The sequence below is a fragment of the Abrus precatorius genome, unplaced genomic scaffold (assembly GCF_003935025.1).
Source record: "Abrus precatorius isolate BTA unplaced genomic scaffold, Abrus_2018 Scaffold2, whole genome shotgun sequence".
NCBI lineage: Eukaryota > Viridiplantae > Streptophyta > Magnoliopsida > Fabales > Fabaceae > Abrus > Abrus precatorius.
The window spans coordinates 29,408,788-29,480,198 of record NW_020874362.1 but is presented as its reverse complement, the minus strand read 5'-3'; the positions used below and the strand labels follow the sequence as shown (position 1 = coordinate 29,480,198).

Below are 71,411 nucleotides of genomic sequence, written 5' to 3'. Positions count from 1 at the left end.
AAGAAATTTTTCCTGTAAAAAGAAAAAAAGCATTATTTTTCTATAAATATATTAATATTTATATCTAATATAAAATAAAATAACTTCTTATGTTACAAATTTTAAAAATAGCAAAATTTTGTAAAATGATATCTTCTTCTACTGCTATGTATCTTTCTTTCTTTTTTTTTTATCATCTTCTATTGTTTTCTTAACGAAGAAGATAAAGTAGACAAAAAGTAAGGGAGAGAGGGACAGGTAAGAAATTTTTTAGAAAATATGCCATATGGACCAATAAACGATGTGTTTGTCTTGAACATGTCAACATCCATGTTAGTCCAACTAGTGCTAACACCAAAGTTGGATATGAGTCATTCGACACATTAAGAAACTTCCACGTATTTAAATTATATCTATAAATCAGTTTTTAAAAAATCTTTCTATTAATAGCACAACATATGCCTTTCTTTAGTTAATGTTAGTAAGAGATTTGATGACACTTTTAATTAAAAAAAATTATTTTGTATCGACACTCTATCTTTTGATACTTCATTCATGTGGTATTCTTTGCTTTAGTTAGCGAATTTATTTTAAAAATACTCTATCTGAAGAAATTGTTTTTCCATTGAACCTATATAGGCAAAAAAAAACCGTTTTGTGGTTGAGAAAAGGATAAAACTACACATAATTATCCAATAGATAAAAAGGATAACTGTGGTGCAGCCAGCAGGGGATTTAGTCTCACCCTCCAATTGTATTGTAGCTACCACACTTTCCTTTTCTGCCAACATTTTAACTATATTTATGTCTTTTATGTGAGACACACTAATAACATGCTCCAATCTATGCTTCTACTTGTTCCAATCTTCAGATGACACACAAATATTTTATACTCGTGTCACATTTTTACTAAGCTTTATCGGAAAACCTATCTGTTTGGTTCTATAGTGTCCTGTTTACATATAAATTTTATTTGTTTGATATTTTCACAAAGTAATGGTGATTTTGCTTCACTTTAATTTTATGAAAACTTTGTGTTGACTTTTAATCGAAATATAACATTCATAACAAAAAAAATATTGTTTATTTTCAAAATATATTACATTCAATTTTAAGAGATTAATCTAGATCTTGCATATGATAGATCGCAATTTCAAGTCTTCATTTGTTTCTTTAAGTTCAACAATATTTTGTCATAAAATAAGATACCATTTTTTCCCTTGAAATTTTAGTTTAGGAAATATAAATACATGTTATTTAAAATAATGTTATACGAATTGAAAAATTTATCAAACAATATAAAATGTAATAGTATAACTATTTTTATTTAAATATTCAAAAATTCATACTCAGATTAATATTTTTCTTGTTTTAACTAACACAATATTAAGGGATAATGATGAATTTAAAGAAATTAATGTCTTAATTTTTATAATGAAAAATAAAATAAAATTTACTATTTTAACAATATTAAAAAGTTGTTGTTCAGTTGAAAAAAAACCAAAGAATGAGATTACTATTTATATCATTATTCATTTATACAACAAATAGAATTGTTTAATTTTTATTTTGTTTTTATTTTATTTCTTTAAGCCCAATGACTTTTCTTATCCTAAAATAAAGCACTATATATATATATATATATATATATATATATATATATATCAATTAAAACTATTATGACTATTTTTCATTCAAAATTTTATATTCTCATCAATTTTTTCTTATTTTAATTACTAAAATATTAAGGGATAGTAATGAATTTAAAGAAATTGATGTCTTAAAGTTTATAGTAACGAATAAAGTGACAAATTATTATTTAGATGCTAAAAAAATAAAGAATGAGATTATCATTTGTGTCATTATTCAATTCGGTCATTTATACAACGACTAGTACTTTCTTTTGTACATTAGTATTATTAAATTAAAGTTTTAATAAATAATTTAAAAATACTATATGATTTTATATTTAGATTTAATTGGATTCTAAGTTTTAAAGATTTAACTATTCAGATTATTAATAATAAATATTTTTATTAAATAAAATTGAAATATAAATTATAAAATATTTAAATTTAAATTAATATTGAATTAAAAAGTTAAGTAAAAGTGGATATTTTATCTCAAAAACAATAAATTTTTATTTTAATTCTTAATTTTTATACTTTTAAAAATTATTAATTTTTCTCCCTGGTCTCAGTTAAATGATGATCTGAATGTTAGCATGTACTAATTTTTGTGTTATTATTTTTTTATGAGATAGCATCGTTGAAAAAAATAAATCTAAACAAACAATTTATGAAAATATAGATAAAAAAATTTATAAAAATTAAAATTTGTATATTTTGAAATAAAATATATTTAGGCTCAAAAAACATCGTGCAAGGTTGATTGAAAAATAATAATAAATGAAATTAATAGCCCATTTATTAGTCATTGCGTTTCTCAAATTCTGAAGGAGGCAAAATAGAGAAAAGTTACATAATTTAATAAATGTGACCGTTACAGAGGAAGAAATTTGAAATTCGAAGCTCCCAGTTGAAAAGACAATGAAAAGAGTGGTTAGTTAGACACAGAATAGAAAAGCCACGTTTAGAAATGGCAGAAGATGAAGAGTACTTGCAATTTCTCAGATCCAAAGCCACAGAGCTTTTCATCAGAGAAGAATGGAAGGACTCGATCGATGCCTATTCCCACTTCATCACCGTCTGCACCCAAAAACCCTCTCACCTCCAAAAGCTTCGAAAATCCCTCTGCATAGCTCTATGCAACCGTGCTGAAGCAAGGTCCAAGTTGAAGGACTTTCACTGTGCTTTGCAAGATTGTGATCATGCTTTGGAACTGGACCCAACTCACTCCAAGACCCTTTTGTGCAAAGGGAAGATCTTGCTTTGGCTCAACAAGTACTCCATGGCCATGGAATGCTTCAGAACCGCTATGCTTGACCCTCAACTTGGTGGGAACTCTGAATGCCTAAGTGGGTATTTGGAGAAATGCAAAAAGTTGGAATTTTTATCAAGGACTGGGTCTTTGGACCTCTCAGATTGGGTTGCAAATGGGTTTCGTGGCAAGATTCCAGAACTTGCTGAGTTCATTGGTGCAGTGCAGATCAAGAAATCTGAGATCAGTGGTCGTGGATTGTTTGCAACTAGGAACATTGATGCAGGGTCTTTGATCCTGGTCACCAAGGCAATAGCAGTGGAGAGGAGTATATTGGGAGGGAAAGATCTGAGTGAGGAGGCACAGTTAGCTATGTGGAAGAATTTCATTGATAAAGTTTCTGACTTTGTTGGAAAATGTCACCAAACGAGGGGTTTGATTGGTTTGTTGTCAAGTGGGGAGGAAAATGAGGATGAACTTGAGGTGCCTAATGTGGATCTCTTTAGGCCTGAGAGTTTGGAGAGTGTGAAGTCTTCTGAGGAGGTTGATATGGTTAAGTTACTTGCTATTTTGGATGTCAATTCTCTCACTGAGGATGCTGTTTCAGCCAATGTGTTGAGGAAGAACAACGATTGTTATGGTGTTGGGTTGTGGCTGCTCCCTTCGTTTATAAACCACTCGTGTTGTCCCAATACAAGAAGATTGCATGTTGGGGACTACTTGATAGTTCATGCTTCTAAAGATTTGAAGGCTGGTGAAGAGGTAACTTTTGCTTACCTTGATCCTTTGTCTCCATTGAGCAAGAGAAAGGATATGTCAGTGAATTGGGGGATTCATTGTAAGTGCAAGAGATGCAAGTTTGAGGGGGAAGTGTTCTCCAAACAAGAGATAAAAGAGATTGAGATTGGTCTTGAAAGAGGGATGGATGTGGGGGGTGTGGTATTTAAGTTAGAAGAACAAATGAAGAGGTGGAAAGTGAGGGGCAAAGAGAAAGCCTATTTGAGGGCATCATTTTGGAGTGCATATTCAGAGGCTTATGGGTCAGAGAGGGTTATGAAGAGGTGGGGAAGGAGGATTCCTACACTGGATGCTGTGGTTGATAGCATCTCAGATGTTGTGGGTGGTGACCACAGGTTACTTAAGTTGCTGATGGAGGAGTTGAAGAAAAATAGTGGTGGCCATGTGGAGATGGAAAAAATCTTCAAGTTGGGAAGAGAGGTGTTTGGGAAGGTAGTGAAAAAGCAAGCAATGAAAACACTTCTTGAGCTTTGCGTTAGTGATTGAATGCGTAAATTCATTATCAGCTTTGTTATTTATATATATATCTTTCTACATTTTTCTATCTCTCCCTAAGTTTGATGTTTTCTTTACTTACCACTGCTACTGTAAACAGCCACGTTCAACTTAAGTTGTCATGGCCACGACCAACGCTATGAATATTATTTTATTGAAAGAATAAATACACCCTTGTTAAAAATTTGCATATTGGTTCTTCTATGCAAATTCTTCTTATGTTATGCTTGATGCCAATGATCCAAATTCAATCTGTTTAAAATTTTATAGTATTGTGTATTCTGTTATTACACAGCGCTTGTGTGTGTGTATAATCAGCGAAGCTTAAAATAATAACTAGTGTGCATATATCGCAACCATTATCCAAAGAAGTTAAGACCATTGAGCGATATACAAAATATGTGACCTTACAGTAGCAGCGAAAGCATGGCTATGATTCTATGAAATTGATGAATAGGCATCTGCATCAAGTGAAACAGCACCCGCACAATGAAATGCAGAGAAAAGAACAGCAGCATATGGGGTTATGCAATACCGAATACAACCTCTTCTATAGTCCTAGATTTAGAGTAAATAGTCACTTTCTTTCTTAATTTTGTAATATCTTTTTGCTTTAGTTTTTAACTAACATTTTATTTTAGTCCTATTAACCTCATTTTACTCTATTTAACTAACATCAATATTTTATTTTAATCTCTAACATAATTAAAATTAGTTCAGTCCCTACATAATTAAATATGCATACCTTCTACATATCAAAAATAAAAATTTCAATGTTAGATATTAACTTTATAATAAATTAATAATAGATATAAAATATTTTATCAACAAGTATAAAATATTAGATAAGATATAAAATAATTATTATGTTTATAATTTTTTAAAAATAATCCATCATTATTTTATGTAAGTGATAATAATTATTACAACTTTATATTTATTTCACAAAAATATTTATTATAGTTATTTTTTATAATATGTCAAGAGAATTTATTCTTTACGTTAAATTTATTTTAATTATTCTTAAATGATTTTAAAATTACAAATAATTATAAAACATTAAATTTTATTTTTTATAAAATTTAAAATAATAATATTCAAAGATAAAATAAAAATAAATACATTTTATAAAAATCATAAATAATGACAAATTAAGTAATACTTAACTATTGTAATATGAGAAAGAAATTGAAAATCATAAAAATACAATAATAAAATTTTAACATTTTAAATATATATCTTAATAATAATAATATATTTATATTATTATTAATGTTAATAGCTGTTATTATGCTATATCAAAAATACCTATTTTTTTCATTGTATTATTAAAAAAAATTATGATTTTAGTAACAATAAATATTTCTTTTTTAAAATTTTACAAAAAAATATTATTTAAATTGTATTAATAATTCATAAATTTTCTTGTTTTACTTTTAAATTTAATAATATCACTATATTTTATTTAGTACTATTAAAATTTTATTAACAATATTTTTTATAAATTATTAATTTTATAATATTATTTTAATGTGTTATAATTTTATTTATTATTATAGTATCTTGTTACTATTATTTTATTAGTTTTATTATTATAATTTATAATATTATAATATAATACTACGTAAATCATTTTGAGGAATTTTTAGTGATATTAAAAAAATTAAAAAATTATTTAAATTTAAAAATAAGAATTCAGCCTATGCAAATAAGTATTTTAACACTATTTACCTTTTCCGTTATATGATATCTAAATTTTAACCAATTAACCTGATAAATATAAATATAAAAATAAATTACTAAAAGATTATAGGTAATTTATAAGTTTAGAGTAGTTTAAATTTGTGGATTGAAATGAGAAACTAGTTTCTTATTTTTAACTAGTAAAAAAAATTAAAAAAATAATTTTTGTTATTCAAACTTGTAAATTTTAAATAAAAATTATAAAATTGAAACATTATATTGACTTGCAAAACTTGTGTAATGATGACACATAAATAACTATTTTTTTTAACGCTTTAACACTTTAAAATTTTATCTATAAATGATTTCAAATAAAAATTTCATGACAACAATAAATTTATCAATTATTTTGAAATTTAAAATACATTTAACTAAAACTTTTATCAATTATTTAAATAATGTATTTACAAAACTTTATTTTCTAATATAATAATAATAATAAGTAACTATCAAGTATTTCAATAATTATAACTAGATATGTTAATAATTATTATTTTTATATTGCTAATAATATTAACAATAAATAAAATTTATTTAAGGACTACGTAACGAACACTTAACTATCAATAATTAAAAAAAATGCATATTTGAAAAAAAAAATTGATAAAGTGATTTTTTTTTAGCCTCAGGTTTGACATTTACAGGGAGGAGATAGTATTGAACTTATGGATCTAGATTCTCTACAGTATTGATAGGAAGTATTGACGGGAATTACAGGGGTAGTACGTCTTCGCTTAAGCGAATTTAATAAAAAAAAGTAGATTTTCACTTTAAGTTAAAAAATTTGCTTAAAGTAAAATTGTGAAAAATTTTAAAACTTTATCTTCTTCCTCTTTAAACTGCAAAAAATTCAAGAAACATTTATTTCTCACCAATGACTACCTAGTTACCAAAGACTCTTACATATTTTATCTCACTAAATATTCCAAATGGAATCTGGATCCTTTGCAGTATTGGCGAGAACTGCAAGGCGCAGTGTGTTTTTGCTTAAGCGAATTTAACAAAAAATGAGTTTGGCTTAAGCAAAAAAGATTCGTTTAAGCGAATTTAGTAAAAAAGTGAATTTTCGCTTAAACCAACAAATTCATTTATGCCAAAATTGTAAAAAATTTCAAAACTTTATCTTCTTTCTCTCTAAATTGCAAAAGATTTGAGAAACTTTTGTTTTTCACCAATGACTACCTAGTTACCAAAGATTCTTATATATTTTATCCTACCAAATACTCCAAATGTATTACCTAATGTGCTACTTGTGCTAAATATTAGTGAGATAGAACCATTTAAAATCAAGTTAAATTGTTGAGAATAGTAATAAGAATTATAGGAATGATAACTTTTAGAAATTGGTTGAAAAATAGTTGTTGTATTACATATTTTAAAACACTTAAGTTTTTGTATTATGATCATAAAGTGTGACCATATGATCTAATATAAATGTTTTTAAATGTATTATTTAGTGTGCTACTTGTGTTAAACATTAGTGAGGTAGAACTATTTAGAATCAAGTTAAATTATTGAGAATGATGATAAGGATTATAAGAATGATAATTTTGAGAAATTAGTTAAAAAATAGTTGTGATATTACATATTTTGAAACACTTAAGTTTTTGTTGTATGATCGTAAAGTGTGACTACATTATCGAGAAACAAATGTTTCTCAAATTTTTTGCAGTTTAGAGAGGAAGAAGATAAATTTTGAAATTTTTCACAATTTTGAGTTAAGTAAATTTTTTAGCTTAAGTGAAAATTCACTTTTTTTACTAAATTTGCTTAAACAAATTTTTTTGATTTAAGCTAAATTTACTTTTTGTTAAATTTGTTTAAGCGAATTTTATTTCGCTTAAATAAAAACGCATTACGTCATGCAATTCTCATCAATACTACAGAAGATCCAAAAGGTAAACCATGATAACATGTTTCAAAGTCTCGTTTGTTTAAGTAATGAACCATAAAAATGAAAATAAAAAATATTTTAGCAACTAAAAACACGAACCAATTTTACAAGTCAATGTTACTATGCATCAAAGAAAAAAGTTTCACTCTCCAAATAACAAAAGTTAAATTTTATAATTTTTATATTTAAATTTCACAAATTTAAGTAACGAAACTTGTATTTTTTATTTTTTTAAATTTCAAAAGTTAAACATAAAAAAATTACATTTTCATCTTGTAAATTTAAACTACCCCAACCTATAAATTGACTAATTTTTTTTTAAAAAGTATATTTTTAACTTGATATGTATTACGTGAATCAGTCTCAAAAGGTTGACAGCACCGAGCATGAAAGTCGCAACACGTCACTGTATCAGAAAATAAATTATGGGTAAAATAAAAAATTACGGTTCCATTCATTTTCTCTGGTTGCAAATTATTCAAAATAAAATAAAATTAAAAGCAAATATATAAATGTTATACTTAAATTAAAAAATAATATCGAAGAGAATTAAAATTTGAACGAAAGGAAGGGAAGAAGAATATTCTACGAAAAGTGGATGCTGACTCCAATTACCTGTTGAGTTAGAAGCCACAAAGCATAACGTTTTGATGTTATTTTATTATTGTCATTTGATATTGGATAATGTAGTGCTTATCCTTGGTCCAAAGTCATAGGCCATAAGCTCACCCCTTTTAGAAAGGACACACGTCACTAATAAGTGTGGCTGCTCATAGCTATCTTTTCCTGATCCTTCTCTAATTATATAAATCATGAATTCAATATCACAAAGTGTTGAACCAGTCAATAATCCCATCACATGTCACATCATTCTTTATCCACATATGTGTCAAAATGGATTCCCATCCACGCCCAAACTCTAAAATCTCCCTTATGTATATTATTTTATATCGATCTTTCTAATATTTTGGATTGGTCACTCAATTAATAATTGAATCGAAGTTTATTCAATAATAATAATTATATATTTTTTTAATCTTATATCCTATTTATTCATAACAGGGTTGCCTCAATTTCCTATCTATTTCTTAAGATATTTGTAGCCTTCCATGTTTCCGATTAGACGTTTATGGATGCAAGTCAAGACAAGTAAATTTTTTTACCAAATCAATATAACAAATTACAGATTAAGCTCAATTTTGTGAAACAAACCTATTTATGAATAGGGATTCATAAATGCCTAAAACTTAAAAGCAAGTGAAAATTTAAACCAATAAACATAAATAAGATGAGATTTTACGACTTTAACATCCCCCAATTTTTTTTGTGCCTACTTTGAGTTCTATTTTTTTCTTCTTTTTTTGCATACATAATTTCTCTCTCTTTTTTTTTCATCCTTAAAGTGCAATCTGTTGCGTTGTTTGGCTCTGCAAAATCACGTCATAAAATCACATTTGGGAAAAAAATACAGCAGTTGCATCTAAGAAGGTTCGCAATTCCTTTTCATGGTGTGCTTAATGCTTTCATAAAGCTTCACCCTCCTATTTTTCCGCTGCCAGTGTCAACTTGTGTAGGATCATTTGAATGATCAAAATTATTTTATATCTTTTGTTCCATGGTGGTCATGTGAGGAAACTTAAAATATAGAAGAAACATTTATTAACAAACTATAAAATAATTATACAAACAAACTTAAATACCATATTTAATCTAAAACTTGAAAGTTATTAGATCATAGATTCTTATTACTTATAAATTATTCAATTTTTTAATTTTATTAATATAAACTTCTTCCCTCATACTTTAAACATGCAAATCCTCAATCATATTTTTGCAATGGATCAAGGAGTTGCGTCATTGCTGAACACATCTATCACTGCATATGTACAAAGCCTATATTATATTATACTTATCAATCAGTATTCAAGATGTGGGGCCAGGGGTAATTAGATGAATAAAACTTTTAGTAACAATTTTCACTTCAAGTCGTATAAACCACAACAAATTCGGATGCCAATAGACAATTCTCGAAATAAATAGATCACTTCAAATAATCACATGCTTCCATTAAAAAAGGGGGCTAAAAGAACCACTTTTGCACTCTTTTTTCTTGTTTAAAGATTATTGCATGGACCACCAATGAGTGATGTATTAGTTTGGTGAAAACATTCTAATTAACAATTCAGAGGATCTAATAATCCAGAATTTGGCTGCTGACTATACAATTATGTGGAAATATATACCCTTCAATATGCCAATAATATTCCTAATTAGAATTTAATGCAGCCCCATATAGATACAGACGTCCAAGTGTTTTGGTTCAAAGAACCATGGACAAAAGTCAGTAACAGATATACATGTGAAATAGTTCTGACCCACAATTGGATCATGCATGCCAGGTGACGCATGTACTAGGAATAGGAAAAATTATCCTATCATCCAATCAAAGCCATGCATCTCTAAGATATAAGGAGCACCATTATCATTGCAAACATTTCAAACACCTTGGTTTCTCTGGAAGACTCCCTAAGTTTCTTCATTTCCTTCTCCTTCTCTTGTCCCAAACCAAAGTGATATTTTTTATTCAATGGAGGGCACCACAAGCTCTGAACTCCCACCAGGCTTTAGGTTTCACCCAACCGATGAAGAACTAATAGTGTATTACCTTTGTAACCAAGCCACATCAAAGCCTTGCCCTGCATCTATCATCCCAGAAGTGGATATCTACAAGTTTGATCCATGGGAATTGCCAGGTATATGTTATATAGTAACATCATTTGCCAAAGCTTTGTTATTATGCGTAACTTCATGATATCTATGTGCATACTTCACTGTATCATTGACCAACAATCCCAATTTATATTACATCTCTACTATGTTCCCTCATGCAAGAGCCCTTTGGAATTGAAACATGAATAATGTAAAAGCCTACCGCATGCTAAAATTCAACATTTTATTAGAAGAATTAAGTCGGCAAGGATTAAACCATGTTAGAACCAATAACTGAAAATTCTGAAAGTGTTGAATGAAGACACATGAATGGTTTTATATTACATCTCTTACACATTGGTTATCAACTTACCATGGAATGCAGATAAAAGCGAGTTTGGAGAAAATGAATGGTATTTCTTTAGCCCAAGAGACAGGAAGTACCCAAATGGAGTGAGGCCTAACCGAGCAACAGTGTCTGGGTATTGGAAGGCCACTGGCACAGACAAGGCAATCTATAGTGGATCTAAGCATGTTGGGGTGAAGAAGTCTTTGGTGTTTTACAAGGGTAGGCCACCAAAGGGTGTCAAGACTGATTGGATTATGCACGAGTATAGACTAGCTGAATCAAAAAAACAAGCTAGCAGGAAAATTGGGTCATGAGAGTAAGGCCTTGATCCTTGACCTCATTGTTACTTTCTGAATTTTAACATTTTAGTTTGCTATTCAATGTTGCTTTACAATTGACATTTCCCTTGTTCTTGGATGTGTCATCAGCTGGATGAATGGGTCTTGTGCAGGATCTATAAGAAGAAGCACATGGGAAAATCATTGGTGCAGGAGGAATATTCAAGTGTCCAAATTAGTAATCTTACAGCAGCAAATAATGATGATGAACAGAAAATTATGAACCTTCCTAGGACTAGTTCCCTTACCTATCTTCTGGATATGAATTACTTGTGTCCAATTTTATCTGATGGCTCCTATTGCTCAGCCTTTGATTTTCAAATTAACACTAGCCATATAGGAATAGACCCTTTTGTAAAATCTGAACAGGTTGAAATGACCAACCATCACTTAGCAGATTCAGGGAAGTTCCAAGTGAAGCAGAGTAGCACACCGTGGACCAGCCCATATTTGTGAAGCAAGTGTATGATCTGCTAGGATGCGACCAATAGGAGGAAAATTTAGGATTGTGTAGACATAATGATGGCAAGCGTGTTCATAAAATAATCCTGAAGATTCTTTGTGGAAATATGTCAAATATCTGTTATATTCACAAACGGAATTTCAATGTTTAATGCTTCAAAATTGAAGTTCACACATCTGGAATTACCTTCCTTACCTCGATACGGTTCAAACAGGGGATGAGATCATGCTTTGGAAGCATTTGAAGCTAGATTTGGTCACCCAGTTTTTGTACATATTACTGATAATTTATCTTGACCAACAGATATAGGACTAGTTTGTTTTTCAATTAAAAAATGAATTCTCGTATTCTTTTAAATATAAAACATATAGTTTAGTAAATACATATTTTAATTATATTTAATTATTTAAGTTTATAGATGTCAATAATTGAAGCCAAACAGGGTGTCATAGTTAACATGATTCTTTGTTTGTACATTGTCTTATCCAAAAGATGACGGAAACAAACGGTCATTGAACCGCGTAGAAAGGAACAAAATGCGTCTATAAGATTGACTTATGCTTTGGCTTATATTAATATTAAAAGAACTTGTTGATCGATAATTTAGGATATTCATTTAAAAATAATAAATAAAAAATTATTTAAAAAATTGATAACAGCGTATTTAACACTTTGTAATGATATTTTGATGTAAAATTTTTTTAAATTTGTATTCTTTAAATCTTTATAATACTAATTACAATTTGTCAAATATTAATATCAAGGGGGCTGAGAATGATACGTATCAGACTTCTAAATAAGTAGTTATCCTCTCGTATTTGCATAGTCAGGAAATTGAAAGTCAATGTCGATAAGTAGATTTTTATATAAAATCACTTGAATGGGTCATATTTCACATTAATGTGTTATAATGTAACTTGGTTAAATCCTAGCATTCTTGGTGTAGGATTAGAACACGAAGTAGATCAGATTAAGCATCTCTTAAACTAATAAATTCTGAAGAGCCTAAAACAGCGATTGACTCCTAACAATCTCATCTCCCATAATTAATATTTAATATAACAAACTGGTTGCTAAACATTCATTCTCTTCATGGATTTTTTTTATTCACCCTTTCATGTAAACTAAAATAAATTCCAAGTCTTTATTTATTTCTTAATTTGCTTTTATATTTTGGATTATCTATAATTTTTATACCTATTTTAGTTATGTGGATTTTGGAAGGCATTATTAGGAGTAGCAAAATAGAGGAGTCTCTTATTAAAAGTTCACCAAAAAGTGAATTGATTAATGATTATCCATATATCATTTTTAAAAATGGACTAAAAATTCTAAACCTACTTGTTTAGAAATGAGTAGGTGAGCTAAAGATTAAAAAATTCAAAAATATAAAATGTGTTGGCGAATTAATTTAATTAAAATTAATATAAAAAATAAAAAATTATAAAAAATATAAATTAATATTATATGATAATAGTAATTAATTATTAACTAATAAATGTATTTTAAATTTTTTAAAATTTTGTCGAGCAAGTCACCTGTCAGTGACCTATATTTTGGTAAGCTAAAATGAAGTAGTTAAACAGATTGAAAAGTGTAAAATGGTAGGTAACTTTTTTTAAGATTAGGTTATCTGGTTATATAAGATCTCTTTGCTCAAACATACAAATCAACTCAGAACAAAAATTCCAAATTCTAAGTGTAATAAACAAACAATTGCAATCAATAACTTTTGATTAAAATTTTTTAAGCTAAAATGACAAGCTGAACTAAATATTTTACATCTAATGACTTGCTTAATTTATCTCATTTTAACCTATCAAAATACGAGTCAACTGTGAGTTAAGGTGAGGTAGCTCTTTGAATTTTATTTTTTTTTAGTTTTAAAAGTTAACGTATAATTATGTAAAAATTATTACTTTTTATTAAATAAAAATATTTTTTAATATTTTTTTATTAATTTCTGTAATTTTTTCTTTAAACTAATTTTAGACAAGCTAGTTCATTAACCTGTTAGCCTATCAACTCTTTTTTATTTATTTTTTTAATTTTTTGATCTTCGGCAAGCAACTTCTTAGCCTACCATCCCACCCTTAAAAGTAAAAGGTATAAAATTTATCTCATTTTAAAAAACAGGCGAGGTAAGTTAGCCAATTTTATGGCATACTAGCTAACTTTGACATCCCTAATTTACATCACTTAGTATTTTTTATAAAATGTGAGTTCAATTGTAAAATTATTATCTTAATAATTATGTATATTAAAATTTATATTTATATAATTTAAACATTTATAACACAATTAAAAAATAGTGTTTTAAGAATCAATAAAATGGGTCATTAAAATTGAAAATTTAGTTGCAAAATTGATTAGCAACTGAATAGTAACAGTGACTAATTTATTGGTCGCAATTACTTTAGCAAACGAAAAAGTAATTAGTTGCAAAATTTTGAAACTTTTGGGTCGCAAATTTATTTTCTAGGTCACAAATTTTAGTTGCAAAAATATATGTATGACAAAAAATAGAAACTAAATATTTGGTCACAAATATAAATATTCGAAATCAGTTGCTAATTAGAGACTATCATTTTCAATCAAATTTGGTATATCTTTAGGAATTCTAGATAATTAGCGATTCAGTTAAATTTTTCTTGTTAAAAAAATAATCAAAATATTAAAAAACATGCAAATAATTAAGTTCTATGATAAGTAAAACCTTTTTGAGAGTATCAATCATTGTCGTACATGACCTTTAATAACAAAGAAACTTATTAATCAAATATAACAAAAGTTGTTAAAGTTAGTATCATTATACTTTCACTCCAAACTAATTTATTATATGAACTAAAAAAAAAAATAGTAACTCCAATTTACATATGGATAAAAAATTAAAAGAAAATAATAATAATAATAACATCGTCATAGTAATAACATTGTAACAGCAAATATTACATGGTGATTGCAACTCTTTAGAAGTACATTCTAGAATCTAGATGAGCTACTTTGTTACATTTGTAAGTAGTATACAACCAATTAAATCCTCATGTCACATTTTGATGGTAGCTAATACAACATAAAAAGACTCCTACAAATATCATGCATGAACAAACTATGGTATATTCAAATTTTTAAAAAAAAATCAAAACTTCGAAAACTTTAAGTTGTTCAATCAACTTTGGTAAGGCTGAAAATGAAAAGTTAGAATATTTTTATTTATTATATAAGAACTATTTATATTCAACTCTTTTTATAAAAAAAGGAAAAAAGATATTATTAACATAATGCACCTTGCTTTCAAATGTGTAGATTTTAGAAATTAAAAACAAAAAACAAAAAACTTAGTAGCTCCTTTCACATTTCTGTAATCCCAATTTATTTAGATATGATAAATAATCAAAATAGAAAATTTAACAAAAACTTAATGAATTTAGAAATAGAAAGTTGCATAACCCTTAAATGTATTGATATTTGCATATTGAAAAAAACATGGTAACATAACATGAAAATTTACTATTAGATCACTAATAGTAATTAAAAATTTACTTACAATAATAATTAAATATAGTAACATGAAAATTAAAATCATTTGTATATTTAAATACATATTAATAAGGATCATTTAAATAATAGTATTTTTGAATATTCTTCTAACCATTTGCTAAGTAATTTACCAATTCATAGTGTCTTTACGAATATAACATTATTAATTAGATCCCTTAGTTAGGTAAGGCATGGGATGTCAGTTGGCGAAGATGATTCTTTTAACATAAGATTTCAAGCTTTAATCTTTTGTTAAAGCTTGTCACTGGAGTTTATATTAAAGTGCAACAAGAAGATAAATGTGTATGGAAGTCAGATTTTTCAGGTTGTTATTCAGTGCAATCTGCGTATTCATGACTATTTAAACTTTTCAGTGATCCTAATAGTGTAAATCAATGTACGGCAGACGCCTTGCAAAGGTTATGGAAAGGGAAGGTCCCTCTTAAATGTCTAGTATTTTCTTAGCAATTGTTGTTGAATGCACTTCCTTGTAAAAGTTTGCTGATTGATTGTGGTATTCAAATTGATGATATAACTTGTTATTTCTATCATGATTTGGGGAAACTTTTAACTCATTTGTTTTTAACGTGCTCAGTTTCATTTCAAATCTGGTATTTTACGGCGTGTTGGCTTGAATTCTCACTGATTTTGCCTTCATATTTATCGACTCACTTGCTTTCTTGAGTTGGTGTTGGTTGCAGTAAAAGAGAAAGGATGTGTTTATTAATTATTTGGGTAAGTACAGTGTGGTCTTTGTGGTTACATAGAAATAAAATAGTATTTTCCAATGGTGTTTTGGATGAGAAGAAAGTCATAGATTCTATTATTCTGAAATCTTGAAAATGACTATCACTTGTTAGTAAGGGAAAAACTATTTTGTTAGCAGATTGGTATCTGAACTCACGAAATTGCTTTCGTCTTAACTTTACATAAATATGTTTCTAATTTTATTTTTCTGAATAAGTATTAGTTTTTTTTCTCTATGTATATGGGTCTTAAGTTCCCCTTGAAACTCTTTCTAATAATATATATTTTGCTTAATGAAAAAAAATTAGATCCCTTAGTTTCTATAAATTATTATGATTATACACACCAATTTTTAATATAATTCAATGATCAATTTTAGTAACATCATGTAAATTATTCTATATAAATGTCAATAATCATATATAATAAAATAACATCAATCTAAAGTAAAAAAAAAATGGTATAAGTATAAATAATGTTACTTTGTCATGTTCATTAAAAACACCAAATCTTATAATTTCATTTGACAATTTTAATGTAACGAAAGGATTTCTTATAAAAGGAGAATTCAAGTAACATTCAAAGTGGAGTCTATAGTAAATTTCTTTTATAGTAATAAAAATGTAGAAAGTAATGATCATATATACTTTTCTTTTTACTTAAAATATTGAATAATAAAATAAATGTATTATATTTAAAGTGGAGTAAAAATATATATACTAAATGTAAACATATGATGAAAGAAAAAAAAAGTAATATTACTCTTTTCGTCCTCTAACTTTAGGATAAAATTCACTTTCGTCATCTAACTTTCTTTTTTGTTCATTTTAGTCCTTTAACTTTTAAAAAAGTTTCAAATAGTTCTTTTTTGGTTAAAGACTTTAATGCCATTAGAAAATTTTGTCATTTTGTGCTACGTGTACTGTGTATTACTATTCATTGTCTTCTTCCTTAGATCTCTTATCTGGTTTCCGGTCAATAACTTTTCTTCTTCCTTCTCCTTTCATATTCATCTTATACTCAAATCTCTATCTTCTTACCACTAACACCAAGCACTCACCCCCAAATCTCAAACCATAAATAACCTAACTTTTAAATATCTATTTTTCATCTCTGATAGATCTAAACACATGTTTCCATTTTTCATTTTATTAATTTTTTATACTACCCTAACCTTTCAAGCCTTCATGAACAAGTATACTATGTTCTGGAAGTTTAAAACATAATCTAAAAATAAACACAGATTGTCAGAGATGGAAAATGAGTATTTAGAAAGTTAGGTTATTTATAGTTTGAGATTTGGAGGCGTGCTTGGTGTTAGTAGTAAGAAGATAGAGATTTGAATATAAAAGGATGAAGATGAAAGGGATAGGGAAGGAGAAAAGCTGTCAGAAACCAAATCTGAGATTTGAGGTAGAAGATAATAAACAATAACACATAGTACACGTGATACAAAATGACAAAACTTTCTAATAGAATTAGGGTCTTTAATGTAAAAAGACCTGTTTAAAACTTTTTTAAAAGTTAAAAGACTAAAATGAATCAAAAAAAAGTTAAAGGATGATGAAAGTGAATTTTATCCTAAAGAGATAAAAAGAGTAATTTTGTCAAAAAAATTTATAAGTAAAATAAAGAAAGAAAGTAAGCAGTAGAAACATGAATGCATAAGCAAGAGAAGATGAGATGAAACTTGACATTCTATTAGAAGAGTCTATCATTAACTTTTTCTCTTATTAGAATTGTGGTAATCAAATGGTACCGATAGAAACAATGTAGATGCATTTTTGTATGCAAACGTAAAATTTGATTAAAAAAAAAAGATTAAATTCTACGGTGCTCTTTAAAATTGGCATTTTATGTTCTCTTACACAATGAGAATATTGATTTATTTAAAATATATAAATATTTTTTAATTTTTAAGATATTAAAAAAATTACACTCCTTGTTTAAAAAAATATACAATACTTTCTTAATTTTAGAAGCACTTTAGCAAGAAAAAAAGAATAATTAAATTAATAACATGAAAGAGTGTTAATTATTTAATATTGTGAAATATGAATGATTTTTTGAGAAATAAAATTAACTTCCCTCCCTTTAAACAATCTATTATGTGGTTTTAAATGTTAAAATACGAAAGATCTTAAGAAAATAATAGTTATTCTTTTCTTATATAAAATAATGAAATTTACTGAATAAACTCTTTATGAAGTGATGACACGTCTCACAAAATAAATAAATATATGTTAAGTGTTGAATTTATTAAAATATATCTTTAATAAATTTTTATCAAAATTACATTTTATTATAATTGTTTAATTGAAAGTTCTTATAAAATAGTTTAACTCTACAAAATTTCACATATTTTAAATGCTAAGTGAAACTCTATCATCTTATTATATTTTAATGAATAATATATTATTTAAAATATAAATAAATAGAATAGTATCTATAAATATATAAATTATGTATATTTTTATATACATATTTTTGTAATAATATTACGAGAATCAACAGTTTGATTGAAAAATTATCTTTTAATAAAAATATTAAAGATGTGATTTTATGTAAGAAATATAATATTGGTAATACTATTAATTATAAATTTATAATTATGGCGTAATAGTAGTTGTTCTTTACGACATTTATTCGGTTTCAAGTGGAACCAATGTTGGTTCGTACTAATCTAACCTAATCAAGTAATATCAATACTTCATGTAATATATTATTATTATTATTATTATTATTCCTTTGGTTCACTATTTTTATATAAAGAATATATGTAACATTATTTTAACATATTTTATATAATTAAATTTTTAAAAAAGTTAACATAATTTAAAAAATGATTAATTTATAAGATAACTACTTTACTTTTCTAAAATTTGATCAATCACAAAAAAAAATATATTACTAGAATTCAACTGAACTCTCTTTTACTAAAGTTCGTATTTTTATATTATTATGTTGGAATAATATCAAAACATATGGTTTACTTATAATTCGCACGTAGCTCACTTTTTAAGCTTCAATATTTCCTTGCATCTCAATTTACTTAATCTTGACGAGAGTTTGGTTAAGTGGTCAAATCATTTGGCTTATAAGCACCGGATTAAGAATGCGTAACAGGATAGGATAATTCTTTTTAGCATCTTAATTAATTAAAGATTCTTGTAAATCGGTGTGTATTTAGGATATTGATTAAGAAATTTAAAATACACAATTTTTATTATGTTGAAATGCATTGAAAATCACAGAAGGAAGTGCATTAATAATATATATATTTTTTAATTAAAGTCAGAGGTTGAAGTTAACATTTTTCATATTTTTTAACAAAATTTTTTTCCTTTGAATTCCTTACCAAGTGGGCTAACATTTGTCTCATTTAAAATTTGGATTTTGTGACGTTTTAATGCTATGATGACCATCTGTTTAGTCTTTTTATGTTTTGTTACTATTGGTAACATGGAATGATGTGTAATTAATCAGTTTTATTCACGAGTGAGAATCTGATATGCGACCCTTGTGGTTACTAACTACACAGCAACCAAGAGCAGCATTTCACTTGAAGTAAAATGAAATGCAAAAATTATTTCCTTGACATCTTCAGCAAGGTCATAAGTGATGAACCTTGAATGTGAACAATGAACGAAGAACAACAAAAAGCTTTGAGTACAGAACATTTGTCATCGAAAGCTTTTAATTATTGTAAGAAATTATTGCAGCCGGGGAAAGCCACAGACAAACACAATCAGATTCAGGGTTATGCACACCACTTTTCCATGCCCATTATTTTTTTATACCAAAACCAAAGTCAAGTGAACAATTACTAAGGTACTGTACATGGATATATAATACCATGTACCATATCAACGCTTGCTTATTGATACTGCTGACATAAGAATGAGGATGATGAACAGAACTGCTGCAATGAAAGAACCAATGAGTGAACCAGAAATGCGTTCACAGAAGTTGTTGTATTGTCGGCAGAAAGGAAACCAATTGGCATTTGGGTTGCCATAGTGTGCTACATAAACGATGGCTGCAGCTGATGAGGCCCCAGTTGTGAGAAGACCAAACATAATCTTCACAAGTTCAACACAACCTTCATTAGAAACATTTGGCAGTAACATCTAACAAGATAAGAAGGTGTACAATGTTACCGAAGCCCAATTTTTGTAGGCAATTTTCTTCCATTCCCCCTCTCAGAACTAGCTCTTAGCCCAATTTAATAGTAACACAGTAGCTTCAAAGAATTAGAGAATGTTTGGAAGATCTTTTGGCTTATGAAAAAGTTTATGCCATTTGTAAAAAAAATTTTGCTTGTTCAAATAAACTTCTTGGTATATAGTTTATTAAAATAAATTATTTTTAACTTAATTTAATGATTTTCTATGCTATAAATCCTAATATAATAAGAGTTTATGAATAAATGTTTAACAAAATTGTGTATTCAAATACATCCTTAATTTATTATGAAAATTTGGAGGTTAAAATGTTCAATAAACCTTTCCCCTGTGGCCAAACTGGTGGCTAAATTTGGAATGACATTCAATAGCATGAAAATTAGAAAAAGAAACAGTGTGTTTACCGTATCAAGAAAGACCTGGAGAACCCTGCTTCTTACTGCATTACTCCTTACTATATGGAAGAATGACAGGGCAAGTGAAAGAAGTAGGTAGCCACACACAATAGAATTGGAGGTCACAAAAAACCTGGAATTACATATTTCAAATTTTCTTTTCTACAAACTATGCCATAGTTAAAAATTATTATTTTAAGGCATATATACAATAACTCTTTCAAACAATGGCCACTTACACAAATGTAGGAAGGTCATCAAAAACAGCTCTGAATTTTACAAACCGTGTGGCAAATGGAAGTGTTTCCTTTGTTGTTCCCATACCCAGTGCACTTCCCAGGGTGCAAATAGCTGCAACAATTCTCAAAATGAAGTCCACTATTGAGAGTCCTCTCTTCAACCTTTTTCTTGGGGCTAGTCTTTTTGAAATTTCTCCACCCTCAATTGCACTGGCCTTCATTTTTGTTACAAATGGATTCTCTTCTCTTGTGGGTTAACAAGTATCACAAATGCTACTTATTTATATACTTGAATCAGTAAAATAGAACCCTGATTTTACATTAAATATATCCAAGAGGGATACAATTTTAGTGGATTAGGTTTGCCAAGATCTAAGTGGCTTGACCTAAGCATGAGACATGCTACTCTGTGAAGGTTATGCTTGGTCTTAATCTTTTATCTTCAATAATTCCTTTGCCTTATTACTTGCATTGTATAAACAAAGCATGACGTTTCTTCCACCTCTAGTAAATTATAGAATCATAGTTTGACTAAACAATTCTTTAAAATGTTTAATTAGTGTCACATGCCGATGGAGAATGAAAAACACATGCAATATTACTTGAGGTTTTTAGTATTATTTATTTGAGTGTAACAATGAAAATTTTCCATGAATAACAAAGAAATATGTGGAATTTTGATGGAACAAATTAAAATTTTTTATGTCCATCCTTTGCGTTTCCTAAATATGCATTGAATGCTAGGGAATCTTACACAGTAAAGTAGCACTCGGTTATGAAAAAAGGAGATGCTGTGACACCATGTAGTGATGTGATTTGCAAATTATACTTAGTGGTTTGGGTATACGATTTATTGTTTTTAATATCATTGTGTAGCATCTAGAAAACCCTGGACTAGAAGGTTTTGTGTAGTAGAGGACAATTACATGATATCACATTTCAACGTCGGCATTTGATTAAAAAAATGGAACATTAAACCATAAGATAATATACACGCTATATGAATTAAAGTGACCGAGGGCAGCACTGGTTCTGCTGGTAGTGTTTGATGAAGTAGGCAACTTGGTGCTGTACGTTCACTGTGTTTACATCCCACTTTGCCACGGTATAAACGGCCTTCAAAGAAATACAAGAATATTTGGCCCCAGGTAACGTCCCTTACATTTTTGGCTTTTTGAAAAAATAATAAAATTTAAAAGGTGTTTACTAAAATAATTTGAAATGAAATTATTTATCTGAGATAATTTTTGCTACTTTGACAATAAATATTACCTCTTTTGGTGACGAGATTTTGATTTAAAAAAAATATTTTCACTAATTGTAAGTACTTTAGTAATGGATGGGACTAGTCTTGCCTCTTGTCTAAACAAAACTAGTCACGTTCACTGCAACAACAAGACTTTAAGTCCCTCTTGTTATATAATAATTTTTTTCTTTTTTGTTTATTAAATAATTATATGTATTATTAGTTTTTTTATTTGCCACAAAATTATATATAAATGACGTTCACGAATTTATTTTGTTTACAGCAAACTCAATTAATAGATAATGCTTTTAGTGTATTGACGCTTATTTTTAGTAGTTGACTTTATCTTGGTAAGTATTTAGTGTATTGTTATTATTTTTTTAGTTTTAATATTAATTTTTTAAAATAATAATAATTTTTTAAGCAAAGGCATGATTCATTTTCTATGAACACAAATCCTTTTAAACTAGGCTTGTAGGTGCAAAATCAATCTTGTGAGCACGTCTGATAAATCTATATTTTGATTAGATTTTAGTTAGTTTTTTAGGATCTTTTTAACAAGAAAGTATAATTTAGAAGATAAAAATCTCATAAAAATATATAATTGTTCAAGTAATTTAAATTTTAGTTTAGTAACTCAATTTGTTTGGATTGAATAGAATTTTTATGTAAATGTTGTTGATTGAATTAGTTTTGCAAGAAATTTCAAGGAAAACATAAGAATTGGAAGCTTTAAGAGGTTAAATAGATATAGTGTAATCACTTTTAGTACAAAAAATGAGCACTTCAAAGGTCTGGAGAATAATTAAGGAATGGGTGTAGCTACTTTCTGTACAAAAAGTAAGCATTCCAGAGACATAGGGAATGAAATATGTTGAACGTAAGCACTTTTAGTGTCAAAAGAAGTCACTTTAGAGGTTTGGAAAGGGAATTTTTTTGCACATAGATACTTTTGTGACCAAAAGTAGCCACTACAAAAGCTTAGAGGAAGGTTGGTATTGCACGTAACCACTATTAGAATGAAATGTAGCCACTACAAAAAGCTTAGTTGATGAGTTATGCTGCGCGTAGACATTTTTTATGCTGAAAGTTGTCACTTCAGAAGTCGTGAAGCTATGCGTAACTACTCTTTTTTTTTTTTTTGCTAAAAGTAGTTACTCTAGAAGCAGTATTATGCAAAAGACCTTGTGTTTAAACACTTTTTAGGTAAAAAGTGGCTATGCGCAAGCTTAAATGAGGAATTCTGTTGCGCATAGCTACTTTTGGAGTAAAAAGTGGTTACGCCAGAAGAGCAAAAAAGTTATAAATAGGTAGAAACTCATTTTTTTTTCTCATTTTTTTATTTTCCACACTCTTAGAGAGTTAGAGAGATGATTGAGAGTGAATTTCAAATCTTAAATCTAGAGAAATCAAGCTTGGGGCTTGGATTCATGGAGATTTTCTATACCTTCTCTTCTACTCTTTCTTTCTCTCTTTCTTTTATAATCATGTTCTAATTTACTTCGATTAGGGATTGATGGATCCAATTTAGATATTGTAAATTGATTGTGGATCTAAATTCTAAGATCTTGATTGTATTAAACATTTAATTTTTTCCTTAATGCAATTCTTGGATTAACCATTCAATTGAATTGAACTTAAAAAGTTTTCATCAATGGAAGTTAAGATAATTTTTTAGATCTGAATTGAATGTCAAGGTTATTGATATCTTAGGAATAAGCATTTATGATCTTGCGATATCTTAATTTCTAATACCTAATGTAACACATTGAATTTAATTTTTAAAATAAATAAATTTCATAATAATGGGAATGATAAAAATTTTCATTCAATTAGTTTCCAACACATAGTTTCAATAAAGTCTTTTAAAATAAGGATGGATTACCATTTGAATCAAGTAATTGCTATAGAACTTAATTAATACATTTTAGTTCCAAAAATAAATATTCTAAGCTCTATATCAGTATCATCTATCTCTTCACTGAGCTCGATGTTGATCGTCTTGATCACCTGACACTACCACACACAAGCACAGAGACTCACCTTACACATTTTATATATTTACTAACATAATTCTAATCAAGCATCCTACAAATACAACTAATACTTTTCAACATACTATTCCAATTCACAAATAGGTGCACTCACTGCACCATCAAACAATCTACACACGCGTGCGCTTACTGCACGTAGTCACGCTCACTGTGACACTATGATCATAGATTCCTGATGCCTTCAATCAATCTCAGGGACTTACTCAATTTCATACCATGGATGGTCGTCAGATAGCTCCCGCTCCACGGATACAATGTGTGCGATATTGAGCCCCCAAGCAAAGGTGTTAGTCAGAGGCCAAGTTAGGAGGAAAGTGTGTGGCATGTAATGAACTCACGCTCACTATTGGTGTCATCACCACTCTCTCTTTCTCAAAGTATTTCTACCGCCCTCATCTTCCACACCCCTAGTGTATCGCGAAACCATTCATAGTTTTTCAACATTTCCAAACACAATCATAATCACAATTAACATGTCATTTTTCCACTTTCAACCATTTCATATCATTCGTCATCAACAAATAGCATGTTTACACATCTCAACCATATTATACTTAAACACAGAATTTCCAACATCATTTCATCACACACAACATTCATTATCCATCATACACCTTTTCTCAAATAGCAATCATATTATATTACACACCACATTTCCATCAAGATTCAATCATAACCAAACATTCTCATAAAAATACACTTCTTCCTACGTTTCATTCTAACCACATTATAATATATATCCAAATAAACAATTTCCAAGGATAATGAGATAGGGTAGAGTCTTCCCTTACCTAGGAATGAAGACCCAACAAGAAATCAACAATGAAAATACTCCCATCACGGATTTCATCCTAAACACATAAAAAATCTCCATGAGAAATTGAGAAAGTAAGGAAGAGGGATGAAAATCGAAACTCTAATCCATGAAACTCACCTCCAAGCGTTCCAAACATTATTTCAATCTTCAACCTAGCTCCAAAACGGCTTTGGAGACAATTTAATCGGTGAAATAAAGTTTTGAGTTGAAAAAATCAAAGGAATTTCGAAGAGAAGAATGAAAAATAAATTTCTCAAATCCTAAACCCCACAAATACCTTTCTGGTTGCAATATTCTCGCTACAGTAAGACATATTTCGCTACAGCGAAAATATTAGAGAAAACTACACTCTAGTTTCTGTAGAATTCACTACAGCAAGACTGCAACCCAGAAATGCACTTATCTATGTTGCCTTCTCGCTACAATAAAGAGTCTCTCGTTACAGCAAGAACACTTTTGCAGCACACACTTAGTCTTTTCAATCAATCCAAACACATCCAATATCTCAATACACCACCAACATCTACAATTATACATACATACATATATATATATATATATATATATATATATATTCATCTACACGTATTCACACATATTTATGTCATCACACACACACACATATACATTCATATCATCATACTCATCAAATATATATTTAAATAGCAATCGACATGCTTATATAACAATATTACAAAATTTGGGGCATTACACCTAATGCAATATTTGATTAATTTACACCTAAGGAAGTAGGGTAATTAATTGAATATTAGGATCATTGAGTCAAGGAATTAAACTTTGATTAACCTCACTTTAATTTCTGTAAAATCTCACTACAGCGAGACTGCAATCCAGAAATGCATTCATCTATGTTGTCTTCTCGCTACAATAAAGAGCCTCTCGCTACAGCAAGAATGCCTTTGCAGCATACACTTAGCCTTTTCAATCAATCCAAACACATCCAATATCTCAATACACTACCAACATCTACAATTATACATATATATATATATATATATTCATCTACACGTATTCACACATATTTATGTCATCACACACACACATATACATTCATATCATCATACTCATCAAATACATATTTAAATAGCAATTGACATGCTTATATAACAATATTACAAAATTCGGGGCATTCACCTAATGCAATATTTGATTAATTTACACCTAAGGAATTAGGATAGTTAATTGAATATTAGGATCATTGAGTCAATGAATTAAACTTTGATTAACCTAGTAAAATTAATCATCAAACAATTAAGGAATTTAAAATTAAGATCACATTCAGTTTTGTAATAAACAAATTGGTGAAATCAACCCTAACTTCATTTGATTAATCATCTCATTCTTTATTCTGTTATGTTGTTACCTTTTGAATTTTTTTTGCACATTTATGATTTAGTTCTCAAATGTTCAAAACATCTCAAATTTTAATTAGCTCAAATAGTTTTTGATCTATAAATTGGTAATTGAATGAATCAATCCTTGTGAATGATACTTAAAACTTAAAATTATAATTTTATTACTTGATACAACTACCTAATACACTTGCTAAATATGACTCTAAGAACATGACAAATTTTTGCCCTAAATCCATTATATATACATCAGTGAGCTATTTTTTACCTTTAGAACTATTGTTTTGCTATATAGAATTTCTCCATTACTAGAGGTACTCATAACACACCTTTGAGAATTAGTTGTTTAAAAGCTCCTTTCTATGTCTTTCTTATTATACTAATAATCTTTCTTCAAGTGCCCTTTGATACTACAATGGTAACACTTGACATTCTTTCATCTTTGGAATTTTGATCTACCATGATTTTGACTCCCACTAGGGTCACAATCCATTGATTTTCTTCTCGTTACTGCTAAAGCTTTTGCTCGTTTTGAACTTTTTGCTCTATTCTCTTTATTGTTATGTCTAGATTTTTCAAGAATTGCGCTGGCTACATCAAAAAAGGATAAAGAGTTAATGATATTATTATTTATAATATTGATGATGACTTGATCGTTTGAAACCGGTAGACTTTGAAAGAGAAGCTTTACACGCTCATTGTTTACTATTTTGAAATTCGATGTTGTGGATCGAGAAAATAGCATATTTAGATTATTGATGTGATTAGTCACATATGACGTTTCACTCATCTGAAGAGTATAAAATCTCCTCTTTAAGAAAATTCTATTGTAAAGAGACTTGACCTCATACAATTTAATGAGAGTATCACAAATTTTATTTGCACTTTTCTTCTCCGCAATACTTGATAAGATAGAATTAACCATTGCCAAATGCAAATTTGCAATAGCATTATCATCGATTTCTTTCTAATTATCATTTGTTATATTTCTGTGTCTTCATTCAATTACTACTAGGCAATTACCCATCCTCAAAATTGCTTTTATCTTCAATTTTTATAAAGAGAAAATATTCTTATTTAAGTTTTTAATCTCAAATTTTGTTGCTATTTTTTTAACTAGATCAATGTGCACAGTAATAACTAATATCTGCAACATGAAAATTTGCTTTTATCTTCAATTTTTATAATGAGAAATTATTCTTGTTTAATTTCTTAATATCAAATTTTGTTGCTATTTTTTTAACTAGATCAATGTACATAGTGATAAATAATATCTGCAGCATAAGCCAATAACCTTCAACACTAATACCACTATTAAGTAATATATATAAAGTAAATATTTACAACTAAAATAGAGTTAAAAAATATTAGAATTGGAACCTTTTATTATGTGGAAGAATAATACAACTTATCTTTAATTACAAGAAAAAATAATAACACTATCTCTTAATAATAGAATAAAATAAAACTAAAAAAATCTTACTGGGAAAACTTTCCTTTTTCCTCTTTGAATTTTTTCTATAAAAATAACACTAAAAAAATGAGATAATATATAACGAAAAAACATGTATGTATTTATAGTTAGAACTCCAACTTCAACTTGTGTTCCTCCTAAAATTATGGAGTATTCTTCACCTTATTCTATTCACACAAATTGCAAATTTCAATGAAAAACAATTCATCTTTTTTTTTATTTATTTTTATTTTTACTTTTTCTTTTACCACAAAAGGGACTTTACCTTTTCAATGTTAAAAAACTAACTAAATTAATTTTATTTCATATCAAATTTATTCCACACCTAAAATATAATAAATATAATTTAAGTTATTAAATTGGAAGCATTAGTAGTTATTTTAATTATTATTTTAAAATTCAAATATGAAATATATAACTATATTCAACAAAATAATTAATAAATAATATTAAAAATAAATTAAATAAATACTAAAAATATAAATTAAAAATATTTTCAAAGCTTAAATTGCTTCAATTATTTTTAGTAAATTATAATTAAAATAAATTATTTATATATAATACAATTTTTAAATAACTTAAATTAAAATTACAACCAATATTATTTTTTAGTGAAAAAATAAATTACTAAAATAACATAATAAATTTAATAACAACTAAACTAATTAAATTAGTACTAAAGAATTTTAAAACAAAATACTAACCTAATACTACTTCTTCAAATTGAAAAAGAGGTCTAAGCCGTAAATTGAAAAATTTTGTTTAAATATACATATTATATACACTTTTATATTGAATAAAAGAGTGTAACTATAATTTTTTATCCAAAGGATAAAATGGTGTATTGCGACACTAGAGACAATTTTGCCTCTGTTATGAATTTTACCAATATCACTTTTATTGTGAGCAAATAAGATTTTCTTTTTAATATATACTAGGTAAGGAATTTGTTTTTAAAATTGTATTTTTTTTTTAAATTTAAAATCCAATCCAATAGTTCAATTTTTTTTTTATATTTTTTAACTTAAATTAGATTGGAACTTATAAACACTCATACTTAATTTTTTAATAAATATTATAAAATTGCTAACCATTGTCTTAGGAGTATCGATTAATGAATATTTTTTCATTAAAAATGTATTAATACATATTTATTGTAATTTTAATATATTTTCAGCATATTTTTTTAATATTTTTATTTGTTAGTTTCTTAATTAGAACTCTAAAAATATTGATTAATAACCTTAATTTTAAAAATTATGTAAAGTATTCAAATATCATACTTACATTATTGTAATTTAAAATGATTAAAAATTTAAATAAAGTTGAAAGGATGGCTTATGGCAGGAAAAGAAAGTTGAGAAGAAGCGGAGATGAAGTGCTAGTGTTAGGGTACACTGCCCTTTCTCACCAACGGACCATGGTTTCACTTCCGTGACTCGCCCAATCCCAAGATGTCGACCGTATCTTGCGACAAGGTACCACGATTAGATTGCATAACACTTAAGCTACGTCGTTTCGTTGCCCTTATTCATTTGTCGCATCATTCCCACTCCAATAATGAACGATCAAGCTTATATGTTCCATTCATGCTTCCGATACACATTTTTTTTTTCTTATACTGTGTTATTGGTGTTTATGTGTTATTTTGGAAACAACTTAGTTGCTTTACACTATTAAAATGTGATATTGTGGTTGTAGGATGAAGTATGAACTGCTGTTACAATGGCCTCGTAATTGAACACTTCTATTATGCAATTTCTTGTAATCTGCTACTACTGATTTTGATGTTAGCTTCTGAGGTCATGTTTATTTACTTTGCAATTTTTTGGATATCAATTAATAGGGATGTTTCTGCCATTTGAATGTCACATAATTTTGTTTTATTTTGATTGAAAACCCAAAGTTATCATGGATAAATTTAGCAATGGGACACGAGTCTCTCATAATTTGAAAATCCTTCAATGGTTCAAACAACTACAACCATAAAGCATTTTGGACTATATGACGCCACTGGACTCAATTACAAACTAAATTATCAGAGATTTTATTAATTATGAGTTCCCTTTTGATAATTTCCTTCAAGATTCTTTTTGGTCTTCCTCTATGATTTCACTCAGGGCTAAAAGCCATAAAATCAACCCTCCTCATTAGTGCCTCTAGTGGTGCACTGAACCTTGAAGACAAAATGTTGGTCATATTAGTCCTATGCACTGGACTCATTATATGGCTGGCATTTGTGGTTCTTGACTAGAGTGGAATTTTTAATTGCATTTGTTAACTACGTTTTTCATTATGGCTTAAGGTGACTACAAGAAATAGATTTTAATTTTCTTTTCTATGTTTCTGGAATAGTTCTGTTCTCTATCTTCTTTTTTTGAGGTTGAGTGTCATTTGTTCCTCCCTTTCATTGTAGGATTTTCATTATCGTGCTTCTGTGTTTCAAGTGGATTTTAACTCCTGATGAGACATGGTTTGAAGGTGAAGTCTGTTAATTATGTGATGAAAATAGGTGGCTTGTGCCATGACTAATTTCTACATTTTTGTAATTCTTCATCCTTCACCTTGTTATTACCAACTTGACATCTAACCAAGGATAGGCTGAGAGCATTCAGAGTTGGGTTTAGTGTGATAATCTGAAAAAAAAAAAAAGAGAGGCTAAAACGGGGTCACTTTGTTGTGTGGCTTCAAGGCCACATGGATCAAATGCAGCCAATAGGGAGTGGTCCATGGGTCTTGATGAACCCTACTGGCAAAGTAATACAAGCTTTTCACCTCTTCCATCAAGATGGGATTTCCAATTTCAGTCTGAAGGGCATCCATACAGTTTGCAAGATGGTATTCAACTCTATGAATCTTCTACCTCATCAGATGGTAAAGACAGTAGGGGCTTGGTCAGTGGCAATTACCTCTATAATATGCCTTATTCTGCTTCAGATGGTCCTGGGATCTTCCTCAGTAATTCATCTGACTCTAAGAGTCCTCAGTGGATGCCTCCAGCAATACAGGAAATAAGTATTCCTGATTATGAAACTGCAACTAGGAAAGGTAATCTTGAATGTCTAAATTATTGTGTTGTGTGTGTCGTCTAATTTTCTCATTATTAGGATAATTTAATTAGTTGTTTTATCCTTTACATTATGCATCTGTATAGACATACTTCAAAATATTTTAGTGTTTTGTTTACTTCTTGTTTTATTATATAGGAAAAATGGACTTCCAAAATATTCATTATTGAGGTTGATGCCTTTAGTTGTTTCTACTTATGATTTGGATGCTCAGCTCTTCGGTCAATAACATTTGAGTGATGAGATTGGTTTTTCATCATCTGAAACTGAATCATTAGTCATGTTAAACAGTCATCTGCATTCAGATGCAGAAAAGTGGTAAATTTCTCTGAAAAGAAGGGAAAATAGAAGTAGACTTGAGTAATAGATTCTGGACATATAATTTAGATTTTATACTGCCAAATTGTAGGTTGCAAAGGACTTGAGCTACAGCATTTTGGATTCTGGTGGAACAAAAATAATTCAGTTTGAATATTAAACATGCTTCCACTGTTAAGATGAAAATCAGATCTGTCCAGTTGATGAAAAGTAAAATGCCCTATTATACTTTGAAGCTGTTGATGACAATCAAAATGACATGGAACGTAAAATATTTCAAGAGTTTTACCTAAAGGAAACAGTGGAAAGGGGGAGGGGGATTACAAAAAAGAAAAAAATATTTTTGGGTTCCTTTACTTGGCAAAACTGTCAAACTTGTGTTTGGATGCTTTAGTAACCAAAATAAAAATAAGGGACATCAGGAACTAGATATGACTTTGAATCTCTGCATCGAATATCGATGTTACCATAGACCAAAATAAGCAGCCAAATGTAGTGAAGACTTTCTTTCTAAAGTCAAGTGAGATATGTTGGATAGAGATAAGCAAAAACTGTCATAGATGCTTTGGAAGCTAAAAGAGGTCACTTAAAAACTTGATCATATAGCCCATGCCATTCTTATTTGTTGTTGTCATATGTATATGTCTGAAAATTAAATCAATATTCCAGTCCAGCAACATAAGCATTGATTATGGTTTGCATACAAGGTGCAGAAAATTTATTTATATCTGATGCCAACAGCATAGTTAATTAATCCTGTGCAGAAAATATGACTTGACAGAAAAATAAAGTCTGCTTGAAACTTCTAGTTAAAGAATGACCTTGTATAGAAATCACGGAATTCATTTTCCAGAATTTCAACAATTCCAGAATTTCAACAAAAAACTCCTAACCTTAGTTTATTGTATTTCCTTTTTGTAAATATTTTTAACAAATGTACCTTTTTAAGTCATGCTGTGCTAAATATTAATCATATAAGACATACAAAATGTTGTCAGTACTATCATGGGAATGAATCAGTAGCCACGTATTCATAGCATTATGTGCTTAGGGTGACTTTAGTGAATTCATTGTCAAGTAGAATGCATGTTTGCATGTGATGTGACCTTATTCTGGCTACTCATGAGAAGCATTGTTCATTATATCCCTTTGCTGTATGAGTGATAGATACCTAATAACATACCTTAATATTTTGTAGAATATCTTACCTTTTCAATACTTGAGGTGCTTCTAATTTTGTCCCTTTGGAAGAAGAAATTATTAATGTAAAATATGCTCTCAGCCCTCTTGTTGGATATGATTAAAACATTGTTGCTATAATTATGCTTATGATGCTAAGGTGAAAAGTAAAAACAACAAAAGAAAAGTCACTTTGCAAGTTATAGGGCATTCTTTGAACTGGTAGAGAGCTAAACTCATCTCTCTGTTAACAGTTTTCTATTGGGTGCCAAAAAGACAAGGTTATTAATGGCATATGGCGGGTCATGGCGAAAACTTAAAAAAATGCCAAAAATTGTGGCCGCCACCATAGCAGATTATGGTAGATATAATAAAATATTTAAAAAATATTATAAGTCATAAGAAATGACAGAAAAGAATTAACTCAAAACATAAGTAACATAACCCCCAATTCAAAGCATAATTCAATTCAAAATAAATAGTCATCAAATGTAAAGTTAACAAAATTAACATAAAAATTGTTAATCTAATCCTCTTTTTCAACTCCAACGTAGTCATCTTTCTCACCCACCAAGGCATATCCTTTCCCTTCTCTCTCAGATTCTTGAAAATTAATTTCCAATTCATCTTTTGTTTCTTCTGAGATGTCTTCATTTTCTAATTCTTCATCATCATCTTCAATCATCATTTTCTCTTCTCCTTTTGTTGTTGAACATGCCTTGATCCTGGAAACTTTTGGAGCTTTAATAGTAATACTACTTGATGGATTTGTTTTTTAGAATAACTTCTGGTATATGTTCTAGACACTAATTCTAGAAACTTCATGAACAGTTGCCCAATTTCAAGTGTTATCATCATAAAAAACTAAGTCATTTTTAGCATCCTCATCAAGAGTGTCATCATTCATCTTTTCAACCAACCACTCATTACACTTATCAATGTCATTGAGTGTAATTGGATCAATTACATATTTAAGATTGTAACGTTCTTTGAGTTGGTTATAGTTTCATAAATCAAGTCATGAAATTTTGTGATCCAATCTATTCCTCTTTTTTGAATGAATTTGCAACGTAAGTGAAATTAAAAAAGTATTGATTAGTTTCTTTCTAATTTCTAAAAGAAAGTACTAAGTTTGAGAGATAAGAAATTACTTGTTTAAAAATACTTTAGTTGCATTCACATCCAGATGTGCTACATATTAAGCTCAAAATTTTGATAGCTAATTGTTGCAAATGTGGAACTGAATGTCCATACATTCTTTACCATTAAACTATAAATCAAAGATAAATTATAAAATTAAAGGTCTTAATTATAAATTAACTTGAAATTAAAAAGTTGAAGTTTTTTATTAATTACTAGGAGTAATGCTTTTTCTTTGCGTTTTTATAAAGTAGGACACGAAGACCACCACCAATCGTATAAATTGGTAGGTTAAGTAGTATACTTTGTTGCACATTTTAATTTGTACCAACCTCTTGATACAATCATACAATTCATCTATAACCTCTAAATCAAATTCTATTTGAGAGTTGTCATGAAAGAATTTTGGGTTTAAAATGTGACCAGCTGCATGCAATAGACAATGAAGTTGACAAGTCTATCTATTATCAATGACTACAAACGCATCTTTATATTTGTTTTCATTATTTTTAAATGACTTTATAATAGTTTCTTTAACTTTCTCTATTGCTTCATAAATATATCTCATGACTAACCTTTCACCATCAACTAAACATATTATCCATATAAGAGGAGCCATGATTTTTAAAGTGTCAATCACATTATTCCAAAATATAGGATTTAATATAACTTTTGTTGCTTGCTTTCCTTCAGGTTCCTTTGATAGCTTGATTTTGCATCACTCCTCAAAAGTAAATATTTTTCTAAGATTTGCTTTTTTTTTATGAAGTTTTTCTAATGATAGAAAGGAAGTTTCAAATCTAGTAGTCATGTGTCTCACAAATTCCCTTATTTGTAAAATTTTTCAACAAACTCAAGGTAATATAATGACGGTAGATAAAGTCAACCACAAATATTCCCCTTTGAATTGTCTTCTTTATTAAGGAAAGTTTTTCAATATCTTCAAATATAAGTTTATGGAATGAGCTGCACAAGGAGTTATAAAGATGTGGTCTTTTTTCTTCTAACATCTTACCAAAACATAATTGCTTCCATTATTCGTTATAACTTATACAACTTTATCCTCTTCAATTTCTTCCACAAGAGCACCAAGCATCTCAAATAGTTTTTTGTTAGTCTCAACAAAATTAGATCCATTAATGGACCTCACAAACATAGTCCCAACAGGAGATTTGATCAAGAAATTAATCAAACATCTTTGTTTTCAATCGGTCCATGCATCTGACATGCTGGAACAATTATATTTGCTCCATTGCACCTTATAATCTTTCATAAGAGAGTTGATATATTCTATTTTTAAGAAGTGGAACTCTAATATCATGATAACTCGAAGCTGACAAATTTGGACCAAAGGCACAAACAGTTGTAAGCATTTATTCAAAGCTCTTCATTTTAACAAGGTTAAAGGAAAGGCCAACTTGATACCAAAATTGAGCTATATATTGATGGACCCTTATCTTGACTTCCTTGTCACATACTTCTCTTATATTTGCTTGTCTTAATTTTAACTTCTTTTTTTTCTCAATGACACTTTTTGGTTTCTTACAAAACAAGTTCATTGACCTTTTTTTATTCCCCATAGCACTACTATGTGTCTGGTTATTCTCCTCATCCTCACTTTCATCATAGCTTATATCTTCAAAGCTCCTCACATATGGCGTCTTAAAGTTGTCTTGACTCTTTCTATCCTCATATGCCTCAAACTCTTTTTTAACTTCTTCTAGACATTTGGGGCAACCTTTCACATTACGCTTTTTTTCAATCAAATGTCATTTCACTCTAATGATTCTTAGCACTCATGATTTTTCTACAAAAATTGCATTCAATATTATTTGTATCTCCCTCTTTCAACGAATGAGCATATCCATCCGGGTTAGAATGATTAGAAGTTCTTAAAAAATTTGATGAAGACTCTTGTTGAGTCATGTTAAGAAAACTTAAATAAAGAGAAATTATTTGAGGAAAAATAGGATGAGGGAGAGGGAAAAACTTAAATGAGGCAAATAAGGAAAAACTGAAAGAGGGAGAGGGAAAAACAAAAAAAAAAGGCTACCATAGAAAATGGAGGAGCAGTCCCTGGAAAAACAGGGGTTGAAGTGGAGCAGTTGTCGCAAGAGTTGCAGCAGCAACAATCACCAGAAAACAGGGGTTAAAGAAAACTCAAAACTCCAACAAGAACAAAGAGTAGAAGATAGAAGGTGAATCACAAATCAAGAACACAAATTGAAGAATAGAGAAATGAGACAAAGAAGAGAGACAACGGTTATTTTTTGGGTTAGGCTCATTGGTCCTTTCTTTGGACCGGGTCAAGTCCACTGCTCAACCCATTTTTTCTGCAAAAACCCCCATGATCACTATTACCGCCATGTGCGTAATGGCCACCATGGTGCCGCCACCAGAAAACACCATAAAACTCCATGCCTAAGCATGAAAACCACCACCAATTTGGCTGCGATAACAGTTATTTGATAACATTGCAAAAAGATTAAGCCCATACATAGAGAAATCTGGAATAGTCCAGAATTGAGTCACAATATATCCAGTTCTGCCTCCAAATGCCCGAACATTTTTTTTTTATTTGAGATTCATTAAACAATTGAAGACATTCCTTTCCCTGTGTATGGTATATGAGTTTGGTGGCTTCTTCTCAAAATGTCACGCCTGTTTATTGGTCCAAACTAGTAATGGTTCGTAAAATGGATTGGCCAAGTAAATGAAGCTGCAGTTTATCATGCATTAGCTAAACTTTTTAATGTTTCTTGTTGCATTTGATTAACTGAATTTCTTCCTTCTTATTTGTACTCAATAATAGATCCTTCTTTGAGCCAGATATTCTTTACACCAAACAAGGAGGTAATAGTTTTAATTAAGGATTTCAATTATTAAAAAAAGTGTTTGCATTGCAGTTGATTTGTGTCTGTCTTGAAATAGGTTAATAAGTCGAGATGTGTGCAGGTTACTTCTGAAAATCTGGATAGTGGAGACTCTGCATCATCCCAGTCAGATAGCAGTGAGTCTGAATCTGCTACAAAATCAAGTTTATCCTCACGAAAGAATTTCTCTAAGCACTGTTCTTTCATCACCAAACATGTTCTTCCTTTGTCATTTCCAAACCTTACAACTAATATGGTAGCCTTTGAACCTGCCGATGCAGGTTTCTCAGAGTTTGATGCTTCCAATCCTCTCAGAGATGCCCAGCATTGGAGTAGTGCTAGCAGTAGTCTGGATTCTGCAGATGTTTGTGAGTTATTTGAATCTGAAACTTCTGGTTGCCCACGTATTCCTTCAGATGGACCTAGGTGCAGTTTGTGTGAAAGATTTTTATCCCATAGATCACCTTGGAGTTCCCGTCGAATTGTGAGAAGTAGAGACATGCCTACAACTGGGGTTCTTCCCTGTTGTCACACTTTTCATGCTGAGTGTTTGGAGCGAGCAACTCCGAAGACACATAAAAATTATCCTCCTTGCCCTCTCTGTATAAGATTGGAGGGGGAAAATTCCTTTGATCAACAAGATCTTTCAAGACTGAGAAATGATTTTCCAAGGCTTCGACCATTTTGTGAGGATGGAGATGGACGCTCTAGATCTTGGGCCTCTGCGCAGGCGGGTGGTTGTGTTGTAGGGGCTTTGCATGCACCACCATGCAATGCTATGTTCTTGCACAATCGGAATCGAAGTAGAAAGAATCTTTCTTTGAAGGATAATTTAAGTAAGGAAAGTCATTGTAAGGTAAGGAAAAGTGGACCATTTTCCTTACAGCTGTTTGGTGGAAGCTCAGCTGAACAGGAAGCAGTTGGTTGCTCTAAGGTACCTCCAGGCCCAAGTTTGAAGAGGTTATGGGAAGATTCTAGACCTGTAAACGTGGATGGAAAGTTGTAATTTAAATGATATCCATTTTTCCTTGAAGTTCAGAAGATTCGAGTGAAATTTTATTGTAGGGGTTCGTAATCAGCTGTTGTATAGATTGACATGTTGTACTTCTATTGAAATTTGAAAGTCATGATTGGAATTGAATCTTCTGGTTCACTGTTTATGGTTAATACTTTATCGATGGTTGATAATAAACTGTGATGACATGGCAATAGAGAGAAGCAACTTTATGACACCGATCATATGAAGCAACGTTTCTTGTATAAAAGTGAGGCCACTAAAAGAGGGAAATAAGCAGCATACTTATGTTGCTCTTATTCAAGTAATCCTTGTGTACTATATGAAGGGTGAGAGGTTAGCAACATTTATTGGTGGCTGTATAATGAATGGATAAGCTTTTTGATCCCTCGAGTATTTTGTTTGATATTTTCTGAGTTAATTTTTGGAAAGGAAGTGAAGGACAAGACTTATATAATAATTATGCTTATTTAAAACTTTTTAGATGAGAGAGATAATTTATAAACTTTACAAAATTCTCTTAAACTCATTGTTGTGTTTCTCTAATTTAAAATATTTTTTTATTAACTTTCCTTCTTTTTTTTCCTTTTATTCTTTACTCTATAAATTCTTACCTTCAATTTTTGTTCGGTATTCAAAATCTTGGGCTCTTGATTTTGACTTTGACTTTTGGTGATAAAGATATCAATTTTGTTATTGAGAGCTTGAGGCATATGTACTGAAACCTTAACGTTTAAAAATGATAAAGTTCGTGCATTGAGATATGTGCTTGCTAACGATTTTTCGTTTTGGTCAATAAACGATTTTGTTTTTAAAGAAACGAAGAGGTTATACGTGGTCGTACTCTTGTAGGAGTCCCCCACATGCCTATAGCGTAGATTCGTGGATAAGTCCCTACTTGTATATCAACCCTTTATTTCAAATTAAGTGGGGCCCATTTTCAACCCTGCATAATACTTACCAAAGGACAATACAATATAGTTTCCGAGTTTGAAAAAAAATATTTCAATTATTTTCTCTGTACACAATTTAATGTTTATTTTATTAAATCATTTTATTTATTATGCCACAACTATTTTTATATCCTTTTATCACAATGCAATAACATGTTTTTACGAGGGATTCTCATTAACGAGGCACTAATTTAGAAACATTAAATGCATTTTCCTAAACGCTTACAATTACTTTTAGAAACGTGTTAAAATTATTTCTTTTAGGATATATTAAATATTTTCTTTTTTGATAAAATTTCTCATTCTTATGCTCTTAACAAAATGATGGGATATTAATTGACATTAATTTTTTAAGAAAGATATATTGTTTGTAAGACAATATTAAAAATCTTGTATTAATGAAAAAATAAATTTAAATCATATTAAGTTTTCGTTGGTTAGTGTATAATGGAAGAGGTCCATCAAAATGGTGGACCTGGTTTTTAGGATGGGGGTATATAGAGTTGGCACTGTTATGGCACATCTTGGATAATGCTTAACTCAATACTCAGGTTTGGGTTCTCAATCTGGGGGCCTTAAATCTAGTTGAAAAGAGACTTGTGTTCTTTATGTTGATTTCTTTTTGGTAAAAAGAAAGAACCTAAATCACTATGGAATAGGAGTTAAAATAACAGAAAATTTTAAAATGATAATACAAAATAAATTTTGTGTTGAAGTTATTATTAAATATTTTAAGCATTATTATTATTGTTGTTGTTGTTATATTTTAATACATCTCAAGCTTTTGCTTGCTATAGAAACTACTAGAAATAGTTGACGTTGCTTGGTAGTTTTTTACTACACCTTTGGGCAAGGTAGGAGCTAGTATATGAAACAGATAAAATAATGCCTAGCTTATCTCAGTTAGGTCGGTTTGGATATAGAACTTAGATTTGAGTTATATTTATTATTTCCTTAAATTTCTAGAAAAACTAAGATAATTTCTTTAGGTAAAGTTAAAATTTGAAAGAGGGAAATACTTGAGCTCGTTATTTCAATTTTTATGTTAAAACTGGACTGAGCCACAGAAAAATAAAAAGTTCATGATTGGAATTAACTCATCCATAAGTGTCTTATCAGAAGTCCAATGTGGTGCATCTATCTCCGCAAAGGAACGAGCTTAGCCCCATTGAACGTGGGGGGCCTCAGTTGTATATTGTAAGGTTTTGTCAATTCTAACTCCCAAATAAAAAGAGAAACCCAAATTGGAAAAGAAAAACACAAAACGTGTTTTCTATATCAGTTTTTGTAGTAGGATCCATTTGTGTGATGTGTGGTATGAAGGCATTCAGCACCACAACTTCGATAGGACCCCGTAGCCTAATTTCTCATACCATTAATTTTATTTCATGAGTGAAAAAGCGTTCAATTTTCAATGCCAACTACAATGGACCATTCTTCTAGCCTTTTCACGTGCTCTGGTCAAATTGCTACGACATTTGCACATTGTGTACACAAACTTGATGCACAAGAAGGAACCTTGAATTGCCTAGTGTTTTTAGCTACTTCCATTCATGACCACACATTGCTATTAATATTTGTGATGGTTTAACATTCCCACTAGCCATGTTCTAGTCACTGTCATTTTCCTTCAATTTGCCTCAACTACCCAAAAGATGAAAATATTGAGACACAGACAATCCTCCTGTTGAGCTCAAATGCGGAATAACTTGGACGTGTAAATTAAAATTCTGACGTAAACTGGCGAGCAATAATTCAGACCTAATAAATAGATCTAGCAGCGCAGCGGTGTAACTTGTAAAGTGTGCACTGAAATACTTCCCAGGAAAGAGAGGTGGATCACAACGGATCACTTAAATACCAGGTCTTTCCTTAGCCAGAATCTTTCCAGTTACAACACTAATACAAATACACACTTCTCCAGCAATCCAACAATCAGCCACGGAAGGATAACAAAAATAATTCTTTTCTGATGTGGAAGATCAGACTAAACTGCAACCACAGAGCATACTAAGAATTATTTTTAACTGAATAAAATAAGCAGATAAAGAACACCACTATTTAACGTGGAAAAACCTCCAATGTGGAGGAAAAACCACGGGACAAACTCCGAAAAATATTCCACTATATCTCAGGATATTTACAATATCCTTTCAACACTCTATCACACAAGAGGTGTAAAATATAGTGTACACAGTGAGACCCACTCCTATTCAAATATTACAAATTTTGTAATACCAAGAAGAAATAGAGATGATACCCACCCCAGTGTATTTTTCTCACACTCTTAGGATTTACTCAACACTCTATTTTTTTTTCTCTCACAAACACTCACAATGCTTGATGAAATCTTGTGTGTGTCGCTGCTTGTGCTTCCTTCAATTTCATTTCACGGCTATTTATAGCCAAATAAAGTTACTATTCATTTAATAAAATATTATTAATTGTTTATGAAGTCAAAAAAGGGGGCACCGAAATTGAAAATGTGCTGGACCTCACAATTCTCCCCCTCCAGCACAAAGGTGCACTCTTGGAATCTTCACATGCGATCTATGCCAATCAGTTTGGCACACTGTTGATGTTTTTCTCGTGCAACAACTTTCGTCATCATATCAGCAGGATTTTTATCCGTATGAATCTTATCTAGCTTGAATTCTTGTTCTTCCACTGCCTGACGCAGCCAATGATATCTGATATCAATGTGCTTCGTACGAGAGTGATACATCGCATTCTTACTTAAATCTAATGCGCTTTGGCTATCACAATGGATAACGTACCTTTTCTGCTCAATTCCCAGTTGTTGAAGAAACCTCTTCAACCAAAGAATTTCCTTTCCTGCTTCAGTCATGGCAACATACTCAGCTTCAGTAGTTGACAAGGCCACACATTTCTGCAATTTGGATTGCCAAGATATAGCTCCCCCTGCAAAGGTAAACACAAGTCCTGAAGTAGATTTTCTACTATCCAGGTCACCTGCCATATCTGCATCTGTGTATCCTTCAAGAACTGGGTTAGGTATTCCAAAGCTCAAGCACATATTAGAACTACCTTTCAGATATCTCAAGATCCACTTCACTGCTTCCCAATGCTCTTTTCCAGGATTGGAAAGATACCTGCTAACAACTCCGACCGCATGAGCTATATCCGGCCTCGTACAAACCATGGCATACATCAAACTCCCGACTGCTGAGGAGTATGGAATACCCGCCATAGCTTCTTTTTCTTCTTGACTTGTGGGACAACTTCTTTTGCTGAGTTTGAAGTGATTTGCCAACGGTGTACTAACTGGTTTAGCCGTCTTCATGTTGAATCTGTCCAGAATCCGATTCACATACCGTTCCTGCGATAACCACAACCTTCTGGATTTTCGGTCTCGCATGATCTGCATGCCCAAAATTTGTTTTGCAGGGCCCAGATCTTTCATATCAAAAAACTTTGACAATTCTTTCTTCAAATCACCAATCAGCTTCACATCCTGTCCCACTATCAACATATCATCTACATACAACAGAAGGATAATGAATTTATCACCTGGACATGTCTTGACAAATACACAATGATCTGCATCAGTCTTGGCATATCCATGACTCGTCATGAACGAGTCAAATTTCTTATACCACTGTCTTGGAGCCTGTTTCAATCCATACAAGCTCTTCTTCAATCTGCAAACCATGTGTTTCTTTCCAGTTTCCTCAAAACCTTCTGGTTGCTCCATGTAGATTTCTTCATCAAGGTCTCCATGAAGAAACGCAGTCTTCACATCTAGTTGTTCAAGCTCCAGATCCAAGCTAGCCACCAATCCGAGTATAACTCGAATAGAGCTCATCTTCACAACTGGAGAGAAAATTTCATCAAAATCTATTCCTCGCTTTTGTCCAAAACCTTTTACAACTAAGCGAGCCTTGTACTTCAACAGCTTGTCACCATCTTTCTTAAGCTTGAACACCCACTTATTTTTCAAGGCTTTTCTGCCTTTAGGGAGCTTGACCAACTCATAAGTATCATTCTTCACCAGAGAATCCATTTCTTCTTGCATGGCTTTCATCCACTGGGATTTATCCTTATGAGTCTGAACTTCTTCAAAGTTTTCTGGCTCCCCCTCTTCAGTGATGGTAATATACGTCGAACTAGGGTACTTTGTAGATGGCTGGTGTGGTCTTCTTGATTTCCGAGGCTGAGGTGGAGCTTCTGGGTTTTCTTGCTCAACACCTTCATCATCACCATCTTCTATTGCTGGCTCATTATCAACCCTAAGTTCTTCATCACACTCTCCCCCTATTGTGGCATTTTTAGGAGGAACAACTGGTGTAAGATCAACCTTACCACCTGGTTCTCTGATTTTTGGTGAAGCAGAATCCGACATAGTTTCTTGCTCATGGAACACTACATCTCTGCTTCTAATAACTTTCCTATTTTCTGGATCCCATAACCTGTAGCCAAATTCCTCATCTCCATAGCCCAGAAATATGCAAGGAATGGCTCTATCATCAAGTTTTTGTCTCTGTTCCTTATTCACATGAGCAAAAGCTTTGCATCCAAACACTTTCAAATGAGAGTATTTAACATCATGTCCGGACCATACTCTCTCAGGGATATCAAAGCCCAAAGGAACAGATGGAGATCGATTAATCAGGTAGCTTGCCGTTAGAACAGCTTCACCCCAGAATGGCTTAGGCAGTTTTGCCATTCTTAACATGCATCTTACTTTCTCCATAATGGTTCTGTTGATTCGTTCGGCCACACCATTATGTTGTGGGGTTCCAGGTACCGTCTTCTCATGCCTGATGCCATGCTCAGCACAATAATTCTTGAATTCATGGGAAGTATATTCACCCCCATTATCCGTGCGAAGACACTTCAAAGGTTTACCAGCCTGTCTCTCTACCATTGCATGAAACCTTTTAAAGCATTGAAAAACTTGGTCCTTCGTTCTTAAGAAGTACACCCACAATTTTCGTGAAGCATCATCGATAAACGTCACGTAATATCTGCTACCACCAAGACTCTCCACTTCCATGGGTCCACATACATCAGAATGAACCATCTCCAAAATATTCTCTTTCAGCTTTGACGTTTTGCTGAAAGACACTCTATGATGCTTGCCGAATAAACAGTGATCACAAGGATTCAACTTTGTATTTTTGGCAAACGGGATAAGGGACTTTCTTGCCAAAATCTGCAATCCTTTTTCACTTATATGAGCCAATCTTTTGTGCCACAAATTTGGCGAAGCATCATCCTCGACTGCATTCAATCCTCCCTTGATCAGCTTTACTTGAGTTTTATACAACGTTGAATTTACTGTGCCTCTAGCAACCAACAACGATCCTTTGGTAAGCCTCCACTTGCCGTTACCAAAATGGCTGTCGTAATCAGCTAGATCCAAAGCATGCACAGAGATCAAATTCAGACGTAGATCTGGCACATGACGCACATCTTTTAGTGTTATTGTGCATCCTGTATTGGTTTGAATGCACACATCACCAATTCCCACAATATCTGCGATACTGCTATTGCCCATCTTTACTTTACCAAAGTCTCCTGCTTTGTACACAGTAAAGAATTCCTTGTGAGAAGTTGCATGATAAGATGCTGCTGAGTCAATGACCCATTCATCACATGAGTCTGTAACTTGACACTCTTCTTCTTCTTCAACAGAGAGTACTACCACATCCCCAGTTGTCACAGGGGATGCAGTATTTTCATCGTCATCCGATCTAGAGTTTCGTCGGTCTTTCTTCTCTCTGTTCTTCCAGGCTTTACAGTTTCTTTTTATGTGCCCTTCTTCACCGCAGTGGTAACACTTGAATTTTCTTCTGGGCTGAGACTGTGACTTATCTCTTGATTTGTTACTTCGTCCTCTGCTCTTACTTCTCCCCCTGTTCTCTGTGACAAGGGCATGAGAACTGCTTGCCCCAGAGTCTTTTCTCCTTGTTTCTTCATTAAACATGCTGTCTTTGACTTGAGACAAAGTCAGTTTTCCTTCAGGAGCAGAGTTGCTTAATGACACCACCAGAGTCTCCCAGCTGTCTGGTAAAGAACTCAAAAGTAACAGCGCCTGCAATTCTTCATCAAGTTTTATCTCCATGGTAACTAGCTGGTTTACCATGTGTTGGAAATCATTCAAGTGTTCTGCAACTGGTCTTCCATCTTGATATTTTAAATTCACCAGCTTCCGAATAACAAAAGCTTTGTTTTGTGCAGTCTTCCTTTGATACATTTGTTCAATTTTGTTCCACAGAGTCTGGGCATTCGTCTCTGTGGCAACATGGTGGAATATGCTGATATCCACCCACTGCCTAATTAAACTGACGGCCTTCCGGTGTATCTTTTTCCAATCCTCATCCTTCACGTCTTCTGGCTTTTGATCTCCCTTTTCCACAGGATCATACAGGTCCTTGTAGAAAAGTATGTCCTCCATTTTCGGCTTCCAAATAGAGTAGTTTGTTGCTGTTAGCTTCACCATGGTACCTACGTTCTCTTCCATTTAATTTACACTCGGTGATACAGAGCCCAACTTAAGCTCTGATACCACTTGTTGAGCTCAAATGCGGAATAACTTGGACGTGTAAATTAAAATTCTGACGTAAACTGGCGAGCAATAATTCAGACCTAATAAATAGATCTAGCAGCGCAGCGGTGTAACTTGTAAAGTGTGCACTGAAATACTTCCCAGGAAAGAGAGGTGGATCACAACGGATCACTTAAATACCAGGTCTTTCCTTAGCCAGAATCTTTCCAGTTACAACACTAATACAAATACACACTTCTCCAGCAATCCAACAATCAGCCACGGAAGGATAACAAAAATAATTCTTTTCTGATGTGGAAGATCAGACTAAACTGCAACCACAGAGCATACTAAGAATTATTTTTAACTGAATAAAATAAGCAGATAAAGAACACCACTATTTAACGTGGAAAAACCTCCAATGTGGAGGAAAAACCACGGGACAAACTCCGAAAAATATTCCACTATATCTCAGGATATTTACAATATCCTTTCAACACTCTATCACACAAGAGGTGTAAAATATAGTGTATACAGTGAGACCCACTCCTATTCAAATATTACAAATTTTGTAATACCAAGAAGAAATAGAGATGATACCCACCCCAGTGTATTTTTCTCACACTCTTAGGATTTACTCAACACTCTATTTTTTTTTCTCTCACAAACACTCACAATGCTTGATGAAATCTTGTGTGTGTTGCTGCTTGTGCTTCCTTCAATTTCATTTCACGGCTATTTATAGCCAAATAAAGTTATATTCATTTATAAAATATTATTAATTGTTTATGGAGTAAAAAAAAACGGCACCGAAATTGAAAATGTGCTGGACATCACATAAACAATCTCAGATTAGAATCCATGGTGAAGATGTGCATGCATGAAAGGAATTGATGTTTGTGATTTTACGTTGGGACGAGACAATTAGACAAACAAGGTTCCGAAGTCTGAATGAAACGGATTACAAAGATTAGGACTTACATTATCCTATAAATCCTTAAAAATTGTAAGTTTAAAATAAAACATTTCTCCCATGCATACCACTTGATCTTGTTTGGTGGCTGAGAGTAAAACCCAATTTGGAAATAGCGCAAGTAGGAGTAGTAATGTCTTAAAATGCGTGTATAATATTGAGTTTCATTACTTGAAATAATTTCTTTAACACTTATATCGTATTTTATTACATTTATTTATATTTTTCTTCACATGTCACATGAAAACTTAAAAATGTGAGAACCTGATTTATTTGGTAAAAATGAAATAGAAAAATTAAAGTGATAAATATTTTAATTTTCTTTGATAGGAGAAAAATAGTAGAGAAAAGAAAAAGTTGTAGGATTCACCACCTTTTAATTTATTTTACTGTCTCGTGTTAAACAAATAAGCAGAGAGATTTTTTATTTTGCATTTTCTTTAAATTCTCTCGTGTCTATTTATAAATTCATGTTTTAAATAAGAACATAGTTATTTATTTAATAAATTTTCCTTTCATCTTTTTTCATGTTTCTCTCACATTGAAGAGTTTTCAAGTTCGTTAATTTTCTCATCACTTTCTATCTACTTAGATTCATTTTTTCTCCCCATATCAAAATAACTATGTTCAGAAAACATTTCCACATAATATCTTAACATACAAAGTGGGAAAGAGGGAAAGCATGAGTAGTAACTCTGTTGCTGTGACCAGGTTGGACAGTTCTTGCAGATAGATGACCAGACAGATGAAATGTGTAATTATGTTTCACCAGCTTGCTGAAACAGAAACAATTTTAACCAGTGGTTCAGCACTCTTGTCCATAAGTATAATGCTCACATAATAATTGAGATCATCTTGGGCTATATTTTTTCTAGTATAATTTGATGTATTGCTCAAAATTTCTATCAATTGGAACATCAATGCTAGTTGGGTGGACAGTTAAAAGTTCCCTACCGCAATCACCCTCAAATACTTTTCTACTCAATTTCATTTTAAAGTCATATTCTGTAGCCCGACTTTGGTATTTTATTAGAAGCAGTATTTCAGTTGAGGAATGCTAATGCTACATTCTTTCAACATAATTTTTAAAAAGAATGTATTACTAATATTTTTTTTCCAGTTATTAATTTGACACGTCAAAGAGTTACTGTCATTAGCTGAATTATTAATATGCTCAACCTCTAAGCTATTTCGAGACGTACTTAATATATATATATATATATATATAAATATATATAATTTAAAGTCTCAGCTGAAAATATAAAAAAAGAATTGGAAAAGACAATGTGACATGTTGCTGATATGCTATCGCATTAGAATAAGAAAGCTTTTGAGATGATGATGGATGCTTGCTCATAAAACTATGCTTTTCTAATTAAGCAAAGTTTTTGTCAATTAATTTGTAGGCATGCAGAATCCCCGGGCCATTGATATAGGATGTAAAGCTTTTTATACTATAAACATAACAAGCAAAGTTTTATATAATGAAACGGTGTAACATCAAAACAGGATCATGACGGCTTCAGACAAGTTCTATGATGACTGCATGCCCACTTCAATACATCTTTGACATGGCATCATCATCTTAGTCCCATTATACATTTTCAACCTTTGACTCTCTTAATTTTTTAATCTGAACTTCATTCCTACAAGCAAACTTAGTGATGTTGACGAGACATGAGTATCGATCATTAGGTGCCACTTCTCCCCCGTAAAGGGAAATAAAATAAATTGACTTACTCTTTGGTATTGATTCATAATGATATATCATTATTAATTATAGGTGTTGAATTGGTTTAGAAAAATGTCTTTAATATATGTAATAGTGTATTCATTATTTATTTTATTTTAAAAATCTTTTTGACTATTTTAAATTTTAATAAATTTTAAAAAGACTAAATATTGTAATTATTAGTAATAAATATTCTAAATCATAGTTTCAACTGAACATGTTATTTCGAATTTAAGTCTCAGTAAATACACTTAAACACAAATATACAAGATTACAATTTTTATTTAATATTTAATGTAGAAAAAACTACTTAACATTAAATATATATTATGCAAATAAAACTTAATTTAATATTAAATTGATGATGAATAATAATATTTGGTAGTGAGTTTAGAGGAGTCATAGTGGGGAAAGAAGAGGGAAGCACGATGTACTACATAGTATGCAGAATTTGGATGGAATAACAAGCAGCATCATTAGGCCTACAGTGTCTCCAAAACTAGTTTGTGTTCCCATTCAGTGGTGTCTGTGTCTCCATGTCTCTTTCCATTCATTTTTGAATAGCAGGGCTCTCAGGTAGGCTCTTGTGTCCCAAGAAAAGAACAAGCCAATAATGAGGCGTTCCATTGCATTTTCCTTGGGGCCCTTCCCTTATCACAAACTTATGAATTTTAACTAATCTTATCCTCTTAAAACGCTCAACCGTTGGAAAGTTCACACAACTAGAAACTCGACTTTTGGTTGAGTGTGACATTGATACTAATTTATTCCGTTTTTTGTTTGATGAGGGGATATTATTCTTGGGTCACAACCAGGCCTCAAATTTGGACGAATTAAGACGTATTCATAGTCTTGTTTTATAATATATCATCACATGGAAGGAATATAATCGATAAGGATGGAAATTAATGAATCACGAACTGGGTCTTCTGTGTGGGGGCACCGTATTGTCCATATTGTCATAGGATTATCCAGCCCACAAGCCAGTGGCTAGTGTGCGTGTATGTCTATCTTTCATCTTATTTTTCTTGCAATATGCAACAACATGCAGAGTATTGGCCCTTGCAACTTGCAAGCCAATGTTACATCTCACTCTCTTTGTAATAAAGAGCACGAGAGATGCCACCCCAACATTTAGCCTATTTGTTTTTATCCATCAAATATCACAAATATTCTCGAGTTTAAAGAATATGAGGTTAATTATCGCTCACAACTCGTAGTTGTTGTTGGTATGAAAGAACTTTACACACAATAGAATTTAAACACCATACTTCTTGCTAAATAATAAATTACATACATGTAAATGCAATAAAGTCATGTATTGTTATCTTAACTCTGCAGATTACTGTACCAACCATTCAAGTTATTTAGCCTATTTGTACTTCTTCGACACTATTTTATTATCCATTTTGATTTTACCTAGTTTCTAAACGAAACATTGTATGACATTAGATACAATTAATTAGATGACCTTGTGGTCTATTAAATTTGTTAACGTAAGAACTCTTTACTTTTGTACCAATGACATGCCAAGTTGCTATCCTTAATCGAGGCATATATACTTAAGTCAACATTAACACATTATTTTACCTCTAGAGCCACAATAGACCCAAAAAAAGTGCATGGCAGTGCAAAGTAACTTATTTTAATGAATTCAAAACGCAAGAGTCCAGCCCATTTAGAAGAATGCTTCTGGTCGTCTTTGACCAGATTAATCAAAAGCATGCTCCATACCCAAATGCCCCAACAATCAAGCACAAATAGATGGCACTAAATGTGCCCTTATCCTCCTTCTCAAATATTAAAAAATATATACTCCATTCAAAGTCTTCCATAATACCTACCTAATAAACCGCCAAATTAGTTAAGTTTGGTCTTTGTCAGTCAATGACCCGGGCTTCAGTAGTTCCTTTCCCGCGAGGGTACTTTGTGTGCTTTTCAACTCTAGCTTTATTCAAACTACTCATGAATGCATCCTACCCGCCAATCAAATTTAATCTTAAATTCCTTTTAGATATATATTAATAATAAATTATACCATAAATTTAATGATATAATTTATTAAAATAAAATAAAAATAATTCATTTTAATATGTTATATTAAAAATATTATAATAACAATTTACGTTAATCTTACAAAACATCTCATGTACATTAAAACAAGTTATAGAATTAGTTAAGTATTACAACTTGCAACTAAACCATCCATATAGAAGTTATTGAATAGTTATGTTTTGTTATGTTAGCTATTCAATTAATGTAATTAACTTCCATGCAGATGTTTCTCCTAGGGACTTCCTATATTGTTATAAATACACGATGAGGTCTTTGTGCTTGCGTCTTATTCAGTTATATCAATCTACTTCTGTAGAACACTTCTACTTTATTTTAAATTGAATGATGTTTAGTCCTATTAAGTTGAGGTTACTTGCATCACACATTAATAATTGATATATAGCATCAATGCTCTCTAATCATCCCGTGAATAGAAAAAGCCTCAACTTTCATGAGAAAAATATTATAGAGAAGAAACAAATGCAAGAAGCAATAATGGAGCTAGGATGAAGATGTGTCTCCAATAGGTGCACAGCAAGAAACAATAACACACATTATTGTGTCTGATTATACCATCACCAGATATGGAAAGATGGTTGCGCTAGAAGGAAGCAATGATGCAAAAGTGTTGATCAATAATGCTACTATAAAAACTTTAGCTTTGGGGTTCTTCAATTGACTTTGTATTTCTCTCTTTCTAAAACGCTTGTTCTTGACAATTGTAGCCATTGTTTTCAATACTGAAATCAATTTTATCAAGATCATTGCTTACATTACCATGTTCCTTGTTGTCCTCGTTAGGGTCAAGTTGGTTGTGGTTGATTCCACTATCCCGGCCCTAATTTGTGAGGGGACAATATTAACTATAAAATTAATTAAGCTGCTATAATTGAATCACCCATTTAAATTTTAAAGGTAGATAATATTCATGTTATGTTGATTATTCAGTTAGTGTAACTTTCATGCACACCCCTTAATTTTTACTAGCTTCATTTCTTATTATAAATACACAAGCTTTTTGTATTTGCATCTTATTTAATCGTATCGATATAATATTGTTTTTTCTATAAAACACTTGTATTCAATTTTATGACATTTGACCTCATCAAATTAGGATCACACACATCTATACTCTGATGGACATTAAAATAAAAAGAAATTATATGCAAAGTTTTTTTATATTTTATCTTAATTGTTACACTCATATCAAACTTAACAATTTGAATAACATGTCGATACACATGTTTTAAGAATCAATCTGACTTAATTCATAGTGATTTAAACGGATTGACTTTGCAAAAAAAGGAAAAAACCAATTGCATCATGCATTAAAAAGAAACACTTTAAAACAATAGTGTTTTACTTATAATGAAAGAAAAACACAATCAATTTAACGTAAAAGAAACTAGCAACGTAATTAAATGGCATAAAATAGAATAAAATTCAAAATATTTAATAACAAAGGAGAACATGAATTTGATAAACATTTTTGGCTACTTTAATATAATTATATATATTATAAATTTCAAACCTGCAGTTTATAATAACATATTGTAAAGTTTTGTAATTTTTTACTTGTATATTAAACGTATGACTATAATGTATTGGTCTGTATTATTTATTTGTGTTTTAACATTGTAAAATATATTAAATATTTATGTAATAATAATTTGAATTATAAAGTGTATTCTATATACATATAATTTAATCAATCTAATAACTAAATATCACAATTGAGGTTCATCACTTAATAAAGTTTAATTAACCTTTTTAGCACAAAAGTTTTAGCTTTTATTGAAAATGGTGTTTAGTTCCGAGGAATAAGAAGAGAATGATTTTTTTATATGTAGTTTTCTTTATATTTGATTCAAAACTTTACAAAATAAACGAAGAAAAGGAAGTGAATTAAAATTCCTCCTCTTTTTTTTTTTCATTTAAGTTTTTTCGTTTCCTTTGCATCTCTTAATCAAATAGTATTTACAAAATCATGTATGTTATGATCACATTATAACATTAACTACGTCACACTTATTTCATTCTTTCCAAGGGAAAAAATATTTATAAGCTTATTATATTAAATTTAACGTTAGAGAAACAATTTTTTGTAGACGAATCATAGATTATAAAAGGAAAAAAAAAGTTGATTAGCAATGCAGAATGTTGAGTCCGCATGCACCAAATCGAATAGCCACAGAGATTTGAAAAATTACATGTTACGTGGAGTGACATTATTGGCCCATGCGTATCACATTTGTTTGGTGTCTTCTTCTTGTGTGGGAAGCACATGCACTGGGGTGGCTTTGGAGGGAGAAAGCTAGGAAGATGTGACAACCCCATCACCAAAGTCACCCCACCGTTCCAGTGCACATCACGCAATCTCTCCTTTATTTTTCACCTTCAGTTCCTACATAATCATATTTCCACATGACATATCCTGATAATGCTAGGTTGCATTAAACACAATTTGAATTTAGCCTGTGCATGCGTGATGCTCCCCAATGTTAGGTTACACCCTAGCAATTCATTGTGTCCCAATTGAAACGATAACAATGCAATCCAAGTGTGATATGCATAAACCCACAAGGCCCTTGTCATCCCTCAACAACAGTAATAACTTTTATCAACGGAAATACCGTAATTGACGACTAATAAAGTAAGCTTATTGCTAGGTTCGACAATTAATTGTTGTCTTCTTTTAGCATGGGACTAGACTTAGATTATGGACAATATGGTGTCACACTGTATAAAGTATGGCAATACGTGGCTCCGGGTCTAATTATAAAGAAATTGTTTCCCCTTGTTTTATGACAACATAATTGTTTACTTGAATTATAATTTTATGAATACATAATTAACTTCGTTAGTGTTAGAAGATTGTCTGTCAATGGCTCTTTTCATGCTCTTTATGTCCCCCATAAAAACATCAAACATCTTATCAAATAATTTTTATTTCCCTCGGCTTTTCCTAGTTTCTATAACAATTTTTACGTTTGTTTTCTCGTTCTGACTGAGAGAATTAATTTCTTCGTCATATAATTAGTTTTTTAATTTTAACTCTTAAAGTTAATTTTAAATATTTAAGTAATAAAAATGTATTAAATATATTTTATAAAAAATTTCAATTATTAATAATTATTTTAAGTCAAGTTTAAAAATTAAGATTAATATTTTGTTTATTAATTAAGCTAAGGATAGTCTTCATCGTGTGTATAGTTTACTACTTGTGCAGCGGCACACAGAGAAATGACAGCAGCATGTTCGGAATGCGATTTCCACCAACCCCAAGACAAACTGAATCTTTTCAGTTTAACTTGAGCTTTACTTCTTATTTACTCGTTTGGCCTGAGAATCCAAAATTTTTCTCCTTTCCCTATGACCTGTTTGGCATATTTTGACAAAAATGTGAAGGTTCGCGAACTCAAATGATAAACGATAACAATACGAAGAAGACAAACAGGAAACTGCTCTTTTTCAACCATCTTTTGGTATATTTGAAGCATCCAATGAAGCTAACTCACTTTTCCAAACTCAAACTCCAATTCATTTCTTTACAAACACAATAATGTAAATACTTTTACATATTAAAAAGCAGTTGAGTGGGAAGGAATAATACCCTGAGCAAGTAAAGTTAAACAAGTAAATGGGAGAGAGGAGTAAATTACAAATTGGTGGTAACAAGAGTGAAAGAGTTGGTTTGAATGAGAAGTTGAAGATAAGAAGCTTAATTGGAGTATAGTAGTTTTGGGGGGTGCGGCTCGAGAGAAAGAAAAAGTGAGAGAATGGGGATGGATAGCATGACCCACATTACAGTTAAAGGAAATTGGGACCGGGGTCTAAGGACCGATGATTACGGGGTCTGGAAAGGAGGACCCGACCCACACGTTGGATTCTCAATCTCCTTCTGTCGTTTTCTTCATAGAGTCAGCTGGGTAGCATTTCCCTTCAGACTACACTCTCATCATCCACTCCCATTCTTATCCCAGTTTTCCAAAATCTGGTTTTAATGTAAAATGAAAACCGTTATTAGTCCTTACCCCTCACTCACGAGCCACTTACTCCGTATAATAAAATCTTGCTGACCCCACCATTCCTCTTCTTATTAGTTATTACGCATACCCGCTCATCACGCCTTAATACTCCACCCTCTCTGTCTTTCTTAGGTCGTTTTAACTTTTAAGTAACCCTTCAAAATTTTTTTCTTTAGCTTTTCTAAGTCACGCTTTTTTGTACTAACTATGTACGCTCTACCACACTCACAGCACCAAGGAGTCTGTGCCTTTTCCCACTTATAACCCTTGGATTTGCTTTACGATCTCACGTAACCCCATCCTCATGTGCACCAGATTCCAGGGGCGCTTTTGTCCATCTTCCTTCAATTTTCTTTCCTCTCAATTTTTGCCTCATTTATTTCCCGCTTTCTATTTTCTTTCCTTTTCCTATTTAACAATCACCTACTCCGTATCCCATTTCAGATTCTTGCACCTTCACAATATTTTATTGGCAATGTGTGCCAAACAGGAAAAATAAATAACAAAAAATTCCTATTAAAAAAATAACAAAATTAGAAAAAGGATATTGTTAGGTGGCACTCGCTTGTTGAGAGCGTGTGTGTTAATCTCCGAGCAATCCACTGGAAGTGAGGTTCTGTGGAAAGTGGAGCCCACACGTAATCGAGTATGTCTGAATACAATTGGAAGGTGATCTCTACGTGATCCAGAATAGTGTAGCTAGATATTAGTAATACCAATACACACGCATTTGGTGCACACCCATATATTTATTATATAATTATTATTTTTATATATATAATGCAATTTTTTCATATTGCCATTCAATTATACATTATTGTATTAATAAAAATAAATGTATGATTTTTTTATTAAAATTATTATATATTTTTTATTGCATATTTTAAATATATAAAAATTGATATATAATATATTGTAATTGGTTCAGTGTAGTGCACAAAAAAAAAGTGGTATATATTTGCTTTTCAAAATGACAAAAAGGTAGCATTTAATAATGATAGAAAAGTTAAAAAAATTCCAAAAAATGCCCCTGCAGTGCAAGCTGTCGCTAGCTCTTGCTCTGCTCCATAAGTACTCTACCCTCTCCCACTGCCCAATCGCCTCTCATCTCTGAATCTCTCTCTCCAACCTCTGAGAGTGTTGAGGGAAAGAAAAAGGAAGCAATGGCTATGACCAGCGTGCTCTGCATTGCCTTCATTATCTCTTTGACATGCATAGTTGAAGCTCGAATTCCAGGGGTTTACTCTGGCGGTGCCTGGGAAAGTGCTCACGCTACCTTCTACGGAGGATCCGATGCTTCCGGCACCATGGGTCTGTTACTCACCAACCCGCTTCTTTTCTCTTACATTTTAGCGCTTAATACTCACAATGTGGCTAAAGTAACCAACCACATTCCTTATACTATGTTTCAGGGGGAGCGTGTGGGTATGGGAATCTGTACAGCCAAGGGTACGGAGTTAACACTGCGGCATTGAGCACAGCGCTTTTCAACAATGGATTTAGCTGCGGTGCGTGTTTTGAGTTGAAGTGTGCAAACGACAAGCAGTGGTGTCACTCTGGAAGTCCTTCCATTTTCATTACTGCAACTAACTTTTGCCCTCCTAACTATGCTCTTCCAAACGACAATGGCGGTTGGTGTAACCCTCCTCGTCCTCACTTCGACCTAGCCATGCCCATGTTCCTTAAAATTGCCGAATATCGTGCCGGCATCGTCCCTGTTGCCTATCGCCGGTGGGTCAACCTTTCTTTCCATTTCCTACTTTTATTACTTTTGGGTTTAATAGTTAAATTTACTAGGCACGAAAATGTGTAAGGAAAAGAAAGAAAGGTACTAATTTGACCCTAACAATTCCCTAGGTGGTTCGTTTTCGTATGGTTTATTTGAGTCAAAGTGATGCTGATTTTGTTATGTAACATTTTGCTTTCTACATTATACGGCATGGGATGCGTTTGAATGAGAGGTGGAGGTGGGGTAGGGTTCTCTAAAACTCTATTTTGTCAGAAATTTGGGGTTTCTTTCCCCGAAATCCCTAATTATTTTAGGACCATCGTGTGACAGGACTTGTTGTTTTCATCGTTTCCCCATAATAGTGTTGTTGTGGTCCTTCTGGATTCATTTTTAACTTTAGTCACTTTATGTGGTATTATTGTTTTATTGTCTCGACTCTACTCAACCATGTTTTAGAGAAAAATATATATCTTAATTTAGAACTGAGAATTAAGTGTTTTTGTAAAGTATCTTCACTGTGTGAGTTAGATAGCTTACTTTAAGTAAAAGGTCAAAAATAGTGACGATGTGTGTTGATATTTACGCAGGGTGCCATGCAGAAAGCGAGGAGGATTAAGGTTCACAATCAACGGATTCCGTTACTTCAACCTGGTGCTGATTAGCAACGTGGCCGGTGCAGGGGATATCGTGCGCTCGTACGTGAAGGGCACTCGAACCGGGTGGATGCCGATGAGCCGGAACTGGGGTCAGAACTGGCAGTCAAACGCGGTTTTGGTGGGGCAAGCCCTGTCCTTCCGCGTCACGGGCAGTGACCGCCGCACTTCCACGTCTTGGAACATTGCTCCATCCAATTGGCAATTCGGTCAAACTTTCACCGGAAAGAATTTCCGAGTGTGAGACTCCTCCATCAATAATCATCATCACTCATGTCATCAACATCAATGACATGCTTATATATATAGATATATTTAATTTAAAAAATCTTTCTTTTCATTTAGATGGGTCGGTCATCTTGACATGGTGAAGATAGTGAGTGAGTGACAACTTTTTAATTGTGACTAGTGATTGGTTTTTTCTTTCTAATTGGTGAGTTTGATAATATGTAATGGGGGTGTGTGCGTGAGGTTATAATTTTAGTTTGTATGGTAGACCAAAGTTGTAACAGGAAGGGAGAAGGGAAAGGTTGAGCCTAATCCTAAAAGGATGAAAGTGTAGGGAACGCTGAAGTGGCTAAATCAAAATGGTAGCCCGCAGCTAAGTTGTATTTTTATTTTTATAGAACCATGGTGTTATATATATAATTTACAATTTCCTCTATCAATTTGGAAACGCTTTCTTCTTCACTTAAATGCCCGGGTTCATAAACTTGTACTAATGTTTAACATCATACAAAAAAACTTTACACAAACTAGCATTTGTCAAACGATAATTGACTAAGTTAACAATCACAACAACTTCTTGACGAATAATAAATGAAAGGTTTGAAGTGAAGCTGCTAGGCTTAAATTCAAGTGGTCACTTTATTTGACTAAAAGGGAAGCGGAGCAAATTGGCATTTATGATCTGAAAAAGGAAAGGCTTCTTAAAATGAAGATAAGTGGGAAAATTATAAGTTCGGGGTGAAGATAGTGGACATGAATTTCAATGAAAGAACGCATGTGCTCGTCTGCCCATTAGTAATGATAATGACCAGTGTTAGAATTTTGAGGCTGACAATTTCGTTTTAGCTTCTTTATTACTTACTTTTTTGCATTGTACTCATGAAGTATTCTTCTTCAGCGTCGCTTGCTCTATTTTTCACCATTATTCATATTATCTGATTTCACAAAATAAACAAGAACAAATAATACTATAATTAATTTGCAATCGTTCTTGCATTGGCTTCTCCTGAATGGAAAAATTGTTGGATTTCCTTCATCCAAAACCAAATAGATGCTGTGATCTCACGATTCCAATAAATACGTCACATCATAGCATTTGTGCTTAAAAAAAAGATGCACATGGGTGGGGTTGATTGTTAATGGTAGCCAACAGCCACGTACGTGAAGACGAAAGGAGTAAGTTGTGTTGCCCTACAACTGCTGCCATCAACCTCTTTACTTTGTTCAAAGGATATTGGATGCACCAAATTAACTTTGGATACCTACTTACCCTCTAAAAGGTAAAAACAAAGAAAGCAAGGCCTTGGATACCCATGGCTGGACTCCAAAGCTAGATTCAGTGCCACTGCATCAAATTCTTTCTCCTGGAAATGAGTCAGAAACAGAAAGGTTGTGTTTTTTTATAATACAGAAAGAAAAGCTTCAAATATTTATGATAAAACTAATTATATTACATATTTCATTCCCAATTTATATGTTTTGATTAATAGTTTTAAAACTTAATATGTTTTCATTTTAAGATTTTTTTAAACAATTATAAAAATATTTTTTTTTTACTTCTATCATTTTATATAAATCTTTTAAAGCATAAAAAGAAAGTAATACTATTTTTATAATTTAAAAACAATATACAGATTGAATATTTAAAACAGTTTCATATTAAACGGGGCGTGTAATTGTCGTTATCATTATTTAACAGAAAAGCATGCCTAAGAAACAATTGGCATAGGCAAATTTAACGTAGGCCCTAGGATTTCCAACTGTGCCTTTATTGTTACACTCATAACTCATTACAATGGCTATCACCATCGCGCTGATGCAGTGTGTATTTCCATGCCTATACAAGACAATTTTTACGCGCTTCTATCTATTTCCTTTTATGGGAAAAAATTAGTTCCTTTTCATGTGTGTTTTGGTGGATTTGTTTTAAATTTCAGTAAGAATAAATTTAATTTTGTTTTAAATTTCAATTAAAATGATGTAATTTTTGTTTAAAATTTTATTTCTTGAAGTTTATAATAAAAATTTAATATATTTTTTTAATTCAACGTAGTTTATATTTTCTTCATGTCAACTCAAATCAATTTTAGTTAAAAGTAATCAAACCTTATTATTTAAAATCACTTTACAATAAAAAAAATGTAACTATATAAAATCATAACGTGTATCTAAACATGTGCTTCTAGTCTGATTTAATTACCAGTTATTGTTACCGAATTGGAGTTAGCACGTAAAAAAAGGTAATTAAATGTTTTGAAACTAAATTAAAAAAATAGTATAAAAACAAAATTTAAAACAAGTATTACCTATATAGAAAGTGTAAAAAATTGATTTAAATAATAACTTTAAGTATTATCGTGACACACATCCTTATAGTATTCACAGCCCAACACCAACCTTGGACGACCCATAAAGTGGATCTGAGCAACAATGTTTTCAGGTCTGTTTGGTGGCAGTTGGATTTGAATCCGTCATTGTAGATTATGAGAGGCTTGATTTTGGTGAAAACACAGCCCAACAGTTCAAATAAAATTGGACCCAAACAAGGAATGCGCTGCCCAAGCCCATACAGTGGTAAGAAAAATACATATAGATGAGAAACAAACATACACTTACTTATCTCTGGACTTTTCTTGTGTGGGCCTCCGGCCCTTTTTGTCTGTATGTCTCTCGACCAAAAATAATATCACAAACAGTGATAAACAGTGAAGAAGGGACTTTTCGAGTACAAGAAAATCTAAAGCAAAGAGGAGTATACCGAACAACAAAAATTATTGAAAACTAAGAATTTGTATTTATATAAATATGAAACATTTCAGATAACAAACACAATTTATATGAACGTAGAAATTTTATTTGAGAAAAAACACCAGACAGACACCTTGCTCCTTGCACGCGTAGTTATCACTATGTCATGTCTGAAGTGACATTAATAAGTAGAATTCATGTGGAAGCAGAAGTACACTTCAAGTTTAAGTTATGAACACATTATAATGGCGTCACTGGTGGTAATGACAAGGCATAGTTACGCTGTTGTTATTATTATTTGGTTTAAAATATGAGCTTGTTTCCACACATGAAGAAACGAAATTAAACGCTGAATTGAAAATTTAAGGAAAAATCATTACATATAGTTGTCCAAATAAATATAATAATAAATGAAGAGAATGTCTATAACTTAATGTCACGACTGATAAGGGCAACTTAGTTTCTTTTTTTTTTAACTTCTTTGTGCCAATTGTGCTCAAATAAAAAAATTAATTCAGGAGAGAACACTTTTTCGGACTTGTATCCCAAATGTAATTTCGCATGGCGGCTTATTGTGAATTGAATATTTTATTTTCTAAAAAAATTAGTCTCCCATTTTGACCACTCACTTAATTAAGTAATTTCAAAAGTCAATACATCTCTTCTATTTCTCTTTTATTGTGGCAAATAGGTGATTAAAAGTCTTGTTTTTATCACACGCTATTTTTAAAAGAATAATAAAAAATTATCATTAGTAAAAGTACTAAAATTACCATATTAAAGGGTTAAAAATAAAACAAGAGATGTTGAATGATATCCGTTTGATAAGACTTACTCTAAAATGGAACTGGGACTGCGTCAATAAGAGCAAATGTTTGCAGAATCACTTATTTAAGCTACGCCGTGGGCCCACGGCGGTGTCCGGTGATGATGCTATTTATTGGATTCAATCCCGCCGCTAGACGGTCACCCCCATCACCCTTGCCCATCAATAGCAGCCACCACAATCCTCACCAATACCAAGCACGACTAAATCTAAGTGGAAATTTTTAAGTTTTTTTAAAAAAAATTAAAGTGAATTTTTATATTATTTTAATTAGAAATAGTATTAAAAATTGTGTTTAAATTTTATTTTAACAAGTATCCTCTACCAATCTTTCTAAAATTGGAGTCATCATGTTCTAGAAAACATTCGGAAAAATAAATTAATTTCTGAAAAAGAGGAAATGATTGTATTTTTTTTATTGAGAAGAAAAATAGTGAAATAAAAATTTATTGAATTTTTTTTATATTTTTAACATGATAATAAGTAGATATATAAATAAATAGATTGTATATATAATTTAAAAAATATTAAAATATGTCATTTTTTAGAAAATTATTGAAATATGAATTTGAAAATTGTCAATATCGATATTTAATTTAAGTGTAGAGACTGAAAAAATATAAATTATAAAATATTAAAAATCGTTAACTATAATTATTCAAAATAATATTAAAAAATTAAAAATTAAAACATCTCAAAGATAATTTTTTTAAAAATTAAAAAAAATTAAAAAAAGTATAAAAAAATTGCTAATTAGTCAAAATTTGTCACTAACAATTTTTGAGAATTTCTCATATTTTTTAATTTTTTTAAAAAATTATATGTTAGTAATTTTACTTTTTTTTCATATAAAAAAAAGCCCAAATAAACTTAACATGTAAACAAAATTTTTCTTCATAGATTTTTTGAAGACTTCTTATGATCTTCTCTTTTTATTTCCAAATCGTACATTGAAAAATAACTGCATATAATTCGAACCGCAAAAATTAACACAAATTTATCATAATACTAATTATAAAATAGAAAAAATAACCAGGAATTGCTGTGGATCAGTTTACATTTTTTCATAATTACTTTTTACATTTTTTTTCTTTTTATGGATTTTTTTAATCAAATAGAGCAGCGAAAGTCTACTATTTAATTTTACTTTTTTATTTTATAACTGAAATCTATGATAAATTTGTTTAGACTTATAATGTGCCTTTTTTGTATATTTTTTTATTGCGTTGTGTTTTTCTTTGCCTCTACATTGTGTCTAGTTATGTATAAGAATACAAAAAATAATCACATATAGACAAAAAGAAATGTTATATATAAACACTAAAATAAAAAGTATATAAAAATTGATCACCTATGAGAAGACTGTTAATCATATTAGACTTACTTCACTAGCCTTATAAAGTAAGATAATAAGAATGTCTTTTTTTTTTTTTCAATAACTTAAAATAAATAAATATTAAAATAACTAATATTTAGAATCTTAAAAGATAAATAGAGTATATTCGTAGTAGAATAACAGTACAGACTTTGATTCCTACTTAGTCCACAAGGAAACAGAGGAAAACAAACAATGATCATTTTCTTGCTTTTGTAGTTGTCAGTTCATTTTCTTTCGCTATCTACAAAGCCAATAGCCTCGCCTCCTCCACCTCCTACTTTATAAATAAATTATAAACCTAATCTAAATATATTGATTGCACTACCATTTAATTATATATTATTATATAATAAAAACATCATCTTTATATTTTATATTTTTCGTACACTTTTATTAATTAATAATATATAAAAATTATATAAACAACATGTTAAAATTAAACTAATTTTATTCTTACAATTACACACTGTATTCGTATAGTTTTTCACTATCTAACAACGTGCATAACTCTACAATTTTTTTTGTCATATTATCCTGTTTTTATACAATATCCTGTTTAAAATTACGTGACGCAAAACAAAATAAAAAAGCACAAAAAGAAAATGAAAGAAAAAAATCCTTGTCTAATTAAGTGTTTATTTTTTTTACAATTTAAACGTAGCTCCAATAAAATATTTTATTAAAGTATAAATTAATCTTTTTATAAAAGTAGTGATTATATTACAATATCTCATAAATGACGTTACTTAAAAAGATTAAAATAACAATTTATATAAAAGTAGTAATTATATTATAATAAAATATTTTATAAAAAATTGTCCATGACTTAATTGGGATCTTGTAAGATCTTAGTTTATTCAATACTTCGTCATCTAGCATAGGAAAAATCATAGTCCCGTATTTTCAAGATCACCTTATATTATTTAATTATTATTATTCTTCCTCCTCTTTGTTCCAAGTCTGAACCATTAAACATGGGAGTGGAAACAATGCGAATTCCCGTGTGGTTCCGTTGGTTCTGAATTCTTAACTACAGTAACAGACCCTTCTCTCTGGTTCCATTGAAGTGCTGCAAATGAAGTGCTTTCATTTCTCGAATGGAGAGGGTAAAGGAGAAGAAGAAGAAGGGGGAGCATCGAGTTCGAGGGGTTCGAGGGTGTCATGGGCACGCTCCCTCAGCCTCATGGACACGCGGAGGTCTCACTTTGACTCTCAGTCAACGGATTTGTCCGACACCCTCGGATTCCATGACTTCCTCTCTCAGCGCCGTGCCAACAACCTTCGAATCTTTTCCTTCTCCGAACTCAAAACCGCTACACGTGGCTTCAGCAGAACGCTATTGATCGGTGAGGGAGGGTTTGGTTGTGTCTACAGAGGGGTTCTTAATCTCAGTCATCATTCACCACCTCAAATGGACGTTGCTATCAAACAGTTGAATCGTAATGGCCACCAGGCATGCTTTTTCTTTCCTTTTCAAGTGATTATATCATTTTTTAAATATGGGAAATGAAAAAAATCGATTTTTTTAACTTTGGGTTTGGTGGGTGGTTAAAGGTGGTGTTTTTATGTTTGTGTTGCATTTCTAGTTTTCAGGGGCATAAGGAGTGGATTAATGAAGTGAATTTGCTGGGTGTGATCAAGCATCCGAATCTGGTGAGGTTAGTGGGTTATTGTGCTGAAGATGATGAAAGAGGGATTCAAAGGCTTTTGGTGTATGAGCTTATGCCTAATAAGAGCTTGGAAGATCATCTTTTGGCTCGGGTACCATCAACACTTCTTTCCTGGGCTACGAGGTTAAAAATTGCTCAGGATGCAGCTCGTGGTTTGGCATACCTCCATGAAGAAATGGATTTTCAGGTACAGTGCAGCAAATTGTAATTTTGCTTTGTCATGTGCTACAATCGTGCAGGATATCAGTTTCTTAGGTTTATGGTCATTTATCTGATTTGCCAATTTGTTGATTTCTGTTGATAAATTATGTGTGTGCGGGTAAGTGTTTGCAAACTTAATTTGATCTTGATTTTGGGTAAAAGTGAATTTGAAGCGAAGCGATGAATGTGTAGATACCTGGCTTAATGGAAGGTGACAGTTGGTAGAGAATGTTTAGACTTAGTTGTTGTAGTGAATGCAAAAGCAAGTGTTACTTGCTTCATACCAAACGGGGTTTTGGCGAACAATAAAATTTCAGAAATGATTTCAGTGGGGAACCAAACAAGAATTTCATGAGCAAATTTATGATTAAGTAGGGAACTTTCATTTAGGTGTACCAAAGCCTAACCAGGCAGAAAATCACTGATCAGGACATACAATTAACGAGATTTTAATCCCTGTTTGTAAAAACTCTTTGTAATTAAAGTAAACATTGAATTTTTTCTTGTTTGTTCATCTTTACATTGAAGTAGAAATATAAAACCATTATCAAGAATGCTGTTAGTTAGACATTCCTATTTGGCTTTTTAACAATGGTTTATAATTGCCCCTGATTATTTTGCCATGACTTAATCCTTTTTTAACGTTTGTGAACGGCTTCTACTCTGGATGTCTTTTACTGCATTTCACGTCAGCTAAAATTTGTAGAAACTCATTTTTTATTTCTGTTCAAACTGGTGTGCAGCTAATATTTCGAGATTTCAAGACATCCAACATCTTACTGGATGAGAATTTCAATGCAAAGCTTTCTGATTTTGGACTTGCTAGGCAAGGACCCTCAGAAGGGTTTGGCTATGTTTCAACATCAGTAAGATAATGTCTATACTCTGGAGAAAACTCATTATATTCTAATTTTAAACATTCCATTGGTGGAAATTTGACACTATAGCATGATAAGATAAGAATAACATGCCTTCTGGCAGCTTATTTGAAGTAAATTAGATATACTTCACCATATTCAATGCTGAATGAATCTAATTTATGAAGTCGTAATGATGTTTTGAAGTCTAAACCTTTGTATGTGATCCTGATATGCAAAATAAATGACTTATTTCCTCTTCACAAAGGTTGTTGGCACCATAGGTTATGCTGCACCAGAGTACGTTCAGACTGGTAAGCTGACTGCTAAGAGTGATGTTTGGAGCTTTGGCGTAGTTCTTTATGAACTTATCACTGGGAGGAGAGCTGTAGAGAGAAACCTACCAAGAAATGAACAAAAGCTTTTGGACTGGGTAAGACCTTATGTTTCTGATGCTAGGAAGTTCCATCTTATTGTAGACCCTCGACTTGAAGGACAGTATTGCATCAAATCGGCTCGTAAACTTTCAATCCTAGCAAACAAGTGTCTCATGAAGCAGCCAAAGTCCCGTCCAAAAATGAGCGAGGTAGTTGAGTTTCTTGGAAACATTATTGATGAGACACTTCCTCAGGATGAATACATCCCCCAAGCTGATGCAGAAATTGTAGAAGAAAAGGAAGAAAAGTTATCTGTAGAGGACACTGAACCTGAACCGGCTAAACAAGGGAACAATTACCTGAAGAAGGTTTTTGAATTCAGAGACATGGTCAGCTTAAGAAATAAGTCTATTGGAAGGTTGGATTGGAAAAGTTGGGCACCAGGGCTAGTAAGAACATGGTGATGAGTGTGATCTGCATATCTTGGAAAGCAAAATTTTCCATTACAGTCACTTTGATCACATAGTTTTCAGTCAGTGAAATCAACATTGATAGGCACACAGTTAACGTGCTGGTATATACCCAATTTTGTATTAATAATTAGTAGTTGTATGTACAGGTTAATTTTGAGGAAAGCTATAGTATCAAATGATTTGGCCTTCTCAAACAAACAACCAATCTAGTCTTGAAAATCAAGATAGGTAGTAATTGGAATCAAAATTTTCAGCTATACTCGCTTGAGTCTTGCAAGTTGCCAAGTTTTCTATCAAAAGGTAAATGTCCTATTAGTAAAACAAGATGCAATTACTGCAATAGAACTGACTAGAGCACACAGATTTTGGTTTTATATATTTCATTTTATGTAAATATATATAATCCGGTTTCCTATGTGCTTTGTAGTTGATGAAATGTTTGTTGTTCACTTGTATATAATACTTGAATGTTAATTATGAGTACTAATAACTCCTTCCAGTAGTTCGTTTTCAGAAATTCAAAATAGAAGTTTACACGTGAAATGTTAAGGATGTAATAAATGTGCATTAAATCGATGGAAGAATTAATTTATTATTACTGACAAAAATTGAGACAAATTTGCACATACCCAGTCTACATAGACGAAAAACATAATGTCACAATTGTTCGACGAAAATTATGCAATTAATCTTTTTTATCACTAATTTCTCTTGATCGTTGTACCAAGAAAACCATAAAGTCAGATATAGACAGAGGTGGATGATTCCTCCTGCGAGCGTCCAAAACACGTTAATTGATCGTGATTCATGCTTCACACTCATGCATGGTAAACGGCCCTTGTGTTGTGGCTTTGATTTGAATGCAAGTGTTTTCCATTATTCCAACTTGAATAGCTTTCAATCAAGCACGCCTTGACATTTTCAACTCATTGGCATTTGGCACCCAAAATAAAATAGAGACTGATAACGAATTAAAACAAAAAAACATATTAGCATATTTTTATTATGAATTTTAATATATGTATTTTTTATTTATTGATTCTTTAACCAACATCCATAGAATATTGGTTAACAAGAAAGGAAAAAAAAAAAAGAAGAGACAATTATGGTAAAGGTTCCTTACATGCATATCATCAGAGTACCCTATAAGGCTATAAACAACATTCTACTACTCTTTCTTCTTTCTCCTATCGTGAGTCAGGGTCCTCACTTCAGGACTAGGATTGAGGACAGACAGATTAGCATATATTTGCATAATGCCTAATGACACTTGATTTTGCAACATGCAGTATACTGCATTGAAGTTCCAATCAGCAGCCAAAGATATATAGATTCAGTTTATTTGAAAGACAAAGTTATTACAATTTATTATTATATATAATTATTTTATCTTTATTATATACACGCACTTTAAAAATAAAGCAAAGAGACAACTTAAAATTGTCCAAAAAAGTTGTTAAAAAAAAGACATTTTCCTTTTAGATTAGATTACATATTACCTTTTATTAAACCCTTCTTAATGAATCATTCAGTATACACCCTACAAGCTAATCGTATCATGTTGCACAACAAAATCTACCCTACAGTTCCTTCTACGTCATGATGGAAAAAAATGTTATTCCAATGTGAAATCAATAATTCATCTACCTGTAAGTTTTATTGCAAATTCAATGTCAATTTGTAAAAAGGACAAAATTAGGAAAACTTTACAATATATATATAACATACTACAAAATTGAGTAAACCAAATTCAGATACAAAAGCACCAGCGTTTGCAGCTATTTTGACTTTTACAAACAGTTGACAAAATTTAGAATATATACGTGCAATACTAAGATAAGTAAAATCTATTAGATAACATGTGTGTGATATGATTATGGGAAGGGATTCACGTATATAGAAACGCTCAAGTTTCAAGGATATATTTAAGTATTGCAATGTCGAGTAAGAGGTTGTAGATAAGCTGTGGTGAATCTAGCATGGGCAACAACATCATCAGCACTTTTTCTACGAGGCCGAGAGCCATTAAGGGAACGATTTTGATTGTTTGCGTTTATATGGGGAACCTGAAGCTGCTCCAAATTTATGACAACCTCGTCCATGTTTGGTCTCAACTTGGATTCTGTTGCAAGGCATTGTAGAGACAGGGTAGCTACTTTATGGGCCTCGTCTAATGCATATTGGCCTTCAAGACGGTTATCCAATACACGTAAAAGCTTATGCTTGTTGGCTAGGTATGGTTTGGCCCATTCCACCAAATTTTGCTGTCCCTTTGGTCTATTCTTGTCAATAGCCCTTCTCCCTGATAGCATTTCCAACAGCACAACTCCAAAACTGAAGACATCACTCTTAGCAGTGAGATGACCTTCACCAACAAAGTTTAGTCATAAGCCTTTGTTGAACCTTCAATAAATTCATGCAATCAAAATATAAATGCAATATAAATGACTTTAACATTAATGAAAAATGTTAACTTCAGGTTAAATTTAAACTGTCAATAATAATAAGATTTTATTAAAAAAGAAAGTATTTATTACACTTTTTCTATTTCAATAAAAACTTATTACTTTTAGATGTTAAATTCAGTCCTAAGAATTGAAGTTAACAAAATCCAACATTAATTTAGTCTTTAAAATTGATACATCAGTCAATTTGATCTTTGACATCCCAAAATGGCATAATTAGTCTTAACTTTAATAACAGTCAATCACTTTGATCCGTAATGTTACCAAATTAATTAATTTTGTCCCTTTGATAAAACCACTTAATTTATAATGTTTCCGACTTCAAGACCAAATTAATGCTTTCTGTAATGTAAAAAATCAAGTTAATTAGTGGTGCTAATTTCGGAAACTAAATTGATGTTTACTCAAATATAAATGGTTTAAGAACATGAACCCCACAATACCTGTGGCTAGATATTCAGGAGCTGCATATCCGTAGGTTCCCATTACCTTTGTGGAGACATGACTATTATCACCGCTTGGTTCGTCCTTTGCCAGCCCAAAATCTGAAAGCTTTGCATTATAATTCTGTGATCATATCAGTAAGGAAATCTTCAGATATAAGATCAAAACAATTTCCTCTATTCATCATTCCTAATTGTCATGTCATGTGTGTGTGTGTGTGTGTGTAAAGGACACATACTGAATCCAGCAAGACATTTGAAGTCTTAAAATCTCGATATATCATTTTTGTTTCAGCTCTGTGAAGAAATGCAAGCCCCTTGGCAGCACCAAGAGCTACTTTCAAACGAAGGCCCCAAGAAAGTGGTTGGAAGTATGAGCCTCCTGTTATAACAACATTGCTAATGTTAGGCACACTTCTCATGTTCAAAACAATGTGCAAAACAATGGGCAGGAAGAACTCACTCATGAACAAGTGATTCTCCAAGCTACCACGAGGCATAAATTCATATACCAGAAGGCGATTTTTATCTTCAAAGCAATATCCAATCAATTTCACTAGATGAGGATGTGAAAGCTGGCCTAGATAGTTTACTTCAGCCTAAAATTAAAAATATAAGGAAAACCCTTGTAGATGTAGCAGAAACAATATCCTATTAGTTCTCCAATCATTACTAATACTATTACATAACATTAGTATGTTACTATAGAAATTGTATCACCCGTATAATGTAGTCATGTAAACAAATTGAGTTTAGCTTAGAAGAGAGACATGGATGAGATAAGGCACCTCGAGACTTGCTTCGTGAATCATACCATGCCTTGCCTATAAGGTAAAAATATTCTCAAACATATATCAATAGTTAACCACGTAACAGAGGAAGCGTTTGCTTCTTTCTTAATTAGTATGAGCAAAGCAGAGGATTTAAAGAAACAAATTGAGAGTTGAACTCACCAACCACTCCTTGTGACATCGGAAGCTCTCCTGATTAAGTCTTTTCACAGCAACAACAATGCCCGTGCCAGGTTTGGCAGCTGAAAGTGAGTGATCATCAATCCAACCCTTAAAAACTGATCCAAAATCACCTCCTAACACACTATCTGAACGGAAATTTCTGGTTGCAGCCGTAAGTTCTGTCAAACTAAAGCTTTTGAGATTGGATGACTCCAAAATCTCACCCTCATTCTTTGAAGTCTGGGGCACCGAGACTTCACTACTTGGGCTGATGACATCATTGTAAACTTCATTACATGGATTGAGATCTTTTTTATTGGCACTCACATACTTTGAACTTAACCCTGAGATGATAGCAACACAAACTTTCATTAACTACATATCACATATCACATATATGTTTGGCTATTTCATAATAATATATCATATGACATACATGTATCATTGACTTATCTAAAAAACTGGATTTTAATCTTTTGACAATGTTATTGTTACGAATCATATGAGGTAGATAAAGAAAATAGACCAGGTCTTAAGGTTAAGAGCTACTTGTTAAAAGCACTGAAGGTGCACATAACTTCACATTATATCGAAAGAAGACATATGGATCAATGAAACAACTGAATAATCAACTCATTAAACAATCGCAAGAGCAGGGAAGCTAAGCACTGTCAAACCCACTTTAAAACCAGAGGGGATAAGAAAGAGGTGGAGTAGAGTGAAATAAAAGTGGATGAGAATACTAAAACCAAACAACACATAAGCACAAGGATCTAATCTAAACTCAGTTCAAAGGCATATAGGGTGGAGGCAAAGATAAAGGAAAAAAAAAATTGGAATACCAGTGTTAAATGGGCTCTCAGTTTTAATTTGGGTGCTAAAGCAAACCCCCATGTCAAAAGGAACCCCAATTCCTTGACCCTTGTGGCCTATAGATCACAAAAAAAGCAGACATACTATTAGGTCGAGCAAAAACAATGATCATGGACTGAAAACCAAGGGAAGAGAAAAAAGGAGTTATACTAAAACAGGAAAGAGAGAGAAGCTGAGTGAGAGGAATAGGATATAGGAAGGAGAAAGGAGGGAGGTACAGGGGAATAGCAGAGGAGTGTGCTGAGATGTTGAGGAGTCATTAATATTAGTGGTTATGAAGTGGTGTGTGGTCCAGAGAGAGAAAAACTATTCAAACGTTAAAGAACAAGTTGACCAAAAGTTTAAACTAAAAGCTTGGAAGGATAAGAAAAGACATTAGACATGGAGGAAGAAGGAAGGTGGGTATGGTCACTCAAGTGGCATTGCGTTCATTGCATGGCATGGTGTCATGGTGTAATGGACCCCATTTTTTGTTTTTCTTCATTGCAAGGTCCCTCCCTTTGGATCTTGTTGCTATGCATGAAACAAATCTACTATAGATTTATCACTCAAATTATCTATCTCTACCCATTCATTCTTTTTCAAATCTATGTTAAAAAATAGGATTGCAACAAATAATAATGAAATCAGTTATTCTCTGTTTCACTATTTGATATAACTGTCTAGTAAAATTTAAGTATCATAATTATAAAAATCACAAAAACTATTTTTTATAAAAGCACTCACACTTGAAAAATTCATACTTTTTACGAAAAATCTTCATCAATCTTTTAAAGTGAATATATAATAATATTTAAAAATAAAACAATCAATTAATAGTAAATAAGAAATAAATAATTCATCACCTCCGCAAGGTATAAAGACTATAGAACCAAGAAAACGAAAAAACCTTGCATGAGCACTGTCATATGCTGGATTTGGCTGTCATCCATCTAATTATCATCTTTGGACAAAGAGAAAAGAAAAATCTAATTATTATCTTCGGTGATGGCAGGTTCCTTGGTTTGGCTTCTCTTGTATTTCCATAATTTGGAGTCTGAACCGTACCATGCTTAATACTCTCTCAAGGTTGCTACCTTCTTTGTCTTGTGTGCATGCTCACTATCAATGGACCCCTTCCACTTTTGCCACTTGGTACTGTAATGTCCACGACACGTTACGCAACTGATGGTGAACACGCCCCCGTTTGTCCTCTTCTACTACCCAATCAATCATTTTATAATTCACTCTTGTTCTTTGCTAAGGTTTCCATTAGTCCATTTTAGTGAAATTTTGATTAAAAAAGTTTATATAATTTTATAACTATGTATAAGATAAGTGTTATTTTAAACAATTTTTCATTTTATTGTTATCAAGCAGTTCGATTAACTTATTTAAAGAAAATTATCAACTCTGGCATAAGCTTGTTTTTGCTTTTGTGTAAACTTGTCTTTGATTCACGTAACAACATCCATAAATTTCAAAATCAACGTCACCAGATTTACATAAACACGCTGTATACAATCCTTAACAATAATTTTTTATTATATATATAAACTTTGCCAAATGAAAATAAATTCATATTATTTAATCCAAGAGGTTTGTTCATAGTAGAAAACTGCACGAAAGTTACGTGATTTATGATGATTGGTTAAATGTTAAAAAAGTATTATTTGACGGAAATTAAGTCTTAGCAGTAATATATATTTTTCGTAAAATTTCATTTCGTAGTTATAAATCGTGACTTCATAATATACAACATATTGTACACAGTGTTAGGCTGCATTTGATATAATTCAAGATACTTTTTTTTAAAAAAATCAATTTAGTAAAAAATAATTTTGTTTTAAGCTACAAAAATTTATTTAAATAAATTTGATAAAAAATTAATTTTCACTTAATTCAAAAAATTTACTTAAGTTAAAATTATAAAAAAATTTAAAATTTCATCTCCTTCTTCTAAATTTTGAAAAATCTTTATTTTTTTTATCGATGA

General features: G+C 31.3%; 7 protein-coding genes across 17 annotated transcripts in view; 5 read left to right on the top strand and 2 right to left on the bottom strand.

Moving 5' to 3' along the window:
* Positions 1–4,143, top strand: part of LOC113859787 — a 6,458-nt gene extending 2,315 nt beyond the window's left edge. The window contains exon 2 of the mRNA XM_027492475.1: positions 2,585–4,143. Coding sequence (XP_027348276.1) covers positions 2,585–4,143 — 1,559 coding nt within the window. The remainder of the gene's footprint in view (positions 1–2,584) is intronic.
* Positions 4,144–10,111: 5,968 nt separating this feature from the next.
* On the top strand, positions 10,112–12,227 carry LOC113857632 (NAC transcription factor 29-like). Of its 3 annotated transcripts, none has more exons than XM_027489718.1 (3): positions 10,112–10,542; positions 10,884–11,163; positions 11,299–11,972. In XM_027489718.1, exons 1-2 carry the CDS (start codon positions 10,377–10,379, stop codon positions 11,159–11,161), a joined length of 444 nt encoding a protein of 147 aa, XP_027345519.1. In that variant the 5' UTR covers positions 10,112–10,376; the 3' UTR covers positions 11,162–11,163; positions 11,299–11,972. The 3 variants fall into 3 exon arrangements, with proteins under 3 accessions (XP_027345519.1, XP_027345518.1, XP_027345517.1); XM_027489717.1 differs by having other exon boundaries at positions 10,287–10,542; positions 11,276–12,227; XM_027489716.1 differs by having other exon boundaries at positions 10,331–10,542; positions 10,884–11,159; positions 11,271–11,641.
* Positions 12,228–19,801: 7,574 nt separating this feature from the next.
* LOC113860058 (CASP-like protein 6) lies at positions 19,802–20,974 on the bottom strand. Its single transcript, XM_027492686.1, has 3 exons — positions 20,754–20,974; positions 20,524–20,647; positions 19,802–20,017 (listed from the first exon to the last, which is right to left on the bottom strand). Exons 1-3 carry the CDS (start codon positions 20,972–20,974, stop codon positions 19,802–19,804), a joined length of 561 nt encoding a protein of 186 aa, XP_027348487.1.
* Positions 20,975–29,065: 8,091 nt separating this feature from the next.
* On the top strand, positions 29,066–37,763 carry LOC113858332. Of its 3 annotated transcripts, none has more exons than XM_027490926.1 (4): positions 29,066–29,195; positions 30,134–30,765; positions 36,235–36,275; positions 36,378–37,763. In XM_027490926.1, the coding sequence occupies exons 2-4, from the start codon at positions 30,447–30,449 to the stop codon at positions 37,299–37,301; spliced, it is 1,284 nt and encodes a 427-aa protein (XP_027346727.1). In that variant the 5' UTR covers positions 29,066–29,195; positions 30,134–30,446; the 3' UTR covers positions 37,302–37,763. The 3 variants fall into 3 exon arrangements, 2 of the variants coding, with proteins under 2 accessions (XP_027346727.1, XP_027346728.1); XM_027490927.1 differs by lacking the exon at positions 29,066–29,195 and having other exon boundaries at positions 30,170–30,765; positions 36,378–36,432; positions 36,577–37,661; XR_003503344.1 differs by lacking the exons at positions 30,134–30,765; positions 36,235–36,275; positions 36,378–37,763 and adding an exon at positions 29,419–29,766 and having other exon boundaries at positions 29,136–29,195.
* Positions 37,764–54,673: 16,910 nt separating this feature from the next.
* LOC113859117 (expansin-A6) lies at positions 54,674–56,607 on the top strand. 2 transcript variants are annotated; one of them, XM_027491934.1, is made up of 4 exons: positions 54,677–54,873; positions 54,975–55,293; positions 55,879–56,052; positions 56,143–56,570. In XM_027491934.1, exons 1-4 carry the CDS (start codon positions 54,726–54,728, stop codon positions 56,186–56,188), a joined length of 687 nt encoding a protein of 228 aa, XP_027347735.1. In that variant the 5' UTR covers positions 54,677–54,725; the 3' UTR covers positions 56,189–56,570. The 2 variants fall into 2 exon arrangements, with proteins under 2 accessions (XP_027347734.1, XP_027347735.1); XM_027491933.1 differs by having other exon boundaries at positions 54,674–54,873; positions 55,879–56,607.
* Positions 56,608–62,109: 5,502 nt separating this feature from the next.
* LOC113859250 (serine/threonine-protein kinase PCRK1) lies at positions 62,110–64,882 on the top strand. 2 transcript variants are annotated; one of them, XM_027492060.1, is made up of 4 exons: positions 62,110–62,577; positions 62,718–62,981; positions 63,739–63,861; positions 64,121–64,882. In XM_027492060.1, exons 1-4 carry the CDS (start codon positions 62,200–62,202, stop codon positions 64,691–64,693), a joined length of 1,338 nt encoding a protein of 445 aa, XP_027347861.1. In that variant the 5' UTR covers positions 62,110–62,199; the 3' UTR covers positions 64,694–64,882. The 2 variants fall into 2 exon arrangements, with proteins under 2 accessions (XP_027347861.1, XP_027347860.1); XM_027492059.1 differs by having other exon boundaries at positions 62,110–62,601.
* A 1,319-nt stretch (positions 64,883–66,201) lies between these two features.
* Positions 66,202–69,837, bottom strand: LOC113859251 (probable serine/threonine-protein kinase PBL9). 5 transcript variants are annotated; one of them, XM_027492062.1, is made up of 8 exons: positions 69,587–69,837; positions 69,406–69,492; positions 68,564–68,907; positions 68,381–68,434; positions 68,074–68,209; positions 67,850–67,992; positions 67,611–67,734; positions 66,427–67,067 (listed from the first exon to the last, which is right to left on the bottom strand). In XM_027492062.1, exons 2-8 carry the CDS (start codon positions 69,455–69,457, stop codon positions 66,628–66,630), a joined length of 1,293 nt encoding a protein of 430 aa, XP_027347863.1. In that variant the 5' UTR covers positions 69,458–69,492; positions 69,587–69,837; the 3' UTR covers positions 66,427–66,627. The 5 variants fall into 5 exon arrangements, with proteins under 5 accessions (XP_027347864.1, XP_027347863.1, XP_027347862.1 ...); XM_027492061.1 differs by having other exon boundaries at positions 69,655–69,837; XM_027492063.1 differs by having other exon boundaries at positions 66,202–67,067; positions 68,399–68,434; positions 69,406–69,837.
* Between the last annotated feature and the right edge of the window lie 1,574 nt (positions 69,838–71,411).

Excerpts from the sequence above, each read along its gene's own strand:
- LOC113860058 (XM_027492686.1), bottom strand. The coding sequence starts at position 20,974 with ATGAAGGCCAGTGCAATTGAGGGTGGAGAAATTTCAAAAAGACTAGCC. Across the intron at positions 20,648-20,753 it reads GATGACCTTCCTACATTTGT|GTTTTTTGTGACCTCCAATT; the intron begins GTAAGTGGCCAT and ends ATGTAATTCCAG. Across the intron at positions 20,018-20,523 it reads TCCAGGTCTTTCTTGATACG|ATTATGTTTGGTCTTCTCAC; the intron begins GTAAACACACTG and ends GAACTTGTGAAG.
- LOC113859250 (XM_027492059.1), top strand. The coding sequence starts at position 62,200 with ATGAAGTGCTTTCATTTCTCGAATGGAGAGGGTAAAGGAGAAGAAGAA. Across the intron at positions 62,602-62,717 it reads GCTTTTTCTTTCCTTTTCAA|GGGCATAAGGAGTGGATTAA; the intron begins GTGATTATATCA and ends TCTAGTTTTCAG. Across the intron at positions 62,982-63,738 it reads ATGAAGAAATGGATTTTCAG|CTAATATTTCGAGATTTCAA; the intron begins GTACAGTGCAGC and ends ACTGGTGTGCAG.
- LOC113858332 (XM_027490926.1), top strand. The coding sequence starts at position 30,447 with ATGGGTCTTGATGAACCCTACTGGCAAAGTAATACAAGCTTTTCACCT. Across the intron at positions 30,766-36,234 it reads TGAAACTGCAACTAGGAAAG|ATCCTTCTTTGAGCCAGATA; the intron begins GTAATCTTGAAT and ends ACTCAATAATAG. Across the intron at positions 36,276-36,377 it reads TCTTTACACCAAACAAGGAG|GTTACTTCTGAAAATCTGGA; the intron begins GTAATAGTTTTA and ends AGATGTGTGCAG.
- LOC113857632 (XM_027489716.1), top strand. The coding sequence starts at position 10,377 with ATGGAGGGCACCACAAGCTCTGAACTCCCACCAGGCTTTAGGTTTCAC. Across the intron at positions 10,543-10,883 it reads TGATCCATGGGAATTGCCAG|ATAAAAGCGAGTTTGGAGAA; the intron begins GTATATGTTATA and ends CATGGAATGCAG. Across the intron at positions 11,160-11,270 it reads TAGCAGGAAAATTGGGTCAT|ATCAGCTGGATGAATGGGTC; the intron begins GAGAGTAAGGCC and ends CTTGGATGTGTC.
- LOC113859251 (XM_027492062.1), bottom strand. The coding sequence starts at position 69,457 with ATGGGGGTTTGCTTTAGCACCCAAATTAAAACTGAGAGCCCATTTAAC. Across the intron at positions 68,908-69,405 it reads TGAGAGCCCATTTAACACTG|GGTTAAGTTCAAAGTATGTG; the intron begins GTATTCCAATTT and ends CTATCATCTCAG. Across the intron at positions 67,993-68,073 it reads GGAGAATCACTTGTTCATGA|GAGGCTCATACTTCCAACCA; the intron begins GTGAGTTCTTCC and ends TTGTTATAACAG.
- LOC113859117 (XM_027491933.1), top strand. The coding sequence starts at position 54,726 with ATGGCTATGACCAGCGTGCTCTGCATTGCCTTCATTATCTCTTTGACA. Across the intron at positions 54,874-54,974 it reads CGATGCTTCCGGCACCATGG|GGGGAGCGTGTGGGTATGGG; the intron begins GTCTGTTACTCA and ends ACTATGTTTCAG. Across the intron at positions 55,294-55,878 it reads GTCCCTGTTGCCTATCGCCG|GGTGCCATGCAGAAAGCGAG; the intron begins GTGGGTCAACCT and ends ATATTTACGCAG.